The 72,089-nt window shown below is 34.9% G+C and overlaps 1 protein-coding gene across 1 annotated transcript; it reads right to left on the minus strand.

The window, feature by feature from the left end:
• Positions 1-12,012: 12,012 nt before the first annotated feature.
• On the minus strand, positions 12,013-42,748 carry SUCLA2 (succinate-CoA ligase ADP-forming subunit beta). The gene is made up of 11 exons (XM_031961922.1): positions 42,457-42,748; positions 35,320-35,503; positions 32,520-32,619; positions 32,154-32,316; positions 24,418-24,546; positions 21,204-21,342; positions 19,642-19,803; positions 19,409-19,551; positions 16,343-16,463; positions 15,824-15,912; positions 12,013-13,288 (listed from the first exon to the last, which is right to left on the minus strand). The coding sequence occupies exons 1-11, from the start codon at positions 42,544-42,546 to the stop codon at positions 13,214-13,216; spliced, it is 1,395 nt and encodes a 464-aa protein (XP_031817782.1). The 5' UTR covers positions 42,547-42,748; the 3' UTR covers positions 12,013-13,213.
• Between the last annotated feature and the right edge of the window lie 29,341 nt (positions 42,749-72,089).

A 72,089-nucleotide genomic window follows, 5' to 3' on the forward strand; every position in this document is an offset into this window, starting at 1 on the left:
AGTATTCTTAACCAAACAAAAGATAGATATTAAGTAAGATAAATTTTATCTTTAGATAACTTTAATTAGATAATTATCTAGATAGATAGATAACTTTAATTTAATGAAAAAAATGCACAGACAACATTAGTGCCTGTAGGATAAAAAGGGACGTATTTGAATTGAAAAAATAATCTTCATATCAGATTTCTCTAATAAACATTTGGTATCCAAGAAATATAAACAATAGCCATATACAAAACTAATAGCTATTCTTCAACAGATGAATGACCAAAAGATATAAGCAAACAGTTCTCAAAAGAAGACTTGCAAAGCATTCACAATCCCAAGAAAAAAAAATACTCCAAATTATTAATAATAAGAGAAATAGAACTAAAACAATTCTAAGGTTTTACCTCATACCTGACAAATTTGCAAAGATGACAAAAATGATAACAGTCCATGTTAGAAGGCTATGAAAAAAGATAGGCTCATTAATATATTATTGATGGAGCCATGAAATGGTACAACTATTTTGGAAAGGAATTTGGAATTATTCAACTAACATGACTAAAAGGTGCATATCCTTTGAACTAGAGGCTCCATTACCAGGCTTATACATCAAGGAAGGTATCATTAAGAAGAAAGTCTCCGAATACACCAAAATATTTTTAACAGCACTTTTTGTGATAGCAAAAGAAAGTGGAAACCAAGTAGGTGTCTATCCATTGGGGAATGGCTAAATAAATTGTGGTACTTGAATATAATAAAATATCATTGTGATACAGTAAATTACGTATGCAATGAATACAGAGAAACAGGTTAAGATTTATATGATCTCATGCTGAGTAAAGTAAACAAAACCAAGAAAACAATATACACAGAACTACAAACAATGGAAATAGAAATAACTATACACCCCAAAAATCAGAAACAAATGCACTAAAACTGAAAAGCCTGTCATAGTTGATGATTACACAATCCTGTTATTGCTGTGTACAATGTTTTCTGGGTTCTGCTTGCTTCACTCAGTATCAGCTCAAATAAATCTTTCTAGGTCTTTCAAAAATCAGCCTGTTCATTGTTTATAGAACAATAATATTACATTATTTTCATACACTATAACTTATTCAGTCATTACCCAATTGATGTGTATCTACTCATTTTCCAATTTCTTGTCATCACAAAAAGAGCTGCTAACAAACATTTTATAGATCCAATATGCACAGTTTTATAGCCCTTCACACATACTTCCAAATTGTTCTCCAGAATGGTTGGATCATTTCACAACTCCATCAACAATGCATTAGTATGCCAGTTTTCCCACACCCCCTCCAACATTATTCGTTATCTTTTCCTGACATTTTACCCAATCAGATAGGTGTGATAGTGCCTCAGAGTTGTTTTCATTTGCATTTCTCTAATCAGTAGGGATTTAGAGAATTTTTTTCATGACTATAAATGGCTTTAATTTCTTCATCTGAAAGTTGTCTGTTTATATCCTTTGACTATTTATCAAGTGGCATTATTATATTACATATCCATTTAGAATAACTTGTATTCTTATGAATTTGACTCCGTTTTCTACATATTTTAGAAATGAGGCAGGGCAGTTAGGTGGAGCAGTGGATAGAGCATCAGCCCTGGAATCAAGAGGACCTGAATTCAAATCTGACCTCAGACACAACACTTCCTAGCTATGTGACCCTGGGCAAATCATTTAACCCAATTGCCTCAGAAAAAAAAAAAAATGAGAAATAAGGCCTTTATCAGAAACATTGGCTATAAAAATTGTTTCTCCAGCTTTTTGCTTCTGATGTAATCTGGGCTATATTGTTTTTGTTTGTGCAAAAACATTTTAATGTTTTAATGTTCCCTAGTTCTTCTTTGGCCATAAATTCCTCCTTTCTCCAAAGATGTGATAGGTAACTCCCTTGCTCTCCTAATTTACTTATATTATCACCTTTTATGCCTGAGTAATGTACTCATTTTGACCTTATTTGGATATCAGGTATGAAATGTAGGTCTATGACAAGTTTCTGACAGTTTCCAGTGTTCCCATCAATTTTTATCAAATGGAAAGTTCTGATCGCCAAAGCTAAAGTTAAAGATATAAAATTTCCCTAAGAACTACTTTGGTTGCATCCCATAAGTTTTGATATGTTGTCTCATTATTGTCATTTTCTTGGATGAAATTATTGATTATTTCTATGATTTGTTATTTGACTCATTCTTTAGGATGGGACAATTTAATTTTCAATTAGTTTTTAGTCTATCTTTTTCTGAGCCTTTATTGAATGTAATTTTTATTCCATCATGATCTGAAAAGGGTGCATTTACTATTTTTGCCTTTCTGCATTTGATTTAAAGGTTTTTGTGTTCTAATATATGGTCGATTTTGGTGTAGGTGCCATGAGCTGCTGAGATAATAGTATATTCCTTTCTCTCCCCATTGTTTTCTTCAGCATCTACCATATCTAAATTTTCTAAGATTCTATTAATCTCTCTAATTTCTTTCTTGTTTATTTTGTGATTAGATTTATCTAATTCTAAGAGAAAGAGTTTGAGGTCCCCCACTAGCATAATTTTTCTATTTCTTCCTGTAACTGGCTTAACTTCTTTTCTAAGAATTTGGGTGCAGTTCCATTTGGTACATATATGTTTAGTATTGATACTACTTCATTGTCTATGCAAGGGTCCTCAAACTTTTTAAATAGGGGGCCAGTTCACTGTCCCTCAGACTGTTGGAGGGCCAGATTATAGTAAAAACAAAAACTTTGTTTTGTGGGCCTTTAAATAAAGAAACTTTAGAGCCCTGGACGAGCGGGATAAACGTCCTCAGTTGCTGCATCTGGCCCGTGGGCCATAGTTTGAGGACCCTATGGTAAAAGGGTTAAAGGATTTTAACAAGATGTAGCTTCCTTCTTTATCTCTTATAATTAGATTAGTTTTTGCTTTTGCTTTGAGATCAAAATTACTACCCCTGCTTTCTTTTCTTTTCTTCAGCTGAATTATAATATTTTCTGCTCCAGCCTTTTTGGTTTTTAATCCACTCTGCTACCCATTTCTGTTTTATGGAAGAGTTCATTCCATTCACATTCCTAGCTGATTCCCAGCTATGTATTTCCCTCCATCCTATTTTCTCCCTGTATACTTTTTTTCTCTCTTTTTACCCTGTCCTTCCTCACTAGTGTTTTGTTTCTGACCAACCCCTCCCTTAACTTGCCCCCTTTTCTATCAACCTTCTCTCTTCTCTTATTCCGTTCTCCTAGTGTTTCTGCCATCCTTCTTTTCAGCATTTCCCTTTTCTTTCCCCTTTCTTCTTCTACTTTCCTACAGGTAAGATAAATGTCTATGTCCACCAGTGCGTGTATGCTATTCCCTCTTTGAGCCAAAAAATGAAATTAAATTTTAAACAATGCTCATCCCCCTCCTCATTCCCCTCCCTTCTTTCCCTCTACTGTAATAGGTTTTTTGTGCCTCTTCATGTGATCTAATTTATCTCATTTTATCTCCCTTTTCTTCCTAAGTATAATCTTTTTTCTACTCCTAAATGACATTTTCTTTAATATTATAACATTAGTCAATTTATACCCACACCTTCTGTCTGCATATGCCTCCTCTAACTGTCCTGATAAAAGATACAGTTCTTAAGTGTTACAAGTATCATTTCCCATGTAGGGATGTAAACAATTTAATCTTAAATAATTTTTTCCTTTCCTGTTTACCTTTCTATGTGTCTCTTGAGTCCTTTGTAACTCAAATTTTCTGTGTAGGTCTTCATTGAAGATCCATCTCCTCTTCTAAAAGATGATATTTAGTCTTGGTGGATAATTGATTCTTTGTTGTAATCCAAGGTCCTTTGCCTTCTGATATATGGTATTCCAGGCCTTCCAATCCTTTGAAGCTGCCAAATCCTGGGTAATCCTGACTGTGGCTCCTCAATAGGTGAATTATTTTTTCTTCTGGAAGTCAGCAATATTTTTTCCTTGAGATTATAGTTCTGGAGTTTTGCAACAATGTTTCTTGGAGTATTCCTTGTGAGATCTCTTTCCAGATCAAAAACGGATTCTTTCAATGACTATTTAGCCTTCTGGCTCTAATATATCAGGGCAGTTTTCTTTGATGATCTCTTGAAGAATGCTATCCTTTTTCAGTTGTGATCTTCAGGTAGTCTAACAATTTTTAAATCTTGTATTTATTTTCCAAGTCAGCTGTTTTTACAATGAGGTATCTTACATTTTTTTCATGTTTTTTAGTTTGTTTGACTGATTCTTGATGTCTCATAGAGTCATTAGCTTCCATTTACAGAGTTCCAGTTGTTAACATATTTTCTTCAGTTAGTTTTTGTATCCCCTTTTCCATTTGATTAATTCTATTTTGAAAGGGATTGTTTTCTTAAGTGTTTTTTTTTTTGCATTTTCTCAATGTATTTTTAAAATTTATTATTATTTATTTAAATTTTAAATTTATTTATTTAACAATTTTCCCCAGGAACATTCAAAACAAATTTTTTTTAATTTTTTAATATTTGTTTTTAAAATTTTTGAGTTCTAGGTTCCTTCTTTTTATTTCTACCACAATTAAGAAACCCATGTGAAGGTATGCAAAACATTTCCATACAACTAAAGTTGTGAAAGAAAATAGATATCCCACCCTAATGAAAATAAAAATCCTTAAGGAAATTTAAGTTGAGAGACAGAAAAAGAGAATGAGAGAGAGAGAGAGAGAGAGAGAGAGAGAGAGAAACAAGCCTGTTTTCTTTGTTCCTTTCTCTTCTAGAGTTAAAGAATCAGCATCAAATTCTATTACATATTGGAAGTTGAAACCCAAAACAGTTTGGATTAAAATAATATTTAGCCATCTTACTCTATCTTCTTCTCTCCTTTTTTCTCCGTCTCTCTGTCTCTCTGTCTCTCTCTCAACTTAAATTTTCTTGAGAATTTTTTTCTAGTTTTCTAATGGCTTACCTCTGTTGATTACCGCCAGTTTATACTCAATAAATTTATTCGTATGTAGTTGTTTACATATTGTCTCCCTTTTTGGTGTATGAGCTTCTTGAGGGCAGGAACTGTCTTTTGCCTTTCTTTGTTCTCCTCAGCACTTAACATAGTGTCTGGCATATAGTAAACATTTAATAAATATTTATTGACTGAGTGACTACTTTGAAAGGACTCTGATACCCAGGCAGCCTACATTCTATGAAGAAAATTTCTTTAGATGTGACATGTATTAAAGGGAAAGAGCTGCAATTAGAAAAAAATGCATGCAATTTTTGTGTACCTGACAACAAGATGAGAAAAATTGGAGATCAGGAGAGATGCAACCACCTGGAAGGAAAACCAAGGCTTAGTGACACCTTGCTTCCTCAATTTATGTCACTTTCTTGAGAGGATCTCATAATAATCTGAATATCTGAATTTTGCCAAAAGAAATCTGATCCACGGACTAAAAGTCCCAAATGAAAAACTCATGCTTTCACTCCCAGCTAGGAGGGATGAAAAGCAACCTTCTAAGCTTTTATTCTGGCTGCCACATTGGGAGTTGATATCCTTAAGTTAGGCAGTAAACATTTTCAAGGCCTACAATGTGCCAGATCCTAGGGATACAAAAGATGGCAAAAGATAGTTTTTACCCCCAAGATCTCACCATCTAAGGGAGGTTACATGAGTCACAAGGTAAAAATGCACACAATTCAATGGGATTATCAACATGTTATGATCATTTTGGTTGTTGATTAGTCTTTTCAATCGTGTCTTATTTTTCATGATCCCCTTGGTGTTTTCTTACAAAGATACTGGAGTGGTTTGCCATTTCCTTCTCTAGCTCATTTTACAGATGAGGAAAGTGAGGAAAATACATTTAAATGACTTGTGCAGGATTACATAGCTAGTGTGAGGCCACATTTGAACTCATATCCTTCTGACTCCAGGCCAAAACTCTATCCACTGTGCCACTTTGTTGTTCATTATTTTAGACCTTGATTTAAATTACTAAAGTAATAATTTTGATAGGAGCAACTCAGTGACATACTGAAAGGCTGGAATAGCAATAGATGGTGGCATAAAAGCCAAGAGATTTAAAGAGAAGATATTAAACTCATTATTAAAACCTTCCTTATACTGCAGTTATCCAGTCCATATCATAACATTTCTACAAGTAGTCCAGACCAAATTGCTCATCTTTCTCTAAATTATACATGTGTCTGCATACACATATATCACATATGTATATACACATATATATTTATAATTATTTGTTATGTTTGTATACACACACACAAACAAAATTATTCCCATCCTGGAAAAACCTCTGCCCTAAAGACTGAAGCCACTCTCTTGATTGGTGAGTACTTAGCTCTGATAACTTATTTTGAGGATCCCAGCAATGCCCAAGGTCAATTCACTTTCCAGTTTCTGCATTTCCACACCAGCTGCCTTACCCCTGTCAACTCTCTCCCCAACCTCGCTTTTTTCCATTTCTCCTTTATGTATTATATGTATGTGCATATGTTATCTAATTATATATTTATGTTCTATATGCATTTCTCCAGTGGACTGTAAGATTCTTAAGGTTAGAGACTATATTTTTTGCTTATATTTGTATCCCAAGCACTTGGTAACATGGTACCTGGCAACATATGGCCTACATACATACGTAGCAACATACAATAGTACTTAACAAATCTACATCAACATATATCTAAAACTGATTTGCTGGTTGTGATAACCATTAAACATTTAATGAACAATACTTCTGTAATTACCTTAGGATTTAGAGGAGCAATGGGAGAATCATTTGACTGGTCCAAGTCTACTTAAGAAATGCTATCCAAGTAGGTTTGAGTCAGTCCTGGATTTTTTCTTCTCAAAAAATTTCCCTTTCACAAGGCATTGAAGAACCTGATATCAACAATAAAGGGAGCTGAAACAGGGGCAAGTCAGAAATTCTGAGAATCTAAGAGTGGCACATGGGACTTAACGCAGAATATCTTCAAGTGTATATATTCCATAGGCTTGCAGTGCAGAAGCAACTGGTTCCAATAGATCTGCTCAGATCCACCTGAGCAAAGCATCAAAGTGACACCTTCAAATACAGTGAACTTCAGGCTGGTTCTCTCACAAAACAAGGTACTTCTAAAAAAAAGTACCATATTTAACCCTAGAATTCAAGTCTAGGAAAGTCCCCAATGGGAAGCCTCTTTCCAAATACTAACTGCCATGAAAGTAGGGTTTGAAAGGGACCTTTAATCTGTAACCAAAATTCCTAATGCAGTACATGGAAATGAATATTCTTGATCCATTTGGGTGATTGAGGATGGTGAATGAGAAAGCAGTGAAGCAATGAATACTTAATTATAGCACTGTCATACTTGACAACTGTAGCACCAACTATGGAACTACAACGACCTCTAAATGTCAGTGTTTATTAACAGTAATAATATCTTAAGGATTAATCATATTCCCAAGAATAATAGTTTAATATCCAGACACGTATAATTTGCTGATTAAAGAGACAATGGCAGTGAACTAGTGAATTACTTGGAGCCAGAGGCAGATGACAGGCTTCATAACCTCAAAAATTGAAGAATGATGTGTTCATTTGATTTTGCTAACCCCCAGGAGCTCATTTCCCATTCTCTTTTGTGAGGCTCTGTGTTCCTCTCCTGCCATTTTGTAGCTTTTTTGGAGATGTAGATAAAAATGCTAGCCCATAATTAGATGCTGTATTTTTCCTCTACTGAGAGCTGTCTCTTGAAACTCTATCAAAATTTTCCTTTAGGAGATATACTAGGTTTAATAAGTGATTACATAATACTTTCATGAGTTTTCCTTAGTTGCTCTTAAGATTTTAAATACTTTCTCCATCTTCATTTCCATTTTTAAGAGTAACTTCAGATGAATGAGTACTGCAACTATTAAGATGTTCTCCACATTCAGAAAGCCTGAAAGATTGTTCCCAAGCATACAGAATGCCTTGGTTGAGAAAAATTCTGCCTAAATCACTCTTACCTTAGAATTGCTGCAATGGAGACTTATTGGTCCAAAAGTATATACCCACTGAGAATCATGCATTACCTAGATTTCTCCAAGCTCCCATGGTTTTTGACTTCAAAAACACTCCCATGGAGAAGCAGAAACCATTGGGAAAAACTAGAAAATTTAAAAATTCTGGACAGTCCAAGAATAGAGCTAAATAACAGATGATCCCAAGTCCAGGCCAAGGAATGTATACAGTTGTGGGCAAGGTGAGATGGATTAGTACTGGAGCAAGGATTTGAAGGAAAATTTGGCAGGAATAGGGTCAGTAATATGTATATCCATCCTTCCTCTTTTGTGCCTCTTTTGTGTGTATCAAAGTTCTCTTTAAGTGTCCACTATTCACTTACCATTTCCCTGCCAACAATGTGGATGGAGAAGAGCATGACAAGGCGGCTAACCATTCCTTCTAGGTTGTAGCTACAGCAAATTTCAATTTCAACATACCCTAAAGCAAAAACAGGATTTTCCCCTAAACTACATAGCTTTCAGGACCATTTTCTTATGTTTCCCTCAGTTGAAAAGGAGAAATTCTTCATATTTTCATATTTAATTGCAGCATTCAATTTGCATCTATTATGCCACTTGACAAGCCCAAAGCCTTAGAAAAAAATAATGCATCTCTTTAATACTACTGAGTGGTCCTGAGTGATTCAGTGGTTCTGAGAGCAACTCTTATGCACAAGTTCTCCTTTTGAGATTGGTCTGTTTTAGTTTCATAACTGATCAAATTCTTTTGAATTCTCATACTAACAAAAATGGATGTGATAATTTTACCACTTATGACCTATTTTCAATTTTGGTCATATGGATATATATATTATGTTGCTTATTTCAAAACAGGTCATCCAGAGAGAGAGAGAGAGAGAATTATGGGGACTGAATATACTTCAAAGCATATTTTCACTTCTTTGCTGTTATTTACTTGTTTTTCTTTCACTTTCTCATGGCTTTTTTCCCCTTTTGATCTGTTCTTGCACAGGATGACAAATATGGAAATGTGTTTAGAATTGCACATGTTTAACCTCTATCATATTGCTTGCTGTCTTGGGGGAAGAGTTTGAGAAGAGAGGTGGGGAAAAATTTGGTAACATTCGGATCTTTATTACCTGTTCCCTGTAGTGTTTGGTTTACTTAAATCATCTCTCTCTTCTCTGGATTATCTTCTATACCAGGACTCCTTAAATTTTTTCCACTCATGACCCCTTTTCACCTGAGAAATTTTTACGCAACCTGGGTATACAGATACTTAGAATAGGCATACAAATCACACATTTACTGATAATAATTTCATGATCCACACCACTAAAATAATTTTCCTGAAATGCAGGTCTGACCATATCAATATTTATTAAATTCTACTGGTTCTCCAAAAATTCTAGGATAAAATATAAATTATTCTTTAGTAGTTAAAACATCTGACTCCCTTCCTAGTTTTTTATTACTCCCCACTCCATGCACTCTGGAGTCCACGTTCACTAGCTTATTGATTGATCCTCACATAGCACTCTATATCCTGTTTCCATGCTTAGCATGTTCTTAGGATCCATGCTTGGCATGTTCTTAGGATCCCTGCTTTCCTTCAAAACTCATGGCATATTCCACCTTCTACATGAATCCTTTCCTGATTTCCCTCAAGCTATTACTATCTTTTCTCTCAAAATTATCTGTTACCCATTTTGTATGTATTCTGAATACTTTTTATGTGTGCATGATGTCTCCATATTAGAACAAAAGCTCACTGAGGGAAATGATTGTTTCACTTTTGTCTCTGTGTACCCAGTGCTTTTAGCTGGTGCCTGCTACAGAGCAGGTGACTAATCTGAAAATAATTTTGTCATCAAGAGGCAATACCATATTGGATACAGAGCCAGACTTACAATCAGGAAAATCTGGATTCAATGATTGTCTCTGACAGGAATTAATTAACAAGCATTTAGCACTTACCACATGTAAAGCACTGTGCTAAGCAGAGGATATAAAGAGAAAAGCAACAAAATCCCACATTATCAAGGAGCCCATACACCTAAATAAGGCAGGCACCCATAACTAGATTTCATTAACTTGAATGAGAAAAAAATTACACTTTCCTTTTCACTAACCTCTACTGAAATTTGGCATTTTCTTCAATTATTTAAAATCCCTCTTCTGGGAAGGTTCCACAGGCTTCACCAGACTGTTAAAGGAGTCTGTGACACCCCACACCCCACCAAAAAAAGTCCAGAATTCCTGTACAATGGGGAGACAAGTATGAGGTTTTTGCCACAAATAAGATGGAAAGGCCCAATTGTTTCTAGGGTTCAGATGGTAATGCATCTTCTTTAATGACCTATTTGATAATATCATGGCTGTTTCCAATGTTGAACCATTGGATAGCACCAAGGATTTGGTAGCAAGAACTTTTTCTTCTGGGTCTTCAGTAGCCATGTCTCCTCAGGAAGCAGGGGCAGCAACACCTGCAAAAGCAGTTGACAGGTGGCATGTGCCATATACTAACTAGATTACACGACCTTGGGTAATCACTTAATCTCTCTCAGTGTCCTAGGTAAAAAAAAAAAGTAGCAGAACAAGTGGTGAACTGCACTAGTAAATAAGATTCCTCATGAAAAATTTTCCGCACCCCTAAAAACATAGGTAATACTAGTAATACTAGACACACTGCCTTATATTATCAAAACTAACAGTGATAGCACACTAGCAGTGATCAAGCTAGGCTAAAATGTTGAAGAATGGGACAAATGATACAAGTTAAGTTAAAAAAGTAAAGTTTTTTTTTTTTTTTAAATGTTTTACATTTTAAGGTTTACATAGCTCTTTCCTCATAACATCCCTGGGAGGTAGGTCGTGTCAGTATTATCCTCACTTAACAGATGAGGAAACTAAGGCTCAACAAGCATGAAAGGATTTCTTACTATCACAGCTATAAAAGCCAGAATTCCAACCAATCCTAAAACCATTATACCCAATTCTTCAGAACTATATTATCATCAAGGACTCTTTTTGTGTCATTATTTCATTCCAATCAGAGAAAGTACAGTCTGATGGAATAGACATGAGATGCTATGCCATCTTTCTAACCCTATACACAACCTCAAAATGAATTCTGTGCCGCAAGAATAACATTTTGTTTCTCTGGGCTGCAGAAGACCTACATGTAGAACAAGGACAAATCAACTTCTGACCTGGGCAGTTGTAACAAATGATTGAACCCAGAGTCACCTTGTGGAAATGTGAGATGCTAGCTACAGATATAAGTAAATAGATGAATAAAAAAGATAACATTCACAATCTATCATGATAATAGTTCCAATTTGGTCCCCTGACATACAACTAACCAGAAGAAAAAAACAATAATAGTCTATCAGCTTAAATACTCACTATTATTCTACTACACCTGCTAATAATGGTAACATTCATATAGTTCTTTGAAGTTTGCAGAAATCTAGGCAGGTAAGAAGATAGTTGAAAGAGGGAGGAATGAATGATAAGAGATAAGCAGCACAGACAGGCCAGACAGACATAATTTGATCCCCACAAACAATACTAAGAGAGGTGCTATTGTTATTCCAATTTTATAGACAAAAAAACGGAAACACAAAGTGATTAAGTGATTTGTCCAGGGTTACAACAGCTAGTAAGTGTCTGAGACAAGGTTTGAATTCAACTTTCCCTCACTCCAAGTCCAGAATTATTATCTCCTATGCTACCTACTTGCCTCTTTGTATTATGTAATTCATGCCCATTAATTAGGATAAAGGGCTATAAGGGCAATTAACCAAGACAGTGGAAATGCAGATCATATAGCAAAATTGTTAGGATTTAAAATTAATCAAGTTTTTTAAAAGAAAAATGTTTATTAACATTCCTTTCATTCCTTGGAAGATGACTGAATAAACAACTGTTAGTTGTGCATCCCCTTCCAAAATATTCATTTAAAAAAATACCCATTTACTAAATTGCAACATTATGCTCAGGAGTGAAGACAACACACACATAGAAAACAAATAAATATTGTATTTCATAAATTGCCTTCAATTGGTAGCAAAAGTATATTGTCTCACATAGAACATAACACACCATAAAATGGTCCAACATTAACAACATAATTTCAATATATCATCAGGTAACTTTATAATATTAGACTATTCTTACCCCAAACATCCCAGGTCCATAAGATCTGTCAAATCACTACATTCTAAGAATCCAGAGCTAGAGCAGGAAGGAGCCATAAATGTGCACCAAATTCAAACCCCCAACCTTACAAATGAGAAAAGTGAGACAAAAAAGTCTACTAAGTGGCCCAGGATGACCTAGCTAGTAGGTGTTGGAACTGAAGTTTGAACCTACATGTTCCTGACTCCAAGCCTAGACTTACAGCCACTATACCACACTGCCTTGAAATATTTTATATTTGCTTATGCCAAAGATGAATTCATGATTTTTCTTCTGTCTAAATTATTTTTTAAAACCTAAAAGCTGAGAAAATAAACAGTAGTCAGAACCACTTTGGGAGACTTTTATTAACTTAAATTGGCATTCTTTTGTTTGCTAAGCCCTCAGTAAATATGCTTTATTTGTTCATATACAAAACTACATAGTGCTTATTAATAGCACCACAAAATCACAAGACTTTCAGTGCTACAGTATTTTGTAGTGATTAAAATATAATATCCAAATAATTAATCAGTCACTTCACTGAAATACTTATTAAGGGAGTGCTCTGGGGAGTGTTTGAAAGCACTGTTTATAAATAATGATTTGTAGGTCTTTTGACAGGTATTGAAGATAAATGCCTCTGATATAAAACATTATTTCAATACATTTTTCCATTAATGAGACTACTTTTGGACCTATCACTAAGACTAGAAGAAATAAAAGTTCAGATTGCATTCATAGAATATTATCAACCAAAAAGCTTCGCATCTGATGATAACAGGCATATTGTAAGTGACACTTTGTAGCAGAAGCTGAAGGAGGCTGCAACAAAAGAAACCAGATTGCTGCATTACACTTTCTTCATATGAACTGATCATTCTGGATGGCAAAATTAATGTAGATATTTTAAAGTTTGTATGCCCTAGAGGCAATTAAAGCCTCCAACTACACAAAAGGAAGGAAAAAAAAAAACCACAGAACACAGTATTTCAAAGAATATAGAACACTGAACACGTTGAGTAAGTTATCGCAGTCCCAGATCAGATTGGCAACTGAAACTTCACATCCACCTGAGCTTGTTTGGCTAAGGTGACTATTTCTGAGAGTTTTACCACCTGAAAAAAAAAAAAAAATGAAGCAGCTTATGAATTATGTTTCCGCAAAGAAAACAAACAAAATAATCAATTTGTTGCAAAAAGATAATTTTAGGTGTGCACTCAACTTCAAACATTTAGTTTCTAAATCAGGCATTACCTGGATTTAATTGTTAAAAAAAAAATTAACTTAGGCTCAAGGAATTTGCACTTCTGCCTACTGGCCATTAAGTCATGAATCCTTAATCCCCAGACTTCTCGTCCTCTATTTCCAAAGGTCCCATTCGGTGTGTCTTATTGAGCCAATCATCTCAAGTTGAACAACTTTCCTGTCTCTATTAATACCAATAATCCAACAGATTTACAAATCTCAGTGTTATCTTTGGTTCACTCACTTTTAGTCAAAATCTGGCCACTTAATTGTGCTAGTTCTTCTTCCCTTATTCCTCCTTCCCACTATAATCTCTGTACTGGTGCTCACTATAAATCAGTACTCTTCCAAAAATGCACTATGCTGTTTCCTGGCTTTCTTGTTACCTTAGTCTAGATTAGTCTAAAATGTTCAATTAGTACATTCCTTATTAACAGTTTGAATCCCAATTCAATCCACCCTATATCATTGCTGAAATATTGTAATCTTCATGTCACTACTCTGCTCAAAAACTTCACATGGCTCACACCTACCTGAAGAATCAATTACCAGACTTGATTTTTCAACTATTTGCAAACCACTGTTCCAAAGTAAGCATACTGTTTTCAAGTTCTTTCTCTAACTCTGTTCTAAACAAAGCATACTGGAGTATCAGTACAGGTCTGGTTAATGTACAGAGATCCAAAGAAATACATAAGCTCAGGAAAAAGAGAAATGTTTACTTATGAAATCTAGTGTTTATGTATAACAATAAGCAGAAAAGGAAGAGGAATGTACACCTAGTGAAATGCATCCGATTCTTTATTTGACTTAATTACAACTTCCCCAAATGAAAATAACAAAGAAATATAACATCAAAATGCTTATTTTGCTTGATTTTTGCAAGAAGCAAATATAGCAAAAACAATGTAGAGGATTATTCTGGAGGGAAAGGAATAGAGGTTTTAAAACCTATGATTTCATCTTTGTAAGGGAACTGCAGAGTAGAAGCTCAGAATTTAGTAAAGCAGCTTTTTTATGTTAAAGAGCTACCCAGAATAGAAGTGTCAAGCTCATGGGGCCAAACCAAGTTAAAATGTAATTGGGAAATGTTTAATAAAATAAAAATACAAGCCAACACAGATGTGAATTTATGGTTTTCTATGTCAAAACATAGCCAGCAGGAATCTTTCTCTACTTGAATTAGACACCATTGCCTTAGAACACTAGATCTGTGCTAAGTCACACAGCCAGTTATCAGAGGAACAATTTGAACTCTTTTTCCTCAGCACAACCTCTAGCTACACTACCATATTATACAAGAGAATATGTCCCACCCCCAAAAAAGGCTTCCAACTTATACCTAAATGGTTGTTATATCTTGGTTATACCTAAAAGATACCTAAAAATGTTGATTTTTAACTCAATTAAAAAATGATATAAATCTTCCAGCTCCCCTAATCTGGCTACAGAACACTTAAATTATATTGAAAGAATATATGTTCATTTAGGGGAACCTAAGGAAGAGAATATGCCAAGATCTTAATAAATCAATCAATAAACATTTATTAAATGCCTATTGTATGCCAGGCACTGGGTTAAGCTCTGGATTTCATCAGTGTGTGAACACCTTCCATCACAGCAAATTTCAAAACATCTATGACTTTAATTGATAAATTCAGGGAGCTGCCAGAAGCACACAGGAGCTAAATGATTTGTTAAGGAGCACACTACTATGTTACACCACTTCTCTATGCAATGTAAGAATAAACAATGGGGGGGAAACTGAGGCAAAAGAGGAAATTAAGGTCTATTTTCTTACCAAAAAACTAACACATAACATGTATTTCTGTTTGTGTGATGTTTCCTATTTAAAAACTTGAGAGAAAAAAAAAGTATGATTTTCTCCAGAACCCTTTCCACTTCCTACAGAACCAGGGTACTGAGAACAGTTTGCACAGACGCAATCTTCTTGCCTTGCTAATGCTCCTTTATCTCCTTTGGCTTCCAATTCTGTAACCATAATCAAATCAGTACTGGCACTGCTACTGTCAAAGATCTGCTAACAAACTCTGCTTTGACTCCACTCCATCTCTATGTTCTTTCCATTGTTTTGACTTTTTTTTTGGGGGGGGGGGAAGGGGGGGGAAGCCAGAAAAATAGGTCCTGGGTTCAGAATGACTCTAAACCAAACAATGTCTGACTTACTAGAAGTTAATAACACTCAGAGTCACTAAATTATCATTATCTTATATCGTTAAAGAATACTGAATTTAATACTGTGCCAATAATTCGGGGGAGGGGGGAATTCAATTAAGAATTGTTGTAAAAGAATTACCACGTTTTCCACAACATATTAAAAAACAAAGTTTTTACAAAGTTTTGATAGACTTTCAACTCTCAGATCATTAACATTTCCTGCTTACCATCTTAGCAGCTTCATCCAAGTCATCACAAGCAAGAATTTTAAGTCCACTATCTGCTATCAATGCTTTGGCATCATCAACTCGTGTACCTGCAGAAGAATCAAATATAAAAATGTATTTAAATATTTATACAAATATATAGAATTCCTGTCCTCAAACACTCTAAAAGCAAAACTGAGCCAAGACAATAGTCAGGTATCTAAAAGCCTACACTCAAAAGATCTCAAAAGCCTTAACTGACTCTATAAGTTATATTATGACAATAAAATCAGGATACTAATTTACAAACTTCACAAAAATTAGAGATATATAAAGTGGCACTGTGAAATAAGATGTGAATATATTTGCCCTAAATGCTAGAATAATTTCATGAGTTCTACACATTTATGTTTTCATGTTGCTTCATAAGAATTCATAATTAAAAACACATGCATTCTTTAATGTTAAGCCATCAAGGTTAATAATTTTCAGAGGATTATATAGATCATGTAACAAATTTTAAATCTCTTTAATACTCACCTTGTAACCGTACCACAATAGGTATTTTAATTTCCAAATCCTTTACTGCCATGACTATACCTTGTGCTATAACATCACACCGCATGATTCCTCCAAAAATATTAACTAGAATAGCCTGTACCTGTAAATAAAATATTTTTGGTGGATTAAAATTACAAAGAAATATGGACTCATTCAATCAGTTCTAGACTAGCTTTATATTCTGTTCTCATTTTTCTTCTATTCACCCTCCTTGCCATCACACCCTCTATATACCAGATCTGACACATATTCTTTTTCTGAGTTCTCTGGATCACAGACCACGACTTGGGTCTCTCTGAATGGCAAGTGCATCATATGGTCTACTATGTATGAACCCAGCTGGTTTCACATTACACTCCAGGCAGTCTTCTTGCCTTGTTAATGCTCCTTCCCCTTTGGCTTTCTAATTCTGTCACCATAACCAAATCAATATTGATCCTTGCTAATCAACATTACTGGGCTCCGCTACCATTTCTATGATCTTTCTAACCAAAACACCTCTCCCTAGTCACCACTCTCCTAGGTGCTGTTTTCTCTAATAGCTATTGTTATTCCCATTTTATAGCTAAAGAAACCCAGACAAAGCTTACGAGACTTACCAGGGACACATTACACCCAACAGACACCCTATATACTCAACTACCAATTCACCTCTAGGTTGGGGGAAATCCACTCCTTCAGGCCCCATTCCACTGGAGCATAGTTCTCTGTAATTTCTATCCAATGCTACTTGTTCTGCCAATTGAGAAATTGTCCTTCAAATCCTTGAAAGCGCTTACTGTGTCCCCTTACCCTCCCCACTCACATCCTCAGTCAAATATCTCTTTTCCAGGCTGAACTCAAGTACTTCAACTGCTCTCAAGGAGTTGCTATCACACAACAGAAAGACCCTAGGATGTAGAGTCAGAGAATTGAGATAAAAGGCCTAGATTTGCCACTTTTTACCTCGCAAATCACTTGCTGCCCCCTAAGTCTGAGTATCCTCATTTCTTTTTTTTGCTGAGGCAATTGGAGTTAAGTGACTTGCCCAAGGTCACACAGCTAGGAAGCATTCAGTGTCTGAGATCAGGTTTGAACTCAGATCTCTAAAATCCCGTCTGGGTCTAAATCTATGATCCTGTAATCTGTAAAGGATGCCCCAGCTCTGAATCTATTCTCCTATAAAATTTATGGAATTTGTTGTTCCTGTCTTCATAGTATCCTAATCATCCCCTGGACATGCTCCACCTTGCCCTAAGATGTAGGGCCTCAAACAAAACAAGGTCCTGGGTATAATCTGCACAGAGCAAAATAAGCTATGACACACTTCTCCTGCTTCTCTGTCCTTTCTAGCCTCTATTCTAGAATCTAAGCAGACGAAGGCTAACTTAACTGTCCTTCCCATACCACCCGTCATGACTGTTGTTCTGTCATTTTTCAGTTGTGCCTGATTCTTCATTTTCTTCCTTTTCTTTTAAAAACAGCTCTTCGGTGGCCTCATTGTATAACCATGCTTGTTAGTTTATTAATTTATTAATAAATGCTTAACAAAAGATATTTGTGCCTTTCCTTTTCTTTATTATTCTTTTTTTAAAAATTTATATATTTAAAACTAAATACAAAATAAGAAGAAAGCAGAAAAAGGAAAAAAAAAAGGGGGGGAGGGGGGGAATTGTCTTATGCCTAGCAGAACATCAGGGAAAATTCAAAATGTATAAAAATTTCCATTTCAAGAAAGTATACATAATAATAGAAGACATTATGTTCATGACTGTCCATTTTCTCTTTGCTTCCTTGTAGGTTATTCTATTGTTTTCTGCTGTGCATTTTTTACTTAATTCTTTTTTCCCCTTTTCGATCCCCCACTTCACTCAAGCAGGTATATATTTTATGTATACATACATACATATGCACATATACGTACATGCATTTACATATAGACATGCACCTTGGCCAATTCTAATTTTCACTCCTTCACTTCCCACTAAATCCAGGAGGTGAAAGTTCCTGTGTTTTAGGCTGAGCCCACTTTGGAACCCAGCTAGCCCCAGGATTCACAGCTTTTTTGGTTTATTTCTTTTCAAGAGCTAGCTTAGAGGTGTTTACACTTCATACCTGTTAAACCTCAGTTAAGGGGTGGCTTAACACAAGAGGACTTGTAGTGCCCCAGTCTTATTTTTCACTGGTCTGTGTTCACCCTTTTTTCACATTTTTATTTTATTTGTGGGAGAAATCTAGAGAGCTTGCAATTTTCTGACCTACTCTCCCCATCTTCCCTGAATACCTTCTTTAATGTTATCCATTTAGAATTTTTTAAAGTACTTTCCATCTCTATTTAGCTATATTCCAATTCAGAATTTCTACTCACCTGACTATACCATTTTCTCTCAATATAAGTTAATCTAATGTCTAAAGAATCTGTCTATGATTCTTTCTTTATCTTTTATTAGGGATTTTAATGACAGTCACTTTTCTCAAAATTAGAACATCACAAAATTTGTTAATCAGAATTATGTATCCAGAACTAAATATTAACCTTCCTTGTTTCTTAAATTTTCTTCAAAATTACTGCTGCCAAAGCAAGTATTTAGCAGATGCTCTGTGTTTAGGAGAATTCTGGGTTTTTTGATAGAAGTAGCTTTCTTGGGTTTTTCCTGCCTCTCCCCCATTATCTCCCAAACAAACAAATAAATACAAGATTACTTACTTTCCAGGATGGTCCTAATTAAAGACAAATGGAGGGACATTCTGTAGTCCTTTAAATTAATTCTTTCCTAACTCCTTTTAACTCTTTTCTAATAGCTAATGACAAGTTCTACAAAAGTCAAACTGTATCTTCCACTTTTTCAAATGTAGCAATTAATCACTAACAGAAAAATCATTCTACTGGGAAAAGAAAAGAGGTATTTTAAAATGAAAATAGTCTCATTTTCCAGAATTCATTTTTCCTTTAAGAAAAAAAAGACTCCAAATTTTGACAAAATTTAAATTACTTTAATCATATCTGCTAGAAAAAAAAAATCACTTTTATTACATTATTTAAAGGAAACATAGTCCTATTCTTACCTTTTTATCTGAAGTTATAAGTTTAAATGCTTGTGTAACTTGATCAACTGTAGCACCACCCCCAACATCAAGAAAATTGGCTGGAGTCCCTCCATGAAGTTTTATTATATCCATTGTGGCCATAGCCAAACCAGCACCATTTACTGTTAAAGGTAGGGAGAAAGGATAGATTTAACAAGTCATCTAAACAAAAATTATATATTAAGCAATCATATGCAACATATATACAATACCTAAACACCCAATGCTTCCATCTAAACCTATATAGTTGATATCTGCCTTAGCTGCTTCTTTGTCTCTCTCATCTTCCTGAGTCCAATCTTGCAGGTCAAAGATTTTCTTTTGACGATAGTATGAGTTAGAGTCAAAATTGATCTTCGCATCCATACACAGCACTTAAAAAGAAGAATAATGGTAACATGATCTTAACTTTGAGTCAAAGACAAATGATTTTCAACAGTATATGATGGAATATTCTTTCTTCCATTAGGAAAACCCATCTACTCTCATTACTTTACCAACAACAAACATTTCAAGTATTGACAAACTAAACTTTCTGTTAAGCAACATTCCTGGAAGTTGAGTCTGCCAGTGAGCATCCCCACATCCTCATGTCAATTCACAAGCAAATGTACTAAAATTCAGCAGACAAGTAATTCTAAAATACAAAGCATATCCAAAAGTCAAATAAAAGTAAAAAATTATGACACTGATAGAATAATTTATTATCATACTACCTCTGTGCTTTCAGAACATCACTAAGAAAATAGAGTAGCCAATGTTTTCATTTATGCAAGTTTCCAAGCAATTACAGTCGAAATTGAAATTAGACTAATATACTTTGCAGACAAAAATGGAGCTCTATATAGTAAGGTAAAAGCTGGCTCACTGGGAAAGAACCTGATAATGAGAAAGATTGAAATCAAAAGAAAAAGGGAATGGAAAAAGATGATATGGAAAAGTATTATCATGGAAACAACAAAGATGAACTTGGACAGACTTCAAGAGATAGTGGAAGATGGAAGGGCCTGTATATTACAGTCCATGGGGTCACTAACAGTCAATCATGACTGAATAAAAAGAAAGTGAATAATTGCAGTTTTAAGTATATTAACAGAGTTCAATGTGAGACCCAATATTGTCACTGCCTTGTACAATGCTTTGTAAAAAGCATAACCAATTCATGTATACTTATTGTGTATCTAATTTATATTTTAATGTATTTAACATCTACTGGTCATCCTGCCATCTAGGGGAGGGGGTGGGGGGGTAAGAGGTGAAAAATTGGAACAAGAGGTTTGGCAATTGTTAATGCTGTAAAGTTACCCATGCATATAACCTGTAAATAAAAGGCTATTAAAAAAAAAAAAAAAAAAAAAAGCATAACCAATGTCCTGTGAGACAATTATCAAACTTATATACTCAAACTCTCATATTTACATTAGCATTTTAATAAAAAAAAAAGTGAGTAATAAGTTAAAATCACAAACTTTCTTCAAAATACATATTTCAAAATAGTCATAATTCCCTCTAAACATCTAATTTCTATTTTACTCACCCTCAACATGTGTACTATGCCCCATGCTTGTCCTTGAGGTATCTGTTTTAAGGATACCTAAGGTATCCTTAAAGTTTCTTTTGTATCATTACTCTGCTTTAAAATTATAAATCAACATTTAAGGATACTTAATTCAAGTTATTGAGTAAAATGTTAGACATGGGGAGATAGATTTCATATATTTTTATAAAGATAATACTCAATAAATATTTTTGATGATAAGAAATGATACTTTACCACCTCCATCTGCATCTTCTACCATTGGATTTATTTCTACCATGGTTGCATCATATTTCAAAAATAGTTCATACAACTTCATCATGTTTTCTGCTGCTGAATCCACAAGATTTGAAGGAAATCCCATATTCCGGGCAAGCTGAAATCAACACATAGTACAACTTTTTTCTTCTATTTGTTAATGTATAGTCAACACATTTTAATAATAGAAAGTTATTTTGCAAAAACGTCTTTTTAAAAATATTTTTAATATTTTATTTTTAAAGTTTCTGAATTACAAAAGAATTCTGGTAAAAGCATTTAAGTGAGGTAAGCAGGGAGTATAGCAGAATGGAAGGAGCCAGATTTAGTCAGAGAACATGACTCCAAACCTTTGCTCTACCACTATTTGATTATGGGCAAATTACTTCATTTCTGTCCCTCGGTTTCCTTAAAATGTAAAAATAGAAGTGTTAGATTAAATCTCTAAGATTTCCACCATTATAAAAAATAAGGAAATACTAGTGAAAAGATACTTTAGGATATTCTGTAATCTAATTATGTTACAAAACTGGGTTCTTAAATGATATTCCAAAATAATCATTAGCAATTTACTTGAGAATATAATAAGTAGGAGCTAGAATTATAATTTGTGAGTTATCAAAAAGACTAAATGTCAGCGCACTTATCTCTTATCTCTAAGGTCGCTTCACATTCTAATATTGTGTGATTCTATAATTCAATGTACAATAAGTGAACAACTAAAACTACCATATTTCCCATTCCTAACAGTAATAAATTATTTTCTTTTCAAGAAGATTCTTTTAATAAACATAACAATGTAAAACTTTGACTTAATGCTTAAATGAACCCTAAAAACCGAGCAACAAAAAAATCAGTTATAGAAAGCAAATAAGGGCTCATTTAGCAGAATGATTCATGGTTAACCTTTTGCACTTACTTTGATATATTTTTCATTTAAAGAACAATCTGGCTATGACTAGAATTTCAGAGTTTAAGTTTTATTAATAGCTATGTCACATGAACTAAACACATTACATTTAAGTTGCTATGACTATTTCCAAAAAAAATAGCAAAGTTACAAAAACTACATTTCCTTTCAAGTTGTTTAGATTCTGATATTTTATGAAATGTAATTAAAAAAATAATTAAGACTCTTACAATAAACATTTTATAAATATTGTGTATATGTATTTGTGTGTGTGTGTGTGTGTGTGTGTGTGTGTGTGTCCAAATGAGTTTTATCCCCTTCAAAGTAGCCACCTTGGGAAACTATATTCTTATTCTAGTAACATTATTACTAATCAAAAATCCAAAAATTTTGGAACACCTTTGATATTGCCTACAAAGACTAGACTATAGAATACATTTAATTTTCAAAAAGTGGCAAATCTTTACCATTTGAGGATAGATATGATTCTTTAAAACAGCAAAAAGTTGTTTGTAATTAAATCTGGTAAGAAAGGAAGTCAATAAAACTGAGTACTAGCACTTTTGGTCAAAATCTATTTCTCAGAAAGTACACTTGAGAGCCAAAGCACTGACAAAGCAAATATAACAAACCTTTAGGCTATGGCTTACTCATGTTTCCTCTCAAATGCACATCTGAGATTATCTCAGATCTTGAATTTACAAATTAAGTTCTACATGAACTTCTGTTTTACAATCCCTAATTCTGGCACTAGTCAACTATTTATTCTGTATAAACTCAATACTGTAAAACACTCTAGTCTGTGGCTTTCTTATCCCAATAAAAATTAATCAACACTGCAGGACGGAGTGGTGCAAAAAATAGTGGAATATAAAGTCAAATAACCTAGGCTCAAGAATAGATTTTGGTCAGCCATGTATCTCTGAACAGTTAAAGAAATATTTATCTGTAAAAAAAAATATCTGCGCTGCTTTCCTGAACATGTTATTGCTCAAGATTGGCACCAAAATACAGATTTGAAAAGACACCTCTCCCCATTCCTTCACACAAACAGGGATCCATGGTTCTGAATCACTGCATAACATGTTAAGATCTGTTCACTTATATTCATGATTTTACTGAACTTTTTCTATTCTTTCTCTTTTACAATAAATAATTCTTTGTTATAAAAAGTGGAAAGAGAAATTAAGAGAAATAAATCTAGGTGACGTGAAAACGAGAGATCAATAAAGATCTACTTTTATAAGAGACTATCATATCAAATGAGAAAATATGTGGAAAAAATTCACAAATGTACAGCACTATGCAAATGCAAAGTATTTTATTTACTTGTGATTCTGATTCACGTTTTCTTGGATTTCAGCTATATTGTAATTTTTAACTGCTGACTTTGAATTTGGTCTTAGGTCAAAAAGAAAGTACCATGTTTCATCACTTGCTACTAATTTTTTCAAATATGGAATAAAATGTGAAGCATTCCTTTAAATATCAGAAGAAATGTCAAGTCTTCATTGTTCAATATCATCACTCCCAAGGGTTAAACAATATTCGAAGTGTATGCGAAATTTTCTCCTTAAGTCTATTCTCTTAAATATATTTAACTATTAATTTTAGTCATAATTCTGGTAGTTTCCATTTGTTTGAATAAAAAAAAAGTCTAAAATGCCAAAGGCATTTCACTTTTGAAAATTAACTCTTAGAACCCTTTGGACATTTTCATTAGTACTATTGAGAATTTAATAACTACTTTGTTCTTCATCATGGTTATTATTACCCCTACTATCTCATACCTTTTATGAAAATCAAAAATTCTAGTTCTTAACAGTACTTCATTACGAATTTCTTTTCCCTGGTGAAGAATCAATTGTATACTTAATTTCATACAGATTTGATGATAATATCGTTTTAACTAAATAGTCACTCATTTTAACATGGGCATGAAACAACATATACTTATACTATACTTAATAGCTGCTAATATAAAATATTACTCCCATACATTAATTTTGCTGTTTCTCTTCAACTTCAACAGAGGAAACAAAACTGCATCTCAACATCTTATAATCATATCTCAAATGAAACTGTTCTGAACCTATGACATTAGTGAGAAGTAAAATCAGTAAATTTAAAACTAACCTTGGAGTCATAAAGACTAGGTTTGAGCCCTACTTCTAAAACAAACAGCTGTGTCACACAAGACACTTCACTGTATGTTTTGCTTTTTTTAATATTTATAAAAGTTCTCAAATGGCAAGATTGAGAAAGGGTATTGAAGCAATTTACCCTGGCAGCTTGTTCCATTTTGATGCCTTCCATAATATCAATAGGTTCCTTAAATATTGCTTCAGGATTCTCTGCTGCAACATCCTCAATGTTGACACCACCTTGAGAACTTCCAATCAACACAGGACCCTAGGGAAAAGATGAAAAATCAAATTTTAGCTCACTCAACAGGATGTGTTATATGCAATTCCAGATTGCTAAAGGGATACAAGACAGCAAAGAAAATATTAATACTGCCTACAAGAAGGGAAAGAGCAATATACCTACTGAAGTAATTGAAGAATACTATGCAACATAATGTATTTCTCAAAATATATCATCACATAAGCTGAATATTAAACATATAAATGCTAAATCTATATAATGGAATAAATAGTTGTAGCTGCATTCAAGGCAAGAAAGATCCCCCGGTATAGTTATTTTTGAGCTATAATCTCAATAAGAAGGACCTACAGATAAGACAGTTTAGAAAATATATGTAAATGATGAGAATTTGCTAGCCTTTATACTTCAGATTTTATTTTAAAATGTTATGTTTTAGGATGGAAAACTCCATCTGCATCCAAAGAAATTATGGAAACTAAATGTGGACCAAAGCATACAATTTTCTTTCTTTCTTTCTTTTTTTGCTGAGGCAATTGGGGTTAAGTGACTTGCCCAGGGTCACACAGCTAGAAAGTGTTAAGTATCTGAGGCCAGATTTGAAATCAGGTCCTCCTGACTTCAGGACTGGTGCTCTATTCACTGTGCCACCTAGCTGCCCCCAATGCATACAATTTTCACTTTTTATTTTATTTGCTTTTTCTTTCTTATGGTTTTTCCCTTTTACTGATTTTTCTTTCACAAAATGAGTAATATGTAAATGCTTAAAATAAGTGTACATATATAATCTATATCAGATTGCTTGCTGTCTTAGAAAGGGAGGAGGTTAAGGGAGAGAGGTCCTCCTGATTTCAGGACTGATACTCTATTCACTGCACTCTGTAGTTGCTCTCTATAAGGGAGAGGGAGAAAAAAATTTGGTATTCAAAATCTTACAAAAATGAATGCTACAGAAACTATCTTTATATGTAACTGGAGAAATAAAAAATTTGAATTCAAAAAATAAAATGTCGTGTCTTACATAAGAAGAAAAACATTAAGTAACCAGAATTTTCAGTTCACCACTCTGTACACATACTTTGAAACAAGTAATCTGCTCTGCTGTACTATTTTATTATTAACTATTCATTGGATAATAAAGAAATACTTGTACAACAAAAAATTCTGAACAAGGTTGCAAATACCAGTCACAATATTTTCAGTATTGTTGGTTATATTTAAGTTTCCTTATAATAAATAGCCTGTATGGTAAAGAAAAAAAGTATATGCAAAGTATTTATGAAGATATCCTAAAGAGGCTTAGAGCAAAGAATGCTAGATTTGAAATCTGAACAAGCTATGTTTGAATGCTAGCTTTACCACTTGCATCCTGTGTGAATTTAAGCAAGTCACATCGCTTCTGTGGACCTCTATTTCCTGCTATAAAAATTGTGGAAACTGAAAGGACAAAAACTGTACTTTATTGTATCCAGAATGCCCTCCTAACACTAAACACTAAGTCTGTGATTCTTACAACAAAACAACAAATTCAAAAAATACAATATATAATATTATGTATTATAAATACATAATAAAAATAATATAACTCATTACATATTCTGCAGCACTTCAGCAATGAATTAATTTCCCTAATACACAGCATATATCTCTCTCAGTAGTCCCCAACTTCTTGCAAAAAGGGCAATTTCAGAGTAGTCCACTAGCAAAAGAAATTTCTCTCCCTCCCTGCTCCATCCCTTGAGATTATGGTTTTCCTTTAAGAGACTACAATGTCCCAAAGCTGGGTGCAATCAAGATAGTGACAGTGGCAAACTGAATCATTTGGTAGGTCTCATCATTTAAAGAATCCTTCTATCATCTGGATTCTGTGTCAAATAGCTTCTATAAAAATAGTGAATACATGTTTTTTGCCTCACTTGACAGTAATAATCAGAAAATCAAAGTTGTTTCCATTATGACATCTTTAATAAGATTCTCTGCCATACAAATGGATGAAAGATATAGGACTGTCAAGTATTGGAGAAGTTGTCTAGTTCCTCTAGTGCTTCATTTTAACAGATGAGGAAACTGAGGTCTGGAGAAGGGTGATTTGCTCAAGGTCAAACACAAAAGTAGCAGAGGCAGTATTTGAATCCACACTATCCCTCCTTTTGGGTGGGTTCTGATCTACTGAATCAAAATATTCTTATAAGCAGCAAATAGAAAGCACAGTGATGTTTCTACAGCTTTCAGTGAATTGTGATCGCCAGATGTGACCTGCTATAGAATATAATCCACGAAATCATCCTTGTTCCTACCTTCAAAAATGCTCTTAATTCATGTATAGATTACTCTGATAAAAAATTTTAATAGGTCTTTTCCCACTTTCATCTATATATTTCTTTCTTTTCAGTTTCATCTTTAAACATCCCCTAGCATAGTTAAATGGATCTCTCAGCAAGGTTTTGAGTTATTATGAGTGATTATGTCCACCAGCAGGTTTTATGTTTCAACAAACTCTGGAGTTAGATCAACTGATTTTGAAGCTATGTCTCTGACGGTTCAAAATCCTGACCTTGATATCTTTAAAACAACTATCCTGCAACTGAAAGAGTTCTCTGAAAGTTCTAGTTCTCTAAATAAATAAATTTTTAAAATTATTTTGTCCTTTTCTCACTGCAATGCTGCCTTTGAAGTAGCTGGGTATGATTTTCTAGATTTCCTCAACTGAAGGTGAGGCAGATACAGATGTACAACATTATCTGTAAACGAATCTAAGTCCACTCGGTTTCTGAATATAATACAATATATTAATAAAACCTATCTACATCTAGTACCAGCTAAAGATAAAAACTATTAATACATGTCAATGACAAAGCAACCTAATACCATAATCACTCCAAAACAGCAAATGGATTTATTTGGGGATTTCAAAGATCACTTTGACAAATGATGCCAATACCCATGCAAAAACTGCAGTTTCAATAGAAAAGTCTTTTAAACACATTATGTTAAGGATTCTTTAAAAATTACTCAATACCTATGCAATAAAATGAAATTGTATAAAGATTTTTATACTTTTAGTAGAGTTCTACTACCATCTAGTGTTATGCTTTAGAAATACTTTTACAGTGCAAAATAAGAGGAGAAAAAATGTAGGATCTGAGAGCTAAAAAGAGCAATTGGCTTGCCTCCTTCCATTTTACAAATGAGGGAATTAAAGGCCCAGAAAGACTGTCCATAATGACAATAAGTAATAGAGCTGAAATTCAAACCAAGACCTCCCAATTCCAAATTTTTTCCCACTACTCTAGTAGAAACAGGATAAACCAAACAATAAACTCACTCCAAATATAATGATCTGTCCACTAAATACTGTGCTAATAAAACAACCCAAATTCTCACCTTAGATCCATCCTATGTCTAGGAATCCCCAATCTTTATTGCAGACTCAAGAAAGACTTTATATATTATAAAAAAGTAATCAACAGAAATAAAACATAACTAGAGGTTAGAATAATTAGTAATAATTATAACAAGAATAAGGATTCTATATAAAAGCTATTTTCACAAGCTTCTTCTGTTCAATAGACTTTCAACTGCCTACTAAATAAAGTTCAAATTCCTTACCCTAACATTCAAGGCCTTTTACAACCTGGATCCACCTCCTTTTCAGTCTTCCCTTACACATTCTTCTTCATGTATTCTATTTTCTAAGCAAATCAGATTTGTTTTGTATGTGAAGGAGTCTATGTGAAAGAAAACATGAAAGGAAGGTTGGAACCAGGTTGCAAAAGATCTTGATTGTTGAGATAAAGAACTTTTATTTCATAGGCAACAGTTATTGAAGGCTTTTTAAAAGAAAATTTAGAAATATTTGCTATATAGACTCCCCTCTGAGTTAGTCAAGTCAAATGAACAAATACTTAAGTACTTACTACTTGTCAGTCAATGCTGAGCAATAGATAAGGAATACAAATATAAGCAAAAAGAAAAACAACCCCTGCCCTCCTAAAGCAAAGCCAACACATAAAAGAAGCAAGGGTGGGGCGAGGGCTATCTGTGATGAGGGGGGGGAGAGAGCTACCTGTGACAGGGAGGAAGATGGCACAGTAATAGAGCACTGGCCTTGGAGTCAAGAAAGCCTAAGTTTGAACCATGTCTTAGACACTCATCAGTTATGTGTGCCTAGGCAAGTCATTTAACCACTTGCTGCTTAATTTCCACATCTATAAAACGTGGATAAAAACAGTTCAGGGTTGTTATAAAGACAGAGTGAAGTAATATTTATAAAGTGTTTTCAAACCCCATATAAATTTTAAGCTACTATGAATATCATCATTATTACCACAAAGAGACATAGTGGCAAAATACAGAGAATAAAGGATGGCCCAGCTAGGTCATTTCTCAAAATGGAGGTTAACAAGGAATTCATCAACAGGATAACTGAATTGAACTGAATTACCAATTGGGTTACATTAAATTTTCTACAATAACTAATGATTGACACAACAAATCCTCTCTTTGGTACTAAAAATTGAAATCGTATTTTTAACCAAAAAAAAAGTTGGTTTTTACACAGATAATAAAGAGGGCCAAGCAATAGCCTTCAAAACATAAGGAGATACTGCAAATGCTTAGAGGAATACAATTAGTATATAAAACAGATGTTAATTCTGTTCCTAAATAAAACAAGCTCACCAAATATTATGAAACCTTAAAAATAATTTAGTACAGTTTTTGTACAAACAAAACTAATGCAGACAAGATTAGAAGGGAAGCAATAAACTGGGAAAATATTTTTACAGTCAAAGGTTCTGATAAAGGCCTCATTTCCAAAATATATAGAGAATTAACTCTAATTTATAAAAAATCAAGCCATTCTCCAATTGAAAAATGGTCAAAGGATATGAACAGACAATTCTCAGATGAAGAAATTGAAACTATTTCTAGTCATATGAAAAGATGCTCCAAGTCATTATTAATCAGAGAAATGCAAATTAAGACAACTCTAAGATACCACTTACACACCTGTCAGATTGGCTAAGATGACAGGAAAAAAATAATGATGATTGTTGGAGGGATGTGGGAAAACTGGGACATTGATTCATTGTTGGTGGAGTTGTGAGACAATCCAACCATTTTGGAGAGTAGTTTGAACTATGCTCAAAAAGTTATCAAACTGTGCATACCCTTTGATCCAGCAGTGTTACTACTGGGATTATATCCCAAAGAGATTATAAAGAAGGGAAAAGGACCTGTATGTGCACGAATGTTTGTGGCAGCCCTTTTTGTAGTGGCTAGAAACTGGAAACTGAATGGATGTCCATCAGTTGGAGAATGGCTGAATAAATTGTGGTATATGAAAATTATGGAATATTACTGTTCTGTAAGAAATGACCAACAGGATGATTTCAGAAAGGCCTGGAGAGACTTACACGAAATGATGCGGAGTGAAATGAGCAGGACCAGGAGATCATTATATACTTCAACAACAATACTAGATGATGACCAGTTCTGATGGACCAGGCCATCCTCAGCAACGAGATCAACCAAATCATTTCTAATGGAGCAGTAATGAACTGAACTAGCTATACCCAGAAAAAGAACTCTGGGAGATGACTAAAAACCATTACATTGAATTCCCAATCCCTATATTTATGCACACCTGCATTTTTGATTTCCTTCACAAGCTAATTGTACAATAATTCAGAGTCTGATTCTTTTTGTACAGCAAAATAATATTTTTGGTCATGATACTTATTGTGTATCTAAGTTATATTTTAATATATTTAACATCTACTGGTCATCCTGCCATTTAGGGAGGGTGGGTAAGAGGTGAAAAATTGGAACAAGAGGTTTGGCAATTGTTAATGCTGTAAAGTTACCCATGTATATATCCTGTAAATAAAAGGCTATTAAAAAATAAATAAATAAAATAATAATAATTTAGTACAACTCTCTCAACTTATACATTTATGTTAAGATTTCACTGTACTCAAGAATTACTATTAGCTGGTCAAAGGCTATGAACAGACAATTCTCAGACAAAGAAATTGAAACTATTTCTAGCCATATGAAAAGATGCTCCAAGTCATTATTAATCAGAGAAATGCAAATTAAGACAACTCTGAAATACCACTACACACCTATCAGATTGGCTAGAATGACAGGGAAAGATAATGCAAAATGATGGAGGGGATGTGGGAAAACAGGGACACTGATACATTGTTGGTGGAATTGTGAATACATCCAGCCATTCTGGAGAGCAATTTGGAACTATGCTCAAAAAGCTATCAAACTGTGCATACCCTTTGACCCAGCACTGTTACTACTGGGCTTATACCCCAAAGAGATACTAAAGAAGGGAAAGGGATCTGTATGTGCAAGAATGTTTGTGGCAGCCCTCTTTGTAGTGGCCAGAAACTGGAAACTGAATGGATGCCCATCAATTGGAGAATGGCTGAATAAATTGTGGTATATGAACAGTATGGAATATTATTGTTCTGTAAGAAATGACCAGCAGGATGATTTTCAGAAAGCCCTAGGAGACTTGCATGAACTGATGCTGAGTGAAATGAGCATGACCAGAAGACCATTATATACTTCAACAATACTACATGATCAATTCTGATGGACGTGGCCCTCTTCAACAATAATGAACCAAATGAGTTCCAACAGAGCAGTAATGAACTGAACCAGTTATACCCAGGGAAAGAATTCTGGGAGATGACTATGAACCACTACATAGAATTCCCAATCCCTCTATTTTTGTCCATCTGCATTTTTTATTTCCTTCACAGGCTAATTGCACACTATTTCAAAGTCTGACTTTTTTTAACAGCAAATTTAACTGTTTGGACATGTATACATATATTGTATTTAACTTATACTGTAACATATTTAACATGTATTGATCAACCTGCCATCTGGAGGGAGGGGATGGGGGAAGGAGGGAAAAAGTTGGAACAAAAGGATTTGCAACTGTCAATGCTGAAAAATTATCTATGCATATATCTTGTAAATAAAAAGCTATTTAAAAAAAAAAAATTACTATTAGCGGTTCAGCCAAAGAGAAAAGCATAGCCTACAACTTTCTCTTGTCCTGCTTCCAAGAAGCAAGTTTTCTTCAGTTTCTTTCATCTCTTTCCACCTGAAATATCCAATCATTTTCAGTAGAAAAATTCACTTAAAGTTTCTAAATTCCCAACCAAACACAAAAAGATTTGAAATCTTGAAAGAAAAAAGATGTGGTAAAGTATGTATGGGATACTTCCTCTCTTTTCTCTCAAAAGAATGGAGCATTTATTTGTAAATTCGTTATGTAATCACTTGGTTTGTGCCCTGTTGCAAAGTGAGAATGCAATTTCTAGTACTAGATTAGCCATAACAAAATACCACAACAAAATGGGTATACTAGGGAGTTCATTGTAATGGAATTTTACTTAGAGCTGTCTTTTCATCACCTCATATAACAAATTAACTTATTTAATAATTACAGTACAATTAAGTTACAAAAGTGAATAGTGGAGTTATGATATAAACAATATATTCATCATATTCTATTTTAAGAGAGCTATCTGATTCACATAAAAGGATTTTCGATCTAAATATACCAATTTTACTGTAAGAGCATTCTGTGTATAATTACTTACTTGAAAAGTTCTTTCCATTGTTATTGCAAAGTAGTATTCCCTCCTGGGATATCTTCGCTCACAGACCAACACATTATTGCATATCCTGCCCTTTTCTCCTGTTTGCTTGGTAAATAGCTTCTTCCCAATCATTTGGGCAGAAACAGCTTTTGCTTCTTCTGGACTGAAAAAAGAAAACATTTTTCAAACATCACAGTTCTTCTCTAAAAGGTTGATAATGATCACATTACAATCATAAAAGTCATGTAACATTATAAATCTCTTATCTAATATTTAAATCTCATAATTACAATTACTTAATAACACTGATAACAACATTTTTAATTTTATTTTCTGAAACATGTCTGACATTTATGACAGACTTACGAAAAAACTATCTTCACTCCACCTTTGAGGCCACTCTCAAATGTTCCTTTTCCTCTACCACCAGCTAACACTTGTGCCTTTATCACGATGTCATTAGAACCTATAAGGAAAAACAATCATCAAATATGAAGTTTAGGCTAACAGTATACCAGGTAATAATACATTGAAGTTATTTAGGATCTATCAAAGAGGCATATTAGAAGTAACATTTTATTTATCTATTTGAGGCAGGCAGGTAGTGTTGGACTTAGATAGAATCAGGAAGAACTGAGTTCACTGCTTCTGAAACTAGAGGTCTAGCTCAGTTTCCTTTCCATAAAATAAGGGTAATAATAGCATCTACCTCACAGGGTTGTTCTAATAATCAACTGAGCAACATATTTAAAGTGCTCTACAAACCTTAAGTGCTATAAAAATGCTATCATTAAATTTATTATTGTTATTATTATCATCACTTACTATTAGAGGAATCAAATATTCCACATAAATTTTCCAGAAAACTGAATTTCACAAACTCCTTTTACGCACCAAAGGCTTTATGTAGCTTTAGTTAAGTCTTTCCATAAAAAGTCAGGAAATATTATTATATACCTATTCTATGTAAGACATTGTGCTATGTGTTAGTCACAGACAAAAACAATTCCTGCCCTAAAAGCATTTATATTAATTTACAGAAATACTGTATACTAGGTATACTATTATATTAAGTCAAATTAATTGAAATAGGTAAAGAACTTTAAAGCCTTAAAGAGCTATATGTTAGCTTTAAAAAAAAAAAAAAATCTAATCAAAATAATGTCTCCAGAGGAGACAGAGTAGAAATGGAGTCAAGGTACAAGAAAAGGTACCAAAGTGGGGAAAATCACAAGAAGGGCATGCAAAAATTTTAACCATGACTACTAACCATGACTACTAGTTTAAGTATTTCTTCTGAACCTTCAACTGAGTGATTTTTAAATTCCTTTCCCTTTTGAGTTCATAATGACAGTCTTATCAACTCAAGTTTTTTTTTACTCTCCTCAAAATATGAAAGATGTTTATGCTTCTGAGTTGCTTTTTCTATTAAAAAAAAAAAAGTACTCGCTTTCCTAGTATAGACTGATGATTTAAGACAAGAAGAAAAGATTTTAACTTTATCAGAATAGGTCATTTAAAAGTGGTTTTTTAAGCAGTACATGAAAAAGGTCTTATTTTCTCATTTATATTTTTCAAAAATTCTTATTTTATTAGGATCTCATTCCTACTATGTTTTCTAAACTTTAGAAATCAGTTTATCTGATGTATTAATATGTTAGCACACACAGGATCCATCTCCTTTAAAGAAAGTTTGCCTTTAAAAAGCATTCTATACAGACGCAAAATATTACTTTAACATAATATAGAACTATGGCCAATAAATTTCCTTAAAATCTTGACATTTCAGAATTATTCTTATCTTATAGACATACAAGAAATATAACAGATTTCCAGGATATGTCATCTACAAAATTTAATATGAATTCACAATCAATTATTTTCACAGAAATTATAATGAGTCACAAGATTTCTGTTGTCTATATAGTATGGACAAAAATAATGTAAACTAAAAAGTTATCTAAAGCAAAATAAATAAATAAATGAATGAATAGGCAAACTCTTATACAACAAAATAATCAAACTTGGAAAAATGATGGCTATCATCTACATGCACACAGGTCTAAGAACAAACAATATGTTGAAACAACATCAAAACTTGCTTGAAAAAAATGCTTGAAATTAGGTAATTCAAAAAAGAATGGGGAAAATTAAGATGCACAGCAATCAACTTGTACTCTCAATTATCTAATTAAATACATTTATTTTGAAGACAAATAAGGAAATGTCTGTAGAAACTTTATAAATTGAGAAACTTTATTTGTCCATATTTTCATACCTTTCTTATATAACAAAAAAAAAAAAAAAACAAAATCTAGAACATTTAACAGAATTAGAAATTAGTTAATGTAGTAATAAGTCATGTATAATCTAGAAAAGAAATTTACTTTAAAGAGGACTATATAGCTACTACATTACTAATTATGTTCACTTATTAAATCTAAGGCCTCATTTTTATTTATTTATTATTTATTTATTTTCTGGGTCAGCTGGGGCTAAGTGACTTGCCCAAGCCAAGGTCACATGACTAGGAACTGTTAAGTGTCTGAGGCCAGATTTGAATTCAGGTCTTCCTGACTTCAGGGCTGGTGCTCTATCCACTGTGCTGCCCCCCAGGCCTCACCTTTTTAAAGAACTAATCACAGTTTTGAAAAATATAAGATGTCATTTTATAGAACAAAATAGCTAAATTTAGTTTCCAAAAAGTTTTAATTTATAAAGTAAATCAATTTATTACACTGTTGGTACCATTTTTCTAAGCTCAATGTCTCTTTAGCAATAAATGTTAATTTTATGACAAGGAGAAAGTATCTGCTGAGATCCTTATCCTTTCGTCCAATTACACACACTTGATATAAAATATACATCTTAAAATTAACCTAGATTTTGGATTTTGTTTTTCCTAGCTCACAGAACTAAGTGGCATCTGTAAGTCACTTATGTAACCATAACTATGACTAATAAATTATAGAATTTCAATCAAAGGCTATCTAAATTTCCCCTGATATTTTTAGTGAAAATAAGGTTGTCTTAAAGAAGTAAAGGTATAAGACATAAAATGAAAGCTAATAAATTTCTTACCAGGAACATTAAGGAACACAGAAAAAGTTTACATAATATCAAAGTTTACTTTTTACCAAGGCAAAATTTTTTCTTAATTAAATACCTAATTTTTTAGCAATTGCATAAGCTTCGTCTGGTGATTTTGCCACTTGTCCATTAGGAACAGCAATGCCAGCTTCTTGCAATAATTCCATGCTCAGGTATTCATGTAATGAGAGCTTCCTTTGTTGCTGCTGCTGCAGTTGGAAGCCTTGATTGTTCAACAACAATCCAGAACTTCCCAATACCTAGAAAAAAGGACAACTTACTTTCTTCACTCATATGTGTATACCCACACACACATACACGTGCACACAAGCATCATCCATATTATGTAACAATTTCAGTGGGAAGGAAGGTTGAGAAGGGTAAATGTTTTTGCATAAACAAAACCAATTAGTTAAAATTAGAAGCAGGTTAACTGGAGGGGGGAAAAAAAACTCTTGGCAACAAATTTCTCTGATAAAGGTCTCATAGTCAAGAAATACGGGGGAAGCATGAGGGGAGATGGGAGGAAGAGCTCAAAAAACAAGATATATAAGCATATATATATATATATATATATATATATATGGAATTCACACTTAAAAGAGCTGTTCCTTAATAGTAAAAAGATATGAATAAGCAGTTTTCAAGGAAGAAATACAAACTATTGACAATTTATGTAAAAATATGTTGCAAATCAATAATTAGAGAAATGAAAATTAAAGCAATTCTGAATTCCATCTCATACCATTAGCTGAATGACTGGCCCCAGAAAAAAATGGAAATACTAAATGTATTCTGGAAACCAATTTGGAACTAAACCCCAAAAAATTACAAAACTGTATATGCCCCTTGACCCAGCTAAAGTACTACTATCCCAAGGAGACTAAATAAAGAGAATAAACTGATAAGTACCACATTATTTATAGTAGTACTTTTTGGTATGTCGAATAAGAAACTAAAGCAGTGCATGCCCATCTACTAGTAATGGCTAACCAATCATAAAATGTGAATGTAATAGGCTATTATTGTACCAAAAGAAATGACAAAATGGATGGTTTCAGAGAGACCTATTAAAATGTGTACCTGATGCAGAATAAAGTGAGCAAAACCAGAACAATTTATATAACATTATAAGAAATACTGCTTTGAGAGACCTAAGAATTATAATTAATGAAATGACCAACTCTAATTCTAGTATGCTGATGACTGCTATCTATCTCTTGAGAGATGATGGACTCAAAATACAGAATAAAGCATACATGTTGAAATAGTAATTTTAGGAATATTTTACTGGACTGTGCATACTTATTAGCACTTGGCTTGTCTTTTTTCCCAAGCTGATTTTTGTTCAGATTCTTTAGAGTACTTTGCCAGTTCTACCCTGATAGTGGTGTCTATTGCTTGCCTTAAGTTCTTGACTTTCTAAGAGATCTAAACCTATTACATCTATTCCCAACTTACTCTTTGATCTGCATTTTCTAAAATGTCCACTCCTTGTAGTAAACCAAAGATTTCTATGTCTGTGCTACAGGTCACCCCATACCCAGATAGTACCATTCTCTTTGGATGTGAAAAAGCATGAGAGTGAATTCATATGCATGGTCTTCCTGTCCTCACAATAATACCAGTCCCTTATTCCAGCTCTAGGAATCAATCAGCTTGCCTCCCATGTCAAGGTAAAAGATTCCATAATCTAGGTAGGTACTGTAATGGCAAGTACTTGAGTCAACTAGGAGTAGCTCTGGCAATTTCCCAGAGATGAGTATACCCCCAAGCAAACCTTGGATAATACTGTGAAGGGCAGCATTCTCAAACCTACTTTGCCTGGGAATTGAGTAGGCACCCGTTCACCAATCCAATTGATTATTCCTTTTACCCTAGCGTTCTATGATGAAAAGAAGACTCAATCAGGAAGAATTAAGTCAAAGACAATACTAACTGATGAATTCAAGGCTAGAAATGTGGTTGGTTCTGAATTAGGGTCATTCTTATTCTGGTGGTAAATATTATTGGATAAATTACACTAGAGAGATAGTCAAGGAAATAAATAGTTAGACTCCCCAAGCAGAATGACATGGCAAAACAGAATGACTCTGGACAGGTTATCGGTAGGAAAACAGGGAACATGCATTACAATTGGAGGTAGCTTAACTCCTGTCAGAAAAATTAGCAAGAGAATTCTGTGTATGGAGATTTGTGCAGGGGTTAATAAACTGTTAAGAAGTAGTCTGTAAAAAATGTTAGCCAAATTTGAGGGGCTTAGAAAAAGATGTGGAAACCAAATTATTTTAAAAAAAGAAAAAATCAAATTGTGAAAAATGGATAGACATTTATTTGGTTTCCACAGTTATGAAAATTACAAATGAGAAAACTGAAACTCACAAGGATATCAAAGAATAATCAAAGGGTGGAGGTTAATTATCTTCCCCAAAAAGAATGTAAGAATGTAAGCTCTTTGAGGGCAGGGACTGACTTTTATAATCAGAGGTGGAAGCCAGAGATTGGAAAAGAATCTTTCGTTCTTTTTGTTTGCCCCCAGAGCTACTCAGTAACCTTTCCCCTTCTAGAAAGTAAACTCCTTGAGGAGCAGAAACAGGCTAAGTAATAAGAGGTGGAGATTCAGTAACGTCCAATTAAAAGGGAATCAGGAGAGGGACTTGTGCTTCAGAAGAGGAAATAAAACATTGCTTTTGGAGTTTCAAAGTTATGTCCATTAACCTATTGATGCAAGAATATAAAATAAATCTTTCTTGCATTCATCAAGTCACTAGAGTTCTTGGTAAGGTATTTTTTTTCTTACAAGACTCAATGGCTTGAGGTTGTATCATCATGAGAATTTTCTAACCTGTTTAAAAATTCTCTAGGGGCAACTAGATGGTGAAGTGTGGCACAAGCCCTTAAAACAGGAGGGCCTGGCCTCAGACACATAACACTTCTGGGCAAGTTACTTAAGTAGGTAAGTAAATAAGTAAGTAAGCAAGTAAATAAATAAAGATCTTCCAAAGAGTTTTAGTAGGTTTTGAAGGCAGTTAAACATATAAAAAATTTAGCACTTTTCAATTAAGTTTGCAAGAAAAATTGACTATATCTGGGAAGATAAAAATTTACTAACTATATTTCAAGAAAAAACTCTACATAATTGGTATATGAGGTTGAAAAATGATTTGGTAGCACAACCAACCAAATACTTCTTTCCACCTAGATCTACTTTATCATTAGGGAGGAGAAAGTGAAGCTGCTGACTTTGCACAGTCCACCCACACTTGATTCAAATCACTTGCAAGTCAGATCAGCACTTCCCAGACAGATGTCATAGTCCTTTTCAAAAATAAAGGTCAAAAAACAATCTCTCTTTCTCTCCCTCCTTTCCTTTCTTTTCTTCCTCATTCCTTCTTTTTTTTTTCTTCTTTTCTCTTTCCTTCTTTCCCTTCCTTTTGTACATCTAGGATATCAAACCTTTACCTGCTGGTGCCCTGCTCAAAAGAATGTAATTTTTGAATCACTGAAACCTCCCAAGATTCTTGGACTTTACTGACTAGAGTTCTTTCTTAAGGACTATGACAACAATAGGTCGCAGGCAAAGCTCCAACAGGTGAGAGTTGAGGACCAGACTGGGAGTCAGAGTGAATGTAAACAGCGATTGTTTCGGGTTAGGCCAGAAACCCTGAGGGTCTTCACCTCCCAGATTAGGTTTTTTGGTTTGGGTTTGAGTTTGGATTTTTAACTAAATAAAAGACATTTTTAGCCTCAGTTCTTAGCAGGTCTCTCACAGAATCCAGGGCCATTTCCAGGTATAAAATCTCTCTCTTACCACTGGAAACACAATGCTCTAAAGGAGAAAGTGAGGCTGTGACTTTGCCCAGCCCACCCTCACTTACCAGCCCACATCACCATGTGATGGTATCACCTACTGTACAACAACTTGATCATTATGAAGTATCTTTTTTCAGCTATGACAGTCATTAAACAAAGTATCTGAATAAAATGAACTTTAAAATTAGCCCTTTCAATGACTATATCACAAACAGTTGAATCAAGAGTTTCCAGAATGAAGCAAATTCAATCCTATTACAATTACTAAAAATATTGCCTTAGTGAGAGAAAAATGGTTTTTCCTCCCTGTTCAGTGGGGAAAAGGAGAGGTAAGTAAATCTTCCTATTTAAAATCCAGTAAACCTAATCGTAATTACATTTAACCCACAGTGATTCCTAAAGCTACCCCCTTCCAAGTCACCAACTCCATTTGCAAAATAATGGTCATGTAAATGAACAACTGCAAACCAGGGGCAAACTACAAATTAAAAGTATCTGCCTTCATGGGCTTTACAATCTATCAACCTAAACAGAAGAAAACCAACTAACTTGGTGGAGTTAAACCATTATAGACATAATAGGACTTCAACAATCCTTTGCCTCATTTAATTTTAATTCATATTAACATTATGCTCGTCAAAAGACCTGTTTGGAAATTTCCTGGAATTTTTAGCGACATTCTTCCAAAACAATTCAATGGAAAGCTGTATTCTATACTATGTCTACTTTGTATCCATACATTATTAGAATTTAGCATTCCTTGGAAAATACTGATCATTGTGGTCATGACTTAACTGACCTGAAAGAATTCTGACATAATTATGAAAAATACAATAAACTGGCCAAAAATTAAAAATCAAATCAAAATTAGAGATTAGAATTTGAGTAAATTTAGAAGTTACTAAAACTTTTTAGACGTGGATGAATGTTACTTTGGTCCAAAGGAAACAATTCCAAATTAGTTATATTTATTATAGGTCAATTAAAAAGTTTTAGTATATAAAAACACAGATTGAATTCATAATGTCAAACTCCAAAAGCTATAAATTAAATTTTCATCAGCTATAAATTAAGATGGCAAGGCAAAACCTTTTTGCATTTGATACTCAAAAAGGTCACTTTACCTAAACAACATTTTCTCTTCTTGACATTCTCTTCTTTAACAATCCTGAACTGCATAGCTGCAACCCAACAGCATCTTCCTTCCTCATTCTGGTCACTCCACCAAAAACAAGAGGGAAACTAACAATCAGAGGAATGAGGCTCAAATCCTACCTCTAATAGTAATTATCTGTGTGACCTTGGAACAAATTATTTAACCCCTCTGAGCCTCAGTTTCGTCACCTGTAAAATTAGTAAAATGTTCAAGATTCCCTTCAGGTCAAATACTATAGTCATCTAGGATGCTATGATTGAGGTCTCCTCTGCTCCTACCTTCCTTATTACCAGGTTTATAGTAAATGAGGGACCTCAAACCCATCAGTGAATTAGAGGGATGTGTATCCCAAGCACGCGAAGACTTGCCCCACGGAATGGGCCACCAGGAAGATGGCTAAACGTGGGAACTGTGGAACATTTAAGAGTAAGCCAGACATGGAAGATCTCAAGGTCATCCACTGCTTCGCCAATCTTCCTTTTGTTCTATATAGAATGACCTGAGAAGAGGGAGAGGGATGACTTTGAATAGCTCTGCATCATTTAAATTTAAATCATGCACAAATCAAGGCCATCACCCAGGAGGTCAAGAACATTCTCCAAGAGCAAATACAAAAATTCTATTTTAATATTCAAAGTCCTTTATATACTATGACCCTCCCCCATTTCCAGTCTTTTTATACCTTATTTCCGGCAACATACTCTTCAATGAAGACACACAGATAATGCATCAAACCCTCCATATCTCTCCCCTCCAGGAATTCTCCCTGGCCTCACCTGGAATGCTCCCCCTTCTCAGTTCCAAATACTGAACTTAGCTAATTCCCAAATAAAATCCCACCTTCTACAGGAAGCCTTTTCCAACCTCTCTTAATTCCAGTGGTTTCCCTCTTCTAATTATTTCCTGTTTTTCCTAAACATATATATGCATACATATCTTTGTATATATTTATTTTTGCAAGTTATCTCCTCCATTAGATTGTATGCGATTGTAATTGAGGACAAGGATTGCCTCTTGCCTCTTCCTGTAGGACTCAGTGCTTCGCACAGGGCCTGGCACATAATAATCACTTAATACAAGTTTATTAGGGCCATCGAGGTGGATAAAGTGCTAGGCCTGAACACTCACCTTCCTGTATTCCAATCTAGCCTCTAATGCGTGCTAGCTGTGTCACCTTGGACAAGTCACTTAACTCTGTTTATACAACTTCCTCGACAGTAAAAAGCGCAGGAGAAATGGCAAACCACTCCACAGAATCTTCACCAAGAAATCCCCAATGACGTCACGATAAATTAAAGACCGAACAACAAATACTTATTGACCAGGAAGTTTGGAAAAAAACTTCTCTGGCTTTTGCAGTTTGCTTGTCAACTTTATGATGATCCTCAAAGGTACGGAAACTTTAAGGAAGGTTCAGAAAAGAACAATGACAAAGCGCTGAGGATTAGGAAGAGCAGGGAAGAATCCCCGGGAGGATCACTTTACGTTAAAGCTATAAATAGCTTCAGAAACTGCTCAAGGTCAGTAACAGTGCATCCTGAATAGGTCCTGGAGTCTGTTACACTGGAGGGCTCCATCTCAGACTTCTGAAGTATATAGCTGAAGGAGAATAACGACGCCGACTACAGCGCCTTCGCCACCCCAGCAAAGGGAGCGTCGGGTGGGACGCGCCACAGGTCCACCGAACAAGGGTGACTAAGAATGCTTCTGACATCAATGTGGACGAGTGCACCTCTGTTCACGTAAAACGTAAAGTCTGGCTGGGGACTTGCCCTAAAACAGTGAGATGAGCGGCCCGCTTCCCGGAGAGGGCATGTGCCGGCGGAGAAGAGGGTCCCCCAGATCCCCGGGTCTCTCGCCCGCGGTGACAGCTGGACACTGAGTACTGTGATACTGGTGACAGAAGTACATCTGAAGGACATTCTCACCCTCCCTCCTTCCGGCCCCCCCCATTCCTGAGGAGGCAGCAGCCCGAGCCCGGCCCGGGAGGCGGCGGCTGCTCCCCCGCTCAGGGCTGGCCGGCCGTTGCCGCAGCGCGACTCCCGCGCCTCGCGCCTGGAACCCGGGTAGTCCGTGGAACAAATAAGGCCCGGACCGAGAGACTGGGTCGAATGTCACCGGGATCGGGGTGACCTCGGCTCCAGGGCTCAGGCTCCGACCCTGCCCTGCGCCCACCGCCGCCGCTCTCCCCCCGCTGCTCCAACCCCACTCCCCGCGCCTCTCCCTAAGGCCGGCAGTCGGTACCTTGGCGGCGGCCCGCAACGTCGTCCGAGGGCCATGACTCCTCAGCACCGTAGCGGCGGAGAGCCGGCTGAAGATCATGGAAGCCGCCATCTCTGAAGTTGGAGGCGACCCCGCCGCGATCCGCGCAGGCGCCTGAATCCGAAGTAGGCCGGCTAGCAGCAGGGCCGCTCTATCTCCCCCCACGACCCGGAGGACCCTCTCAATCTCCGCTTCCCCTGACGATTACCGGGGAGGAAAGATTACCGGGGAGGACAACCAACTCTATGGTTGTCAGACGCCCCGGCGCCTCCTGGTGGGAGGTGGTGTCGGCCTGCAGCCCGAAAGAGGAATTGCAGGGGTGGGCGTTGCCCCTTGGAGCCCTAGTGCTAGCAGCAGCCGGCCCTGCCCAGCCCTGCCCTGACCTGACCCAGCTCTAGTCCTGTGCACTTTAACCTCCCTGGGTAGCGGCCAGAAGTCAGGGGACCAGCACAACAATTAACTGGGGGTCAGTAATATGATGAGTTTATTAATGGAAGTAGAACCTCTTGCCATATGGTAATTAGGTTTTTCTGTCCAAAAGCCCAAAAGGAAGCGTGTTTAGTGGCATAAAAACTAGAACCGAACCAAGAAACTAGCTAATCCCGAAACAAGAGCATAGCAGCAAAGGAACCACAATGCAGACAAGAGAACAATCAACAATCAGGCTCTCGCTCTTTTTGCAATCCTAAACTATGTCATTGAGTGGCAGGCTGGGCCATGAGTCAGGGGCTTCTATCCTTGGGATCCTGAACTAACCATTGAACATCCTTTGCCTCAATTTCTTCTTCTATAAAATGACGTGGAGAAGGAATGTCCAGTATCTTCACCAAGAAAACCCCAAAGAGAGTCAACAGAATCAGATAGTCTGAAAAGGACTGAATAACATGATGTCATTGAGCAAGGAAACCCCTAGTCAAAAAACTCTGCCTGCTTGGCCACTTAGAACCCTTAAAGTTGTCGGGGACTCCGAGAAATTAAGCGACCAACAAGCACCCAATGTCAAAGTATGAAAGTGTAGGAGATGGCACTTAAACGCAGGTCTTCCCGGAGTCCTGTTCACTAGCCATTACACCAGGCTGCCCCCTCTCTTATATAATGCTTTAAAGTTTACAACCCTTTGCAGAAATCTTGTGAGATAATGGGTAATGGGTAATCATACAATTATTCTCTTTTTATATGTCATAAAAAAAAAAAAACCTGGCCTAATTTTTCTGAGGTCATATAGCTAATAAGTATTAGAGTCAAGAGCTCATAGCTTCTTTCCAAATCCTGAGCTTTTCCACTGCAGTAAATAGAATAATGTTTGCTAGTAGCTAGCATTTATATAATGTTTTATGGTTTGCTAAACACTATTAAATTATTTGAACCTTACAACAGCATTATGAGATAAGTGCCACTATTTCCCCCATTTTACAGATAAAGAAACTGAAGCATTGAGATGTTCAGAGTTACACAGCTACTAAGTGACTGTGACAGGATTTGAATGTAGATCTTCCTGACTCCAAATTCTGTACACCATATGCTTCCAGAAGGGAATTTTTTTGTTAAAAAGGGGGCGTATAATATAAATCCTTTAATGAGCTATCAATCAGTTCCAAAGGTGTTTGTAGGTCTACATACAAAAGGCCCTTTTGCATAGGAGCTACTCCACAAATTGTTTTGAGTGAAGATGTGCCATCCCTTTTCAGCTTCTTTTCTACAACAACCTGATGGCTCTTCATGGTCCAAAAGCAGCACCAGTGCAAAAGTTTTTTTAGGCCAGGACAAATCTCTAGAGCCTTTTGGCTTTTCCATGCCAAGACTGCTGGATATGGAATCAAGGATCTCAGTTTACATCAGTCTGTAATGTCTTTCCAAAGCACTTCCCTTATATATTATTATTATCATGGATGCATTCTCCCTAATATCTTCCATATGGAATGATGTCATTTTCTTCTTATTGTCTTCCAGGTTGAGATGCTATATGAGGCACTCTATACATGCATCAGAGACCCATTACACTAGGAATACTGAGATTCAAATTTATCTCTTGCACACACTAGCTGTGAGATCTGGGCAAGTCACTTACTTCACCCCTGATGGTATAGTATACAGAAAGCTTTGCATAAGATCAAAATCTGAACTCAGATTCAACCTCAGACACTACCTTTCAGACCTGGGAAAAACATTTAACCTCTTTTTGCCTCCTTAGTAAAATGGGATAATAATAATACTCACCTCTCAGGATTAGTGCAAAGATTAAATGAGATATTTGTTTTAAAAAAAAAAAAAAAGAAAGAAGAAATATGCTTAACAGTGTCTGACACATTATAGATACTATATAAATGCTTATTCCCTCCTTTCTTTCCCTCTTTTATAAATTGTAAAAAACTAAAATAAAATTTTTTTAAAAGTAGCATTGGCTAAAGTAGTTTTCTTACTAGGGAGTTCTCTATTCTAATAAAATCACAAATCCAGTCCCTCTCCCCTATACTTAAGCAGTTCTTGCACTGAAGGATTTTATATTCTATTGGGGGCAATAAATCAAATAATTATATATAAGTAAGAGTAAGGTGATTTTAGGAGGGACTAACAACTGAGGGGATCAGAAAAAGATTCACTGAAGAAATGGAATGTAAGATAAGAAAGCTAGGGATTCTAAAGGGCACCAGGTGAAGATTAGATCATTCCTTGTCTTATCTCTCCTTGCCAGTGATTTCCATGTGCGGCTCTTGAAACAGACATTTTTTATTTTTGCAAATTATCCAAATGAGAAAGAGAGGACAAATGATATAGATGCACTGAAATACAAAGAACTAGAATGGTGTTTACCAAATTGTCTTTACTGAATCAAGCCAAAAGAGAAAGTAACAAAATAAAGCAACAGATCTGAGCCATTTTGCTTCTATTTCTCAATGGACTTGTGATTTTTTTTTGTGTTTTTTTTGTTTTTTTTTTTTTGATATAGGTAATCCCTTCTTCCCAATGTAAATCTGCTCTGCCCAGGACTTACTTGCCCAGGGTTACACAGCAAGTACATGGCAAAAAAACAGACTTGAATCCAGGCCTTCCTGACTTGGAGGCCAGGTCTCTATTCATCATGAAATGATGGATATTAGAACTGTAGAAATATGGGCCTCTCAGTTAAACTCTTTAAAACTTCCTGGTCAGTCTTTGATGGTTCAAGAGGAACAAACTGATTAGCTTATTATTGCTTCTCTTTGATAATATTGCCAGGAAAGAAGTGAATTCCATGATCAACATTATCCAAAGGCTTGACAATAAATTCTTCCACTTGTAAAGGCTACAAACCAAAACTAAGGGGAGTGTTGGTGCATGATTTGTTGTTTACAGATGATTGTACACTCAATGCAGCCTCTGAAACTGAAATGCAATAAAGTATGGGTAGATTCTCTGCTGCATGTGCCAATTTTGGCCTAAAAATGAACACCAAGAAAATATAGCTCCTCCATCAGCTAGTACCACACCATCCAACTGTGGAAACTTCTGTTACAGAAAATGGATAAGTTTTGGACGCTGTGGATAAGTTCTCTTACTTAACAGTATACTTTTCAGGGATGTAAACGTTAATAATGAGGTTGACACACACATTGCCAGAGCAAGCTCAGTGTTTGGGGGGCTCTGAAGGAAAGTGTGGGAGAAGAGAGCTATTAGACTGACTGCCAAACAGAGCTATTATGCTGCATTGTTGTTTGCCTGTGAAACCTAGACAGGATACCAGTAAACTGAATCACTTACATTTAAATTGTCTCAGGAAAATTCTGAAGATTACCTGGCAGGATAAGGTACAAGACACTGAGGTCTTTTCACCAACTAAACTGCAAAGTATTCCAACTGCTGCAGAGAGCACAAGTCCATTGAGCTACCCACATTGTTAGAATGTCAAATGTATGCTTGCCAAAAAGACTAGCTTATGTAGAATACACATAGAGCAAGTGTTTCTCAATGTGTCAAGAAAAGCAATGAAAGAGTGATCTCAATGTTACTCTTAAGAACTTTAGAATTGATTGTATGACATGGCACAGGACCTCCTAGCATGGAGTGCTCTCATAAGAGCTGTGCTCTATGAACAAAACAGAATTGAGTTAGTTCAGAAGAAATACAAGATGAGCAAAGTTAGAGAATCCACCCCAAATGTTCACAGAGACTATTTGTCTCTATGACAATGGCAGAGCATTCTGAGTTCATCTTGGTCTGAACAGCCATAGTTGAATACACTAACTTGATTCTAATATAGTGATGTTATTTTGGTCTTTTTCAAGAATGAAGGACAATAACCAACCAAATCATGAGTATACATAGTTGGGAATAGTTCTCCATTTACATCAAGAATCCAAGAAGGAGATGGGCATAATAGGAAGTGAAGAATAGCAATGACTATTCTTGCTTATATAGCAAGTTCATTATATCGTGACATAGTAAAATGAAGCTCATATGAATCATGGTGTAATGAATAAAATTTCAGGAGACAAATTTCTGGGTAAGAAAAATCAATTTGTTATATTAGCCTAGCAAATAATTAACAAATCAAGACTAGTGGCCTCTCTCTTGGTGACCAAAGATGAAAAGACAGCATTTCAAGTCATCTTAAATATCTGTGATAAGCAAATAACTCTGATTGGTAGATATTTAATGACAGGGTAGTCTGAGAATTCTCAGTCCCTTCCCATTGCTTCATTGTCAATAGCTGAAGAACAGGCTGAAAAATAGGACCTAGTCATCTGCTTTAGCAGCTGTCAGCAATCTGGGTGAGACGAACCACTTTATTCTAGCTTTATTTGTCTTTTGTGAGCTAGGTTATCCCAAACTCTAATGATGGGAACCAGGTCATACAAGTAGCTCTTGATCACTTAGTTTAGTTTTTGTTTATAGGGCAAACAAAAGCAAGGCTCACTCTAGACCTTGAGAGAGATAAGAATGCAATGACATTTCTAATCTAAAATGGAGTAGGAGGATTTTCTTAGCAAGTTAGTATAAAAAATGACCTTTTGAATAATCAAGTGATACAGCATTAAAAATAATTTCCTCCCTTCCCGCCTTTGATTCACTGATGTGACAATTTTAAATCTCAACATTGAGGATGCAAAAAGATCTGAAGGTTCTAAATACTCATCAAAAGTTTTTTTTTTTTTTTCAACTATAAGGCTTGGGTGTATTAACAATGGGAACAGTGTGAAGGGAGAAGGAGAAAGATTGACAGCTCTTGGGAGTAGGGAAAGCAGGCCTTACAAAGAACAATGGAGCATAGGGAGAAAGTGAGAGGGAAAATAGTCTTTTTCTGTAACCCATTTCCATTGTCTGCTTTATCAGTTCAACACCTCATACAGTTACATGGTTTCTTAAAATATCAACTACTGCAGTCATCTGGTCTTCTGGAAATATTGTCCTAGGCATTCTGGAACAGGCTGATTTTCAGAGCAGCTTCTTCTAGCAAATCTGCTTCTCTGGTTCAGAGATCTTTTTTCCATTAAGCTTTCTTAACTAAATAGATCTCCATACAATTCAATACAGTTACTTTAATTTTGATATGTCAACAATTAGGTTATATGGTAAGAGCTAGTTCAAACCATATAGCTCTCTTAAGAACGTGAAATTAAGAACCTCTAGTCCAGAAAATTTACATTTTTCCATACTCCTTGCTTCTTTCCCTATATAAACCAGGTACTTGATTTAGACATTGCCAAAAACAAACTGAATGGAGATTCTAAAAGAATTTAAAAGGATGTGACTTGTAAAATGACTCTTCTAATTTAAAAATAAAAAATTATTATTTCCCTATGTAATTATTTCAGCTAAAATTTAAAAGTACTTTTTTAAACTGGCATTTTCTCAAAATTTCACAATAATTTTATTCACTCCAATTATTTACTCTGCTTATTCACTTTTGGCTGCTCATTCCCCCTTAAGAGTATGAGAAGATGTTAAAGATCTAGTTCTATACAGGAACTCATAGTTAAAAACACTCTTTGTAAGTAGATGGTTTTTATGCCTAAACTTGATGGTTACATAAATGTATTTACCAAAAATACTTATTTTACTCCATTTGTAACAAAAGGCTATGAGGAGGTACATGAATAGATTAAAAAAATAATTCCCAGTTATATCAAATGAATTGTCTCTAGTAAAACATGTTTACCCTTCAGGTCATACTCCATATACAGGTTTTACTCCCACACCAGATAATAAACCTGGGTGAAATTGAAATTCTCTTTGAGGTAACCTAAGTTATTCCATAAGTGATTTTCCTTGAAGGATTGTTCTGAAATTCTTTTCTTTAATGCAAAACAGAAAAAGTTTGTGATATTAACCCACTAAATAACAGATTTATACATTGGTCCCATAAACTGCAGTAACATTGTCCAATTATTCTCATAACACTCAAGTATTTCAAGGACCTTATCTTATACATGAATATATAATTAGTAACAGGTAGATAGCAAGCTCAAATACTCATTTAAGTAGTTTTGTAGAATATAGAAAGGGCTACAATTTCAGATCTCTGATCTTATACACCTGCATCTTTTTATAATGGCTCAAATACCTATGAGATAAATATTTAATATTTGTGTTCATATCTTCTACTGATCATCTGCCATGATTATAAAAATTTGCCATAAAAGTAAAATCTATGGTAGGGAAAATGCTCCCTTGGATTAATATCAGCTCTAAGCAAGAGTCGAGTAGATAGCCAATTGTATAGAAAGAATATCACAACCAGGCTTAGAATGAATCAGGTACTGGAGAAATTGAGTCAATACAGTTCTGTCTCAGTCCATGCCAAAAGTCACTCTTTCAACTTTCCATTGAGACAGAACTCCACCTGAAATTCACAGATTTCATTCTCATAGTGCTGCTGGCATTATGAATCATTGGCTCAATAGCATTTCCTGATGATTATACCTAGAATCAGAATAATATCAAGTACAATCTCCTAAGATTCAGCCTTAAACAGCAAATTTTACTAATTATAATTAGAGTTGGACATAAACTCCTCTCATGTTATTATAATACCCATTTATCAATAAAAAATAGCAGATCTTTAAATTTTACTCAGTGTTTTTTCTCTATCATCTTCTCCTGGATTCTAAGTTCATCCCGGTATAAACAGCTGCTATTAGAATTCTAGAAAACAATTACATTTTGGAATTCCACATAGATAGTGAATATAATAGTTTACCCAAAAAGAATCTCAGTTATTTGCAGATAAACAGATGATCATCTCTTAAGGTATGTAAACTCTACAACAAAATAAAATTTCTAAGTCTGGGGTCTGGTAAGAGGGAATTGGTTATTCTAGGTATAATTTCACAACCTTCATAAATAATAAACAAATGACTTTAGATAAAACTTACTCTACATCATAAGAAGTTTGAAAATTTCAACCCCATTTTATACAATGGAAGTACAACACAGGTTGATAAAAAGTTTATCACAAGATGGTCCCAAGAAATCACGTTTCCAGGTAAGGAGATTTTTCAAGGCCATTTCTTTGTGATTTTCACATTCGCTTATTTATAAGATAAGCAAATATTATTCTTCCCTTTTAAAATCGTATCCAATTTAATACTTTATAGGTTTTAATTTTATCATAAAAATCCTAAATAACAACCAACAATTTCATGATTTTCATAAATGATAGTTAAATAGTTTCAGGTAAACCTTTCTCTTTATTATAGACAAATCTGAAGTTTCCAGTTTCTTCAATTATAGTATTTCAGAATATTACAACACATGATCAGATGAGCTGATAAAGTTATATGTTTCCTTTTTTTTCTTTTCATCTTTTAAAAAAAATTTTCCAGTAATACTCTAACATCCAAACTAAAAAGAAGCTACTTTCCTAACAGCATGTTTTCTACAGTAGTTTACTAAATTTCACAACATCATAGACAATATTTTGGATTTGAAACAGGAAACAAAAGCCATCACCAATCAAATGACTTCAATTCAATTATGAATCTTTCCAAATACTTTAACACAGAAAATTATTCATCCTATCGTGTGTGATTTTAATACAGCTGAACAAATTTAGATAGAACTTACTTTCTTAATATAAACTGATTTATGTGAGCTGATTTTTAAACTTTTACATTCTAATTAGGTGTAAAACTAGCTATTCTACCTTTGAATCTTGTAGCTCTCAGGTTTAAGCATTATAAACTAGATCATGTCACTAGCATAGCTAAAACAAACTGATACATTAAACTAACATAATAACAATTATGAAACTAAATTGGTAAAGCTTTATATGTTTTTCCTACTACTATTAATGTAAAATTAAATACAAACTTATATTGTGAAACTTGATAAATACTAATATAGTCAGAAAAATGACTTCTTTTAATTTGGACTTTGTTAGGTTATAAACTCAACCGTCAAAAAGAATTGTCTAAAAGCTTCTTGCTGTTGTCTTAAGAGCATTTTATTTCATCAGGATTATGTTTCAAAAAGATGTGTGAGACTCTATATGAACATGATTATCAGTGTGTTTTAGTTGTATGGATTGTGACCTCTTTGGGTTCTACATGCATGCTTATTTCTCTTGTAATAAATCTCATTGAAACACAATGTCTCATGGACTTGTAAAGCTATTTTGGAATAACTGCACACACATAAACACACACCAGCACACGCGCACAAACACACACACACATACACACACGTGTGCACACATGTTCAGTAGTCTTGGAATATCTTATTTCCTTCATATCTTTCTTCACCTAATTTTCCTTTATTGGTTCAAATCCTATCTTCCTCACATTTCAACTATATCCCAAACCATAATCATTCTAGTGAATTTTTCCTTTATGATTATAAAGTGACTTACTAAAACTTTTCCAAACTGTATAGTTAATTTCAGCCAAGGTGATTTTCTATTAACTCATCTGCAATAAATATATTTAATTGTTTGATTAATTACACTTCAAATACTCACAGTAGATTAAAGCACTTCAAATCTTTCATTTTCCCAGAAGAGGATAGAAACTTACACTGCCTGTTCCTAGTCCTATTCCTAATATATGAAGATGTTTGTGGAACAAACTCTCAAAAATCCCATACGTTGTTTTTAGTAATTACAAAAATCTTTAGACCATAACCTTTCAAGGCAGGAAACCTGAAATGGTATAGAGTAGGGGTTCTTGAATTCTCTCAGTCCTAGTAACAAAAACCTGGATAATTAACAATTAAGACCTGCTATATCATTCACAAGCATTTTTCCAAATTAAAATTGTCTACTCTCCACTTTTCAGAATCTGGGAAAAGTTAATATTATATAATTTTCAAATCAGGAGAACTATATATTTTTTAAATTTTTTAACATTTCTAATACAAATAGTTCTTATAATAGTAACATACATTTTAAACATTAATGGCTGACATTCTAAATTGATTGAATTTTAGGCCACTATAGAGAAATCTCAATAAAAGTATATCTTAAAAGACAAAAAACTTATTTTGCAGTTTTGAACACATTGCCCTGATGTCAGATATTGGATAGACAACTGTAGGGAACAGAATGTCATCAGGAGCAAGGAATGTTATTCCTAATATCTCCTAATACTTATATTTTCACAAGAAGGTATAGGTATAAGAAAGAAATATTCTTTTTGTAGTAGTATTTTATTTTTCCAAATACATGTAAAGAAAGTTCTTTCCTTCTTTCTTTCCTTTTTTTTCTTTCTTCTTTGTTCTCTCTCTCTCTCTCTCTCTCTCTTTCTCTTTCCTTCTTTCCCTTTCTCTCTCTCTTTGAGGTGTCACACAGCTAGGAAGTATTTAATCATTTGTTTGTTTTTTGCTGAAGCAATTTAAGTTAAGTGACTTGCCCAGGGTCACACAGCTAGGAAGTGTTAAGTGTCTGAGACCAGATTTGAATTCAGGTCCTCTTGTCTTCAGGGCTAGTGTTCAATCCACTTTACCACCTAGCTGCCCCACGATATAGTTTTAAAAGCAGGGGGAAAAAAACCTTACCCTCCAGATCCTGCTTTTCTGAGTTAAAATATCTTTCTTTTATCAATAGAAAGATTGGTTATTCATTTCTAAAACTGATGGGGAAAGGGACTGAAAGGAGCACCTGGAGAGAAGGGGCCACCATCTTGGGAACCTGAAGGCAAGAAAATCTGTCTTTGAGATTCACAGCTCCTATCTCTATCCTTCATGCATTATTATTCCAGAGAGACTAACATTGCTCTTTCCTTTATCACTTCTGGATTCCTTCTATACTTTTGGGCAATATGGTCCATTTTCCCTGCAGTTAGATGTCTTTAGATGGATCTAATTGCCTTTTTTTCCCCCTATTTTCCCTGGCAGAGGTGTTCTTCTATGGAAATCTTTTTTGTAGTGCTGTTTTTGGTTCCTTAGAAAGCATTAAAAATTGTCTTCAATGTAACCTAGAAGAGTGTTGCTATTACCACATCCTCTCCTTATCCCACTGATTAGACCATAATATAAAAAAGGAAAAGAATCTTGCTTTTTACTCAGAGATACACACACACACACACACACACACACACACACATCTAAAAGGAAAAGAAAAAATTTTCTTATTCTTGCCCTTCAGAGAAAAAAACAAAACAAAACTCTCCTTTGATTTTTACATAGATAACACAGAAGTGCTTCCTGACAAAGTTTAGTTGTGTTGCTGTTTTAAGAATACCTTTTTCATGCTCTAAATCACTATTGATCAGAGAAATGCAAATTAACACAACTCTGAGGTACCATTACACACTTCTCAGATTGGCAGTCAGGAAAAGACAATGATGAATGTTGGAGGAGATGTGGGAAAACTGTGACACTAATACATTGTTGGTGGAGTTGTGAACTGATCCAACCATTTTGGAGAGCCATTTAGAACTATGGCCAAAGAGTTATAAAACTGTGCATGCCCTTTGATCCAGCAATGTTTCTACTTGGGCCTATATCCTAAAGAGATCATAAAGTAGGAAAAGGACCCATATGTACAAAAATGTTTGTAGCAACCCTTTTTGTGGTGGCAAAGAATTGGAAAATGAGCCTATCAATTGGGGAATGGCTGAATAAGTTATGGTATATGAATGTTATGGAATATTATTGTTCCATAAGAAATGATCATCAGGATGATTTCAGAGAGGCCTGGAGAGACCTACATGAACTGATGCTAAGTAAAATGAGCAGAACCAGGAGATCATTATACATGGCAACAACAAGATTATATGACAATCAATTCTAATGGACTTGGGTTTTTTCAACACTGAGGTGATTCAGGCCAATTCCAAAAGACTTGGGATGGAGAGATCCATCTGTACCTTCACAACATAGTATTTTTACTCTCTTTGTTGTTGTTTGCTTGCATTTTTTTCTAATTTTTTTCTTTTTGATTTGACTTTTCTTATGCAGCAGGATAATTGTGAAAATATATATAGAAGAATTGCATACTTTTAACATATATTGGATTACTTGCTGTTTAGGGGAGAAGGTGGGGGAAAGGGAGGGAAAAATTTGTAATGCAAGGTTTTTCAAGGGTGAAGGTTGAAAATTATTTATGCATATATGTTCTGAAAATAAACAGCTTTAATTAAAAAAAAAAAGAAGAAGAAGAATGCATAAGGGCCTGTATATTGATTTTGAAAACTACATATTGTATTTTTACGTATTTTGTTAAATGTTAATGGTATTTTTATGACCTTTGTTAAATGTTTGTTGTAGTTTTATGTATTTTGTAAAATATTTCCTAATTACATTTTAATCTGGTTCAAGTCTCAAAAAAAAAAAGATTACCCTTTTCAAGGCTCCCTACCAGTATGACTGAAATTATACAGAGGCACATATTGATTAAAAAAAAAAAAAAAAGGCTAATCTTTAAGTATTATGCTATAGATACACATAACTAAAGACACAAAGACAGACAAGAATATACTCAGTGGAACAGCAAAGTCTCAGGGACCAGAAATTAAAATTATTTCTCCTGATTATCTCCTTTGCTTAAAGAAATCTTTTGATGATTCAGATCACAATTAAGGCAGGGAGGATGGGAAGCGACTTTCCAGTAAAATATAAAGGAACTTTTCCTTCAAAACACAATTATGTATTGCCGTTTCGTATTTGGTCATGGGAGAGCTGCTATCACACATAAAAACTGATTTAAAGTAAAATTTATTCTTTCATAGATTACCCAGACCTCCTTTAGAAGTCTCATAACCTGATAAATATCTGATGCATGTTGTATGGGGCTTAGAATTTTAAACAATCTTTATAATGCAGAGAGATTTCCAGGCAGCCAATTACTTCAATAAAACAAATTTTATTGAAAGTTCCTACTGTGAGAGTTTTGTTATTGTGTCATTTTCCAGTTGTGTCCAATTCTTCATAACTCCATTTGAGGTGTTCTTGGTTGCCATTTCTTTCTCCAGCTTATTTTGTAGATGAGGAAATAGGAGGCAAACAGAGCTAAATGCTTGCCCAGGGTCACACAGCTAGTGTCTGAGACCAGATTTGAGCTCATGAAGATGACTCTTTCTGAGTCCAGGTCTGGCATTCCACTACACTACTTAGCTGCTTACTATAAGAATAGCCAATTTAAAAGCTACAGGTATTAATACGCATAGAAACACTCAAAATAGAGAAAATATACTTCTTACTCAGAGAAGATCTGGTTGTTGGGAACAGGGAGAGGGCCAATCCATAACTCAAGATTACCCTAACAGAAAACTTTCCTTTTGTGGACAAAATTTTCGGCTGGACCCAAAAAAGAAATAGGAAAGGTTTCTGATAAGAACTGAGGAGTTAGGGGCAAAGGGACAGGAATCAGGGGAGGAAATACAGCTCTTATTCTCATTCCTTTATGGTCACCAGTAATCACAAATAAAATTTTAAGAGCCAACTCTGGATGTGAAAAATCAATTAGGCTAGCAAATAATTAATAAATCAAGGCCAGTGGTCTCTCTGTTGACAGCATCTTATGTCCCTTTAAATATCTTAAATATCAGGGTTTTCCTGTGACAAGCAAATGGCAGCTCCAATTGGTGGATATTTAACAAGGGGATGGGCTGAGAATTCCCAATTCCTTCCCATTATTTCATTGTCAAGGTGGGGGTGAGGGGAGGGGAGGCAGAAAAAAGGTGGTATTAATTGAAGAACAAGGCCTAGTCATGAGATTGCCTACAATCTAGGCAAGAAGAACCATTCTATTCTGGCTTGATTTGTCTTTCATGAACTAGGTCACCCCAAATTCTAATGATTGGAACAAGGTCACACAAGTAGCTCTTGACAAAGTCAGTTTAGTTTTTGTTCACAGAGCAAACAAAAGGCCCACTTCAGAATACAATGATACTTCTCAATAATATAAGCCAAGAGAATTTTCTCAGTAAGTTAATATAAAAAAATGGCCTTTTAAGCAGAAAAGGAAATACTTCAAATTAATATTAATAATCAAATGATACTACATTAAAATTAATTTTCCTCATTGACAATATGCTTTATCTGTGGAAAATATGCTGTTCTTATATATAAGAGAGCACTGCTATACATTGCAAAATGTTTTTCCTTTGGCAAGGGGTGGATGAGATGGACTTTTGTGCCTAGAACAGTCCTAAGCTTACTAATATAACTCAAGATCCAATTGTAAACCAGAATCTCTGAGACAAAAAATCCAAGAAACATTTTCTTATTAATAAACTTATTAATTATGGTTAGCAAATAATAAATTGAGGTCAGTGGTTTCTCCTATAAACCAAAAAGAGCCTTGGTATTTGCCAAATGCTTAAATACCCTTGGAAAAGAGATTGTCTCTAACAGGGAGAAATCAGTTCTGGTTAACAATGAATGAGTGAATATTATAATGGGAAGTGGATTTATTCTAATGAGAGGTTGGAGGGGGGAACCATAACTTTGATCTTGTCTCTTGGACAGAGACACTCATTTCAACGCAGTTCATACCCATGTGGGCAAACTAGACAAAGAAATCCACCTCTACCCACACCACTAGATTAAGATTCTCTTTATCCTTTAATCAGAAATAAATTTGACCAGTTAGAGTTGGTTCCGGCCCAAGATTGAAGAAATATTAGTAATTGGCTATTAATAATCATTTCTCTCATCTCATCAACACTGAATTTTATCAAAGTTGGCTAGACAACCATGAGTGTTGACTAGAACCTGAAGATAAAAATATTTAGTCAAAGATGATGTATATGGAACTTGTTTTTTTATTTTATCATTTTATTGTAGATTTAAATATTAATTACTCAAGGAAAAGAGACATGATCTAGACAGAAAAGCAAGAGCTGCACTCTGAATAGTAATTTTGAAACATCTTAAATGTGATATTATGTTGGATCTGAGCTCAAAAAAATACTCTTTCAAATTCTGCAAATCAACTCAGGGAAACCCGAAAACTTTTATCAGGGAAACAGAAAGGACATTTTTTTTTTTTTTTAAAGCAAGGACTAGTAAGTAAGCTCAAGAGAAATGAGCTAGACTTTTGGTTAAGTTGGTAATGTGAAAGGTCCTCAAGGAGTCCAGTTACATATATAATCCAGCATAGACCTATAAAAAGATATCAAATAGTGATTTTAAAAGTCAGAGAAAAAACAACGTAAGAATCTTTATCTAGCCCCGAGCAGTATCAAAACACAGAAGCTATAGGTATTAGTAGAGGGATGCCACTTGTGCACAACTGACCAGAAAAATGAGAGTACTATGCCAAGAAATGCTCCTGTGGCATAAGAAGCCTTTGGCACTCTAATGTGATGGCTCCTGGAAAAAAAAGTAGCTGAAGCACTCTGACCCTGAAGCCCCAAGATACTCAAGTGTGGAGGTAGGATAGGGCTGGAACAAAAGTCTACTGTGTTCTGTCCAAGACTCCTTCAGGGAAGTTTAAAGACCAGTGCATGGCCTCAGGATGATCCAATGGGACCTTAACACTGCAGAGCTCTAACCCAGAGCACTCCAACAGGATAAGAAAACTTATCGATGTTAAAAGTACTGATATACCAGGGAAGGTACAAACCAGGAAATTGAGATGAGAAATGAAAACTGTCTGGTCATGCTTCCAGGAATGTAGAAAATTAAAGAGCCTAGACTTGGCACAAGTTCCCAAACCAAGGTACAACAAGGCTAAAGGAAAGACAGAAAGAAGCATGGGTTTGGCAAGTCAAACCAGAACTATGCAAATTGTATTGGCTTTATTCCTCATTTCGTTTGTTTTGGTCAAAATTTGATATTTACACATACACACACACTCACACACATATGCATACACACACACACACATACATACACACCATTCAAATACACTAGAAAAGCTTTCATGCCAGATTTGTTAGCAAACCATCCTGTTGAAAACCTGGTTCCTCATATTTAAAATTGGGGTAATAAAATCTCCCTCTCGTTATAGGGATTGAATGAGATATATTTATAAAGCATTTTACCAGTGTTAAAGCTCTATATAAATACTGATTTTTATTAATAATAAGGAAAATCTGAGGGTAACCATCAATTACTTTAAGAGGAGGGAGTTAACTTCTGAGGGGTAAATATTAACTGAAATTAGCAGGATAGCTTTTCTTTCTTTGTTTAATTTTTTGGTATACTTCTTCTATGAATAAAGCTGTCTTTAAAGCCCATGGTGACTACACACAAAAGGAACAAAAGAAATAGATACTCTGGTATAAGGTATTTGAATACTGGCCACACAGGTGGGTCATTTGAATATAGTTAATAGGAGATATTAATACCTATTTTTGGAATCTTGCCAATCTCTCTTGGAGGGAGACTGCATTTCCTGCCTTGAAAGAAGCAGAAGGAAAGCTATAAGTTCAAGGCTCTGTTCTTCAATCTTTGAGAAGAGTACTGGACTAGAATTCTGTTTCCTTAAATATAACCAGTATAGAGGATATGACTTTGTTCAAGGGGGAGGGACTAACCCCAAATTTACAACTACAGGTTTAACTCCTTCCCTCAAAATATTAGTTATACAAAAGACTTAAAAACAAACAGTAAGAAACCCATCTATGCAAGCAGATAGCAAAACAAAAATTGGAGAAGTCATATCATAACAAAATAGAATATATATGAGTGAATGGGCTTGTTTTTTAAGCTTTTAGAAAGTATTTACTTGAATAGGTATAATCCACATAAATTTACTCTCCCAACACATTAAACATAGGGTTTAATCTTTCTCTCTCTTTCCACTACCTCTCTCTGGAGAAGAGAGAAGGATTACACTCATGATTCAGCTCAGCTCCTACCAAATACAGCTGCTTGGGCTCTGGTTCCAGGCATTGGCTTCAAGGGTTTTCATGCCAGGTTTACTGGCTGTACCACTCTGCCTGAAAACCTGGCTCTAGGTCCCATGAGGATCACCTCTGAAACTTGAAACTGAAGAACACAACACAAAACAGAGACCATAGGTCCATCTCTTTGAGCCAGGGGGAAAGGGGGAAAGCAAGAGAAGTCCTTCCTCTCTTTTTAATGGTATACAACTTGTGGTTGAACACCTCTTCACTTCTGGGTGCTGTAGATAAGAGTGAGTGGTTGAAAAGAGAATGGCTGGCTCTTTCTCTCCAATTTTAAAAACAAAGGCAGGTAATTAAAGAAGGCTTTCTCTAAGCTTTCATTTTAGATAATCTGGACAACCTGCAAAAGAGTCCCTTCAAGATCATCTCCATGTTAGGGGATCTGGGTGTACCTAAGTGAACTAAGCTTGGCTAAGTTCAAAACAAAATACCAGTTTTGTCATCCAACATGGAGAGGAGCCCCAATATCATCTAAGGGGAAATTTCTTCAAGTCTTCGGAAAGAGGGGCATGCTAAGGAGTTTATATATTTGCAGCTTCTGAATTCTTTCTCTTTCTCCGGAAGTCTAGAATTGGTCTCAAATAAAGTTTGCCACCATATATAATTTTCTTGAAGAATATCTCTCTCCTTCAAAGCTATCCCACCAATCTGCCTTCATGAAAATAGCATCCTTGCATCAGCATTCTTTCCATTACTCTACAGCCATATCTAAGTACAAAATGTCCCAGGCTTAACTAGAAACTTGAGTCACACTGGTCATTCATGATAGAATTTTCCAAACATCATTTTTTCTTTCCGGAGTTTAATTTTTAAAAAAGAAAAGAGGGATAAGTTTAAGTCTGTTATACTCAGAATTTGAGCTTTCAAAAGGAAGTAATGTTCTCAATGATATAATTTCAATGGAGAGGTGTGGGGACTATTAAACTACAACTGCCATGATTAATTCAAAAATGTCTGATATGTGGTTTCTGTGACCTTTTTTATATGTCTAAGAATATTTTGTCAGCTTATTCTCCCAATGACATCTTTACTGATGGCTTTTCTTTTTTTTTTTTTTTAACCATATTCAATTTCTATTCATCTTTACCTAATAAAATAAAATTCACAAAATCTATTAGATGTGAACTTACAGTCCTTGTGTGATCATAATTTTTCCCCTTTGCATTTACATATGATTCTATAGGTGGAATAATAAACTTTAAAATATACAAATTGCAAATAAGGAGGAAAGAATTTAACTATTAGTATGGCTAATCACAAATACATATAAACCTATATATATTTTTTTTCTAGCAAATGTAAGGAACTGTCCCTTTTATATGTAAATAATTTGGCTGGTAAAAGGACAAAATAAATTTTATATAAGGAAGAATGAAATCAACTTGTAAAGAAACAGTTTCTTAGATAAAATGTTGAGAAAATATAGACTTAAGAGACTTAAAGATAAATACTCCTTAAGATGAATGTGCTAAGAGAATCTAGTTGAAGGAAAAGAAATGACTGAGATAATGCCAGCTAGAAAGCATTGTAGTCCATCCACTCATTTAATTTTAAGATTATAACTGATAAAATTATAAGTCAAATACTAATTGTTTGGAGTCTATGAAAAGATCATATAAGGACTGACTGTCAGTTCACATCTAACAGAAAGGAACCCTTGAATAAGAGTAAACACACCTAACACTCTAGAGATAGAACTTTTCCTGATCAAAAAGGAAAAACTAAAGAGCCATCTTTGAAGCTACCATATCAATATGGACAGAAACCAGAAGGAACATAGCATCCCACTCCTATCTTCAGCTAGTTGAGAAAGAATATTCATTAGTAGGACTAGGAGGTGGCACAGAGACTAGAGCATTGGCCCTGAAGTCAAGAGGAACTGAATTCAAATGTGACCTCAGACATTTGACATTTACTAGCTATATGAAATTGGATAAGTTACTTAAATCTGATTGCCTCTCCAAAAAAAAAGAAAGAAAGAAAGAAAGAAAGAAAAAGAAACAAAAAAGCTACTTAAAAAAATAAAAAAGAATATTCATTAATAGTTGTAATGCTCAGACTAGCTTTCTGGAGGTCCTCCGGAAGGATCTTGGTCTCAGCAGAATGATCACCATGAAAATAGTCAGGAATAAAGTCCAAAGTCTTTATTGTCTTTTTCAATCTCCCAGTCTGAATCAGTCTGCTCCACAATCTCTTTCAGCAGTCTGACTCATAGTGTGACTGACTGTCCCCAGTTTCTTCCAGCAGTCTGCCAGTCTGCCAGTCTCCCCCATAGTACAGGAGGCAGGAGAGGATAATCAAAGATGGAACGTCTATTTTCCAATCCTTTGTTGGTCCTTATATAGCTTATTGTAAATACATCATTTCAGCATAGTGATTATGTGTGAATTTAGAGAACCATTACATCACCATGCTAAATACTTAGTATATATGTGAACTAGAGAACAATTATCTCATCAATTCCACTGAGTTAACACCTTGTTTCAAATATACTTCTCCAAAGTTCTGCCCTCTACAAATAGTTATACATGTTTTATGTGAAGGTTTACTCCTTTTTATCCTCTCTAGAACTGAGTTATCATATGATCACTCTTTTGGGAAGGCTTTTGCCACCAAATGTAGGAACCCACTCATGGAATAGTCTCACTTTAAGAGGTTGTGATGTGCCTTAATAGAGAGGATATCAATAGTAATAAAAATCATAAATCCACCAAATATATATATGTAATCATACATGCATTTGTTGCTCATAAATAGAAAGATACATATATATATATATATGTATATATATATATATATATATATTTACATATCAACTTTAATTTGTCATACATGGATAATTTACCCAGACCTTTTGAATCTAGGCTGTCAAGTAAAACCATTTGAAATCATATTTTTCACTTCAATCAATTGGTTTATGTATATTAAGGGAATGCAATTTTAATATTTCTTCTAAGTGCTTACTGTAATTAGAAAGGTAAATTTGATACCCTCCTCCCAAAAAAACATTCATTACTATAAATAGCCTTTGGACTATCCATTCTACTTTGCCTTCCCAGTATTTGGAATAATTAAAAGTATTTTAGTACCTGTTGCAATTGGATCTTCAAGGTTTAAACCTAAATTCTAATCCAAAACAAGAAGCCCTTAAGATCCTTGACATATGGCCCCATAATATCTTGCTTAAACTTCTGACAGATTTTTAAAATGTCTTCTAATGTGTGTTTCTTTTCTTTTTCTTTTTTCTTTTTTCTTTTTTTTTTTTTTTTGAGCAGAGGAGGTAAAAGTTGGTGGAATCTAAACGTGTATTCTCATTTGTATGGGAACTTCCAATTTGGAAATGCCTTCTATTAATATGAATCAAAAACTCTTCTGTAACTTATCCTTAAAGAGAAAGAATACTAAGAGACTTTCACTAGCTAACTCTTGTACCACACTACTTCTCACTTCTATACATTATGAATATAGCTATTTCCAAAATTTATATGCAATTACATTTCATTTACCTTCACTTCATTCTGGTAAAGTCAAAACAAGAAAACATGGTAGGGGTTATCCTAACTTCTTTTCTGCCCTCTATTAGTCCAGAGAAGTTAAATACATTGAGTAAATTGATCAGTGACATTGATGGGCTAATATGATACTGTTTTCCTAATTGTTAATGAAATCCTTATTTTTAACTGGACCACATTAAATATACTTGTGATATAAACTGTGTCCCTTTTAATCTGTGGGGGGGGGGGGTTGGAATCTTTGGGGATGGGTGATTTGGGATCTCAAACCCTCCTGACCTCTGGGAGGGGCACATCCTTTTGTTCATAAGGGAAACTCCCAAGATAAGTAATCTCATTCAATTTTGAATTAAATTGAATTGAAAACCAGTCTATCAGATTTATCTGGAGATTGGCCCCCAGTTCAGGGTCAATGATCAAAGAAGCCCCAGACCTCAGAAGGCTAATAAAAGACTACTCTGAATACAGAAGCTTTGCTAAATGCCCTTCAGGACTTAGCTCACTGGTCTTTCTCAGTGTAAACTTTTGCAGAAGTCCTAACAGGATTTTGCCCACTGATGAAGATATTTTCTTCTCAGTATAAACCCATCTTTGCTAATTCCTATCAGGACTTTGCCTGCTCAGAAAGCTGTGTTCTTAATACTGTTTTCTTAGCATAAATAAACCCATTCTTTGTCACAAACCTCGTGCCTGTATTTATTGGGGTTTGAGAATTCTTTCACAAAACCTGCCACTGGCCAAAGGGATCCCATTGCTGTTAGGGGATTTCTTACCCTCAATTCTCACACTTCAACACTTCCAATAAAATGAAATTGTATGTAGATGGTTTGGCCTGAAAAGAACATAGTATTTTTTAAATCAATCAAGGGTGACATTATAATAGGACTAGAAGTTATTTCAGTCTCACAGTATCATAAATTTAGAGCTAAAAGGGACTTCAGGAACTATCTAGTCCATACTCTTCCTATGAGGAAACAGGCTCAGAAAGATTAGATGATTTATCCAGGGTCACACAGCTATTAAGTATCAAAGGTGAGATTTGAATCCAGTATTTCAGAATTCCAGAATCAGTGTCTATCCATCAGTTGCCTCATTTCAACATTAATTGCATACACGTTATGTATTAGGCTCCATGGAGCTTACTGTCTAGTAAAAAAAGAAGATGCCATAATGCACATAATAATATATGATACCATAATTTTATTTTGCCTTTCCTCTTCAGAATGAAGGGTATTCCCTTATGGAATAACCCTTCTAGAGATTAATGGGTTTGAATAATCTGAAAATTCATCTAAGAAACATAATGTGGGTGCTTAGGAAAAGTAATTGGGATTCAGTGGGAAAGTGCATATGGGTTTCCAAAAGAAGGAGGATACAACTTGATCCTAGGCATCTCTCCTAGAGGAAAAAAAAGACAAAAGAAATGTTGCTTTCTAGTCCTGCTGGGGAAGGTAGGGGAAAGAGAGGTGAATAAGTGAGAAGAGATTGGTGGTGGTGTAATGCCAAAGGTCACTTTTAATGGGGTGACCAGTTCCTCCATTTGTCCTATTTCGTTTTCTGCCTGAAGGTTATGACCGTGCTCTCTTAATGGTTGAAATAAAGGTGTTATAGACATTCCTTAATGTCATTAGAATATCAGTAACCTCCATCTATGAGGCTATCCCCACCTAGGTCTCTGCATTATGTCATTGCTCTTGTTATACCATAAAAAGCTTGCTGTCCCAATACTCGGGGCTAGACTCTTTGAGATGATACTCTCATCTAGTCCTGGGATCCACTGGTCCCAGTATTTCTCTCCATTTAATAAACTATTGAACTGGTCTCTAATCTCTGTCTTGCTCAGTTTCTTTTGACATTATAGTGGGAAAGTGTCAGCCTAAATCAAAGAACAGCCAAAATGTATGCTTCCAACAGTATTGCATTAAAACCCTTCTAATCAAGAAATCCTTTATTCACTTTTGCATTATTTTCTGAGGACATACTGAACAAATCTGCAAAGTGGATAATGGTCCACTATAAAATTCAGCATCAAAGAATCTTTGGGCCTATGAACAAGGGATTGATTTGTCTGTTTCCTGATACTGTATATCTTTGCAAAAAACTTTTCCTAAAACTGTGTCTCTAGAACACCTTGATGAGTTATTTCCTGTACCTCCAAACCAGAGACAAATCCCATTAGCCATGGTGGTAAAAGCCTAAGGATTTTAAAACCTATCAAAACATGCTTCCCAGTCTCTAGCCTCTCCTACTCCTACCTTACACTCATATCAGCATCAGATAACAAAGCACTTGTTACAGTGACAAACTCATTAAATATGTTATACATTAGGACTGATTTCATAGTTACCACCTTTTGCAATGTACTATAATCTTTAGGTGCAGCCAAGGTATTACTGAATGTAAATATAACCAGAAGCCTCCTTCTTTTCAACATATAGCACAAATAATACTCAGTCACTTATCACCAGACATATATGCTAACCAAACCTCCTGAAAATCTACATTAAAATCACTTCCATCATCAGTCATTCCAGTTGCAGTGTGCTGTGATGGGAACCTACCCAGGTTAAAATGAGCATCTGCCCTCCCCACCCCACATACCTCCTGTTCCTATGCTATATTTTTCTAATAAAGGTAAGATTGGTGAAAATATTTAGAAAGAGCTTGAACAAGGAATTAAATTAATGGATTAATCAATCATCCAATAAGCATTTACTAAATACAGTACTTACTATATGTCAGAGATTATGCTAACAATGGGATACAAAGAAAGACAAAAACAGTTCCTGCCCTTAATGAAATAATTTATAAATAACTAAGTATATACAAGGCATAGACAAAGTAAATAGAAGGTATCTTTGAAGGGAAAGCATATAAGTAGCTAGGGAAACCAGGAAAGTCTTCCTGCAGAAAGTGAGATTTGAATTGAATTTTGAAGGGAAGTCAGGGAAATGAAGAGGTGAAGGTGAAGAGGGAAAGCATTCAAGAGATGAGGGATAAAACACTGTAAGCAAGGAGACAGGAATAGCAATTAGGGTAGTATTACTGGAATATAGAGTATATAGATGGGAATAAAATGTAAGAAGACTGGAAAGGCCTTTCCTAGAGACCAGGTAATGAAGAGATTTAAATGTCAAACAAAGGACCATGCATTTCATCCTGCAGGTTAGTGGGTCATTTGATTCCTGTAGACCTGGCCAGAGTAATAAATTTTACCATTCAGATTAATGATTGAATGAACAAAAGAAAAAGGGATAGAGATGTAGAGGGTAGAGATGGATTGTGACCTCTCCAGGGCCAGAACTTCAGGGAAGCCTGTACCGAGGAGAATATGCTCATTCATCACCTAACACAGCTCTCTATGACCTTAAGAATTTGATGTATGTGCAGACCTCCTGACTAAGAAAAACAAGAAATTGGCTAAAAGTCTGTGTTCAGCCACAAGGAACAGGGAACATAACTTCCATAGCTATTTATACAGTATTGCAATTTTGCTCTATAAAAATCTTGTCCCTTCAATAAACAGATTGCTCACTTGCATTCCACTTGACACATCTCTTTCTTATCAGCATGACAAGGAGCCCGGGATTAAATCTGCTGGGCAGACCTGACATAAAAAGTCTTGGCTTTCAGAGGACTTGGATCCAAATGCCCTCCATGATTCTTATTTTCTACCTCTGTGACTGGGTGGGTTAACCTAATTTTAGATAGCAGATTCAGAATTAAAATCCAAGTCTTCTGACTCCAAATTCAGCACTCTTTCCAGAAAGAGGCAGGGAAAGGACCTCAGTCACATCACAATCCAAACTTTGTGCATAACCTGGTTCTTTTGGTGCTTTTAGAAACTCCTCCCCTTCACAGCATTGACAATGGATGAGAGTATAGAAATGTCTTTTCCTTCTGCAAAGGGAAAAGAGGAAGTTATATCAAACAATAAACATTTTTGAAACATCTACTATGAGCAAGGCACTGTGTTAAGTACCGGGGATACAAAAAGAGGCAAAACACTGTCTTGGCCTTTAAGGAACTAAGAGTCTAATAGGGGAATCTGGCCCTTCAGAATTGGTATATAAAAGTATCTGAAATTCTCAAAGGCACTAAATTGAAGAATCAATTCAGAGAATTAGCATGTTGACTAATAGATCTGAAGACATTGCAGGTGGTGAACATTAACAAAATATTAACTGTCTAGATCTCTGAGATGTATAAAAAGCTTTAAAAATAAAGATAAGCTTGAGACTTGGGCTACGATAGGATCCTTGTAGTACATAATTATGTAGATTTAAATATATAATACATTTTCATTCTCAAAACATAAAAGCCAAATAGAATATGAGATTAGGCTACATAAAGCAGGTATGGCTCATGTCCCTGATGGGAGTATTCTAAAGCAATGCCTAAAGCAGGGGGTTCCAAAAAAGGCTCCATTTTAAGGTGCAACTGAACCAGATAAAATTTAATTGAGAAATAAATAAAAATACAATAGAATATAGGCAATGTTAATGTATGCTTTGTCTAAGTCAATTTGAAGCCTACAGAGATCCTTATATATGAATTAGTGGTTCCTATTTCTATTTAAGTTTGACATCATTAAACTACATGACTACTTAAAAGTCCATTCCAACTCTAGAGTTATGATTCTAAATATAAATGGAATGAGTTTGGGAAAATGAGGCCCCGTGAGGGGTAGTCATACCTCTAATCTTTTCCAATTAAATGTGCCTTTAAATTCAGAATCCCCACTCAGAGGCTTCTATAGCCAGGCTTTCCAGTAGATATGGAATTACCAGTACCAGTACTTACCTGGCAGATAATCAAATAGGGAGGATCTGGAAAACAGTTAAAACAAAAGCCCCACTAGGCTTCCTACTTTTTTGAGTTTTTCTGTAGTTGAATTTTAAATTTTTGTTTTGAAATTTTGAAAAAAAAAAATTTATTTTGAATTTTGAAAATCCGAAATATGAGTATTAGAATTCCATTACCTTTTTCCCAAGGATCCCAAGGTCTTGACAAAAAGAAAAGTAATTGGTCCTCACAAAAAAGACTGTGGCAATGTTTGGCATTTCGGAAATTGGCTTTTAGCCTTTCTCTAAAACATAAGTAACCAAAGATTATAAACAAATTTCATATGAACTGAACACCATAGACAGTCATATGAAAGATTTTTTTTCTAAATTACTAATTAAAAGAAATGCAAATTAAAACAATCATTAGGTTTTGCCTTATCCATCAAAGTCACAGAATTCACAAGAAATAGATACCAGCCATTGTGAAGTGGCTGTGGGAAAGCAAAGTACACTAATTCACTGTTGATGGAGATTTGAATTGATTGAACAGTTCTGCGAAAAGATATGGAATTATTTGAGAAAAAAATCACTAAATAAATCCTATTTTTTGACCCAGAAATTTCACAGATAAGCATATATTCCAAAGAGGTAAAGGGTGGGGGGAAGGTGTCATATATTAAAATAATTCATTGCAATGGCTTTTGTGGAAGCAAACAATTATAACAAAATGTGTGGCTATTGATTAGGTAACAATTGAACATATTAGAGTTGACCAATATAATAGGTTATTGTACTTATTGTACCTTCAGAAACAGTGAAGGAGAAAATTGAAGAAACATGAGAAGACAAATATAAACTATTACAAAAGGAAGCAGGAGCAGGAAAACAATATGCAACAAATTGACCACAAAAATGTGAATTAAAAATAATGCTGAAATAGCTGTAATAATCAATTTTGTTCTAGGAGAAGAAATAAGAAAATGCATCTGCCTACTTCAGGGGTAGGGTGAGTATGCTAATAAGAGCACAGATTTTTGCCAAGGAAGGCCTGTAGAAAGGAGCAGTGCATGGATGTGATGGTGATGTAAGAGTTAAGTCCATCGATAAAACCTTTTAAAAACTAGTTGTTCCTGCCAATGAGAAACTAATACAGAAACAGAGAATTTAGGCTGTGGTAACAGCCTTTCACTCAACTCATGCTATTAATCTTATTGCCTGGGAGGCTATTTATCAGGAAGACATCTAATCTTACTTCACAACTTAAAATTTAAAAAGTTCTGCCTAGCAATAAATAATTTCTTTGAAATCTGAAGCAATCCCTCCTTCCTTTCCCTTTATAGCCCGTCATTCAGCAGTTTATCTTTGTTTACAAATTATAGCCTTGAATACCAGCACAGGGAACACCAAAAGGGTAACAAGCTTCTGAAGTGTTTTCACAAGAAATTAGGACATATACTGCAATCCTGGAGGTCAATTAGTGATACTAAACAGGAAAAGAAATGGTTTCTCTTCTCTTTCATAATTGACAGATTTAGTAGTTAAAATCTACAAAGCATATACTATACCGTACTATAGTGGTTTTTCATTATTCCAGATGAGCTTTCCCTTTAAAAATGTCCATATTGTAATAGTCCATGAATTACCTACAGATTCTGCTATCCTATATTGTGGTGCTATAAAAACTGATTATTTGTGCATTAAGGTAACCAGATTTCATTTTCCCCTTGATAATGTAAATGACACTTTGTAATTCTTTAATGTGCATGTTAGAGGCGCTCACATCAAACTAGGGGCCCTGCTACATCCTAGGGGCATCTCAGACTTCTGACATATTGCTCCCAACCAGAAAATCCTGTAACTCCCTGTATGATACTATATATAGTCATGCCCTCAGAAGGGCCTGGCAGATGCTGTTTCCTGCCAAAGTACTAATGATGCAGTCTTTACTGCAGCTTCCCAAAGCTATTCCCAGGAACTGTGTTCCTCTTGTGGTATTCTCTGCAGGTTTGAGCAGGTGAAGTTCGTTTCTCCTGCTGTCTCTCTCCATATCAAACAACAATGGTTAGTTATTAGCCCAGCTGCTCTCCAGGTGTGTTATCCCGTATGGCCTTCAGCAAATGCCATCTCTAGTCCTTTTCCCAGAGGAAAGACCTCTGTTTTTAAGGTTTCTTTCAGTAAGGAAGTGAAAGGGAATTTCAGAGTTTTGCTCTCCTGCACATCATGGCATCCTTGTAACTAAATCAATGGGAAGGACAGCATGCCTCTGCTCTGCATTCTATGCCAAGTATAGCTATCAATCTTTGCCTTTATGAAAGTATCTAGGAGTCAGGAGGAGCCTAATTATGTTTCAACCATCTTCTAATACATCTCCATTGTCAACACTAAACTAGGCCATGGTGATCCATAGTCTGTCCCCTTTTTCCTCTACTGATAAGATTGAACAGTCCCTTAGGGGCAAACTAAGCAATTTTTCAAATTATTGGGGTTTATAGGAAAATAGAAGGAAAATTTTCATATGTACTAAAAATGTACATAGTGCCCTCAGTAAGAGCAAAGAACTGAAAATGATATAGTTGTTCATGGATTGGGGGGAATGGCTACAAATTTTGGAACAAAAAAGTAATGGAATAGTAATATACACAAAGAAATGACAAACAAGAATATAGATTAGCTTGAGATTGGTATAAACTGATAAAAAATGTAGAACCAGGAAAGCAACATACCCAATAACTATAACAATTTTAAAAGGAACAATTAAACAAACTGAACACAGTAATTATAAATACCAAGCTTGGCTCCAGAAAAGAGTTAAGAAATTATATCTCCCTCCCTTCATTGAAGAAATAGGGGAATATGATATAATGTATGATATTGCATCTATTATCAGACACAGATGCCTATTGGTTTTGTGGAACAATCTTTTTTTTCCCCTTTTTAAGAAAAAATTTAGAAGAATATTTAGGCTTACCATCATTATTTTGCCATTTAGATATACTTGTTATCTTTTTTATTCTTCCCTGATGGCATCCTCGTGAATTCAAAGAATCTGATAATATCATAGTTGAACTCTTTTTTTAATTTAATTGCATTCTTATTGAAGTATACAAGAAGTCACAGCCCAAACCATATTTGAACAGGAATTGCCTCTATATTATCCCTGCAAAGTGGTCATTCAGCTCACCCAGTTCTGGTAGGTCAGGATCTTACTGCCTTCTGGAGCAGCCCATCTACTTTCAGACAATTCTGTTACTTAGGAAAGCTCTCCTTACATAGAGCCAAGGTCTGTCTCTGCATATCTTCCACTCACTCACTGGTCCTACCCCTACTATCTGGAGGCAAGTAAAACAAATATAATCCCTCTTTAGCTTGACTGCCCTCCAAAAAATAATAGGTATCATTTCTTCCCTAGATTTTCCCCAAATATTCTAGCCATCTTAATGATCCTTTTCTACATACGTTCCAGCTTGTCAATGTCCTTCATAAAATTTATAGCATGTGGAACCAAACAATACTTCAGTGTGATTCAACCACGATACAATAAAGTTGAATTATAACTTTACTTGCTCTAGGTATGATGCTTCTAAGAATAAAGCCCAAGATAATTTCTGACCTACTGCATTGTGGAAAAACCTTTTTTATTCTTTTTTTAAAATAACAATTTAATTAATTAAAAATATTTAAACTCCTATAAGGCATACAAGAAAGGTAGTGAGATAATAGTGAACAGAGAAGAAGCCTGAGTCAGGATTATAGGTTCAAGTTGTGTTCCTAGCACATACTCCATCAAGATCTTTCTCACCTAAACTGTTGTATGGTGCCATCTTCCACATCCGGTATTTGTAGAGTTGATTTTTTTATTCTGAAGTGTGGGTCTTACTATTTAAGCCTCTTAAAATATTGGATTTGGCCAATCATTCTAGTTTATTGAGATCATTTTAATGTCAATTTTAACATCGAATAAGTATTCTAACATGTACCAGGCACTGTGTAAAGTCACCAACATAGAGAATATCTAGAGAAAAGAGCACCCAAATAAGACTCTTGGGATACATACATAGTTAGGGGTCATAATATGGTTGATAACCCAATAAAATGAATGAGAAATAGTTTATTTTTACCATACCATTATTTTGGAAAGTGTCACACATTCCTAGGGAAAAGAGAATAGCCACAAGGAGAGGATATTCAATAGTCAAATGCATAGGAAGGTCAAGAAAGATAAAGACTGAGGAAATGCCATTAGATTTGATTATTGAAAATATCAGAGTAGCTAAGTGGCACATTTGGATAGAGTGGTAGGCTTGGTGGCAGATTTATCTTGCTGAGTTCAAATCTGGCCTCAGACTCTTTCTAGGTGTGTGGCCCCAAGCAAATCACTTAATCATGTTTGCCTCAGTTTCCTCATCTGTAAAACAAGTTGGAGAAAGAAATAGTATCTCTGCCAAGAAAACCACAAATCGAATTATGAAACTTTGACTTGACTGAAAATGACTGAAAAAATATTGAAAATTTTGGCAGTTTTGGACAAAGCAATTTGGTTTGAATGAAATCAGAAATTAAATTGAAAAGAGAAGAGGAGTATGGCTGGTAAAAGATGAAATGACTACGGAAACAAAGGTTCAAGCTCCTGAGCATATCACTTTCTGAAGCAATGCATGTCAACTACCTAACACAGTGGATCCCCAAACAGGGGAAAAGACTTTTTATACATTAAATCAAATAAGGCCAATTAATTAAAAGGGAATAAAACATTAGGCACCCTGATTTCTAATTGGATGAAAGTTTAAGGACTCTGCATATTTGGAGGGGGAGAAGGAACAGGTACAATTTCCACTCTTCCCAAGTGTCTGTAAACAATCAAAGGAACATGGAAACAATAGCTGACTGGTCAGAATGGGACTACTTTTCAAGTAAGACATATGAATTGTTTGAGATGTACAATTGTGAGAAAACCCCTTGCATTAATCTTTGCAACTGAGGGGGTTTCTGATCATCATAAGCTAAGTTATGCATAACCACTTCTTCGTTAAGGAATCTCTAAGTAG

This window comes from Sarcophilus harrisii, chromosome 3, assembly GCF_902635505.1.
Source record: "Sarcophilus harrisii chromosome 3, mSarHar1.11, whole genome shotgun sequence".
NCBI lineage: Eukaryota > Metazoa > Chordata > Mammalia > Dasyuromorphia > Dasyuridae > Sarcophilus > Sarcophilus harrisii.

What these genes read in the sequence shown, in the direction of transcription:
- SUCLA2 (XM_031961922.1), bottom strand. Translation starts at nt 42,546, where the DNA reads ATGGCGGCTTCCATGATCTTCAGCCGGCTCTCCGCCGCTACGGTGCTG. An exon ending in TGCAATTGCTAAAAAATTAG is followed by an intron (nt 32,620 to 35,319) that starts GTATTTAATTAA and finishes TTTTCCTTATAG; the next exon opens with GTTCTAATGACATCGTGATA. An exon ending in CAATGGAAAGAACTTTTCAA is followed by an intron (nt 24,547 to 32,153) that starts GTAAGTAATTAT and finishes TCTTTTCCCTAG; the next exon opens with GGTCCTGTGTTGATTGGAAG.